Source organism: Nicotiana tomentosiformis, chromosome 1 (assembly GCF_000390325.3).
Source record: "Nicotiana tomentosiformis chromosome 1, ASM39032v3, whole genome shotgun sequence".
In the NCBI taxonomy this organism is placed as follows: Eukaryota; Viridiplantae; Streptophyta; class Magnoliopsida; order Solanales; family Solanaceae; genus Nicotiana; species Nicotiana tomentosiformis.
Window position 1 is genome coordinate 37,768,284 of NC_090812.1, and position 66,769 is coordinate 37,835,052.

General features: G+C 38.9%; 6 protein-coding genes and 1 long non-coding RNA gene across 10 annotated transcripts; 4 read left to right on the forward strand and 3 right to left on the reverse strand.

Moving 5' to 3' along the window:
• The first annotated feature begins 5,696 nt into the window (after positions 1 to 5,696).
• Positions 5,697 to 9,378, forward strand: LOC104103786 (annexin D3-like). Of its 2 annotated transcripts, XM_009611719.4 has the most exons (7): positions 5,718 to 5,880; positions 6,560 to 6,601; positions 6,763 to 6,908; positions 7,416 to 7,643; positions 7,832 to 8,044; positions 8,155 to 8,244; positions 9,043 to 9,378. In XM_009611719.4, the coding sequence occupies exons 1-7, from the start codon at positions 5,805 to 5,807 to the stop codon at positions 9,244 to 9,246; spliced, it is 999 nt and encodes a 332-aa protein (XP_009610014.1). In that variant the 5' UTR covers positions 5,718 to 5,804; the 3' UTR covers positions 9,247 to 9,378. The 2 variants fall into 2 exon arrangements, with proteins under 2 accessions (XP_009610015.1, XP_009610014.1); XM_009611720.4 differs by lacking the exon at positions 6,560 to 6,601 and having other exon boundaries at positions 5,697 to 5,880.
• A 7,131-nt stretch (positions 9,379 to 16,509) lies between these two features.
• Positions 16,510 to 16,989, reverse strand: LOC138905850 (uncharacterized). Its single transcript, XM_070194369.1, has one exon. It carries the CDS (start codon positions 16,987 to 16,989, stop codon positions 16,510 to 16,512), a length of 480 nt encoding a protein of 159 aa, XP_070050470.1.
• A 2,732-nt stretch (positions 16,990 to 19,721) lies between these two features.
• On the reverse strand, positions 19,722 to 20,726 carry LOC138905859 (uncharacterized). The gene has a single exon (XM_070194377.1). The coding sequence runs from the start codon at positions 20,724 to 20,726 to the stop codon at positions 19,722 to 19,724; it is 1,005 nt and encodes a 334-aa protein (XP_070050478.1).
• An 8,892-nt stretch (positions 20,727 to 29,618) lies between these two features.
• Positions 29,619 to 30,642, forward strand: LOC138905863 (WEB family protein At1g12150-like). The gene is made up of 2 exons (XM_070194381.1): positions 29,619 to 29,804; positions 30,085 to 30,642. The coding sequence occupies exons 1-2, from the start codon at positions 29,619 to 29,621 to the stop codon at positions 30,640 to 30,642; spliced, it is 744 nt and encodes a 247-aa protein (XP_070050482.1).
• An 11,606-nt stretch (positions 30,643 to 42,248) lies between these two features.
• LOC104103791 (serine/threonine-protein kinase Nek2) lies at positions 42,249 to 54,063 on the forward strand. Of its 3 annotated transcripts, none has more exons than XM_009611726.4 (15): positions 42,249 to 42,579; positions 43,636 to 43,781; positions 43,983 to 44,049; positions 44,449 to 44,514; positions 45,810 to 45,856; positions 45,983 to 46,028; positions 46,161 to 46,241; positions 46,339 to 46,381; positions 46,464 to 46,513; positions 46,590 to 46,671; positions 46,809 to 46,858; positions 47,954 to 48,027; positions 49,359 to 49,410; positions 50,060 to 50,479; positions 53,136 to 54,063. In XM_009611726.4, the coding sequence occupies exons 2-15, from the start codon at positions 43,696 to 43,698 to the stop codon at positions 53,796 to 53,798; spliced, it is 1,827 nt and encodes a 608-aa protein (XP_009610021.1). In that variant the 5' UTR covers positions 42,249 to 42,579; positions 43,636 to 43,695; the 3' UTR covers positions 53,799 to 54,063. The 3 variants fall into 3 exon arrangements, with proteins under 3 accessions (XP_009610021.1, XP_009610020.1, XP_009610022.1); XM_009611725.4 differs by having other exon boundaries at positions 42,249 to 42,448; XM_009611727.4 differs by having other exon boundaries at positions 42,249 to 42,414.
• On the forward strand, positions 44,521 to 45,328 carry LOC117278605 (uncharacterized). Its single transcript, XR_004508964.1, has 2 exons — positions 44,521 to 44,679; positions 44,791 to 45,328. It is a non-coding gene; the product is annotated as an uncharacterized lncRNA (long non-coding RNA).
• Positions 54,064 to 54,113: 50 nt separating the features above from the next.
• On the reverse strand, positions 54,114 to 56,192 carry LOC104103790 (protein IQ-DOMAIN 19-like). Its single transcript, XM_009611723.4, has 3 exons — positions 55,594 to 56,192; positions 55,105 to 55,341; positions 54,114 to 55,027 (listed from the first exon to the last, which is right to left on the reverse strand). Exons 1-3 carry the CDS (start codon positions 55,942 to 55,944, stop codon positions 54,416 to 54,418), a joined length of 1,200 nt encoding a protein of 399 aa, XP_009610018.1. The 5' UTR covers positions 55,945 to 56,192; the 3' UTR covers positions 54,114 to 54,415.
• Positions 56,193 to 66,769: the final 10,577 nt, after the last annotated feature.

Below are 66,769 nucleotides of genomic sequence, written 5' to 3' on the forward strand. Positions count from 1 at the left end.
TAATAGTAGAATAGTACAGTATCTTGAGTTTTTTTAATTTTTCTTTATGCATGTGTATTATGTAATCATTTTGATTTTTTCTTTATGCGATTGTTTTATATAATAGTATTATAGTACAATATCTTGAAATACATTCTTATATTAATATGTGGTACACTATTTTTTAATTTTTCTCTTTATGCATGTGTATTATGTAATAGTAGTATAGTCATATATAGTTGTACCCTATTGGTATAATTATATGTCATATTGGTATCATATAGTAGTTGGAATATTTTTTGGTTGTTTTAGCTGCATTTTAAGTGAATTCTATTCTGAAATGATTTATATGATCATATTTTGCTGTGTTGGATTTTCTTATACCTATGGACATAGATTTTGTGTATTATGTAATAGTTTTTATAGTTATATGCAGTTGTTGGAATGACCCCGTACAACTATATACACTATTAGTATAGTTATATACTATATTGGTATCATATGTTAGTTGAATCATTTTTTGGTTGTATTAGCTACATTTAATTGGTACACTATTTGGTTTTCTTTTAATAATAGTAATATAGTACAATAACTTGAAATACTTTATTATATTAATATGTGGTACACTATTTTTTTATTTTTCTCTTTATGCATGTGTGTTATGTAATAGTAGTATAGTCATACAGTTGCCGAAAATTAACCAGTAAAGTTGTATACCGTGTTGGTATAGTTATATGCCATATTGGTATCATATGGTAGTTTGAATATTGTTTTGGTCGTTTTAGCTGCATTTTTAATTGATTACTATTCTGAAATCATTTATATGAACATGATTTGCAGTGCTGTAATTTTTTGTGCCGGTGGACATAGATTATGTGTATTATGTAATAGTTTTTATAATTATAGACAATTGTTAGAACGACCACATACAACTATATACTATGTTAGTATACGGAATGAGCCAGTTGCTTCACGAATATTTAGCTTGCAAGGCGAACATGTAATTTTCTCATACTTTTATTGCATCATTTAATAGTTTGGTACAATAGTATAATCGCAGATAGTTGTAGCAATATTCTAGAGCAATCGTATACTCTGTTGGTATACATGTATACCATATTGGTATCATATGGTACTAGAAGTCTCTTTTGCTACTTATATTTTTATTGTATTTTCCAATATTTTATTATCATTTCTATTCTAACTAGTATATATGGAGATTTGGTGGGCGTAGATTATTGTGATGACCCAAAAGGTCATCTTATGTTTTAAAACTCGAATCTGCGCTCTTAAGCCTTTAAAATCTCTTCTTCTTCTTTTTTACCCTTTTCGATTTGCGTGCGCAGTCCGGGCAGGTTTCCAGAAAGCTTTTATGTTGAAAACTAATGAAAATAAAAATTTTTGCCTTAAAAATTAATTTTAGTTGACTTCGATCAATATTTTTGGTAAACGAGCCCGGATTTGTATTTTGACGGTCTCAGTGGGTCCGTATCGAATTATGGGACCTGGGCGTATGCCCGGAATCGAATTCGGAGGTCCCTAACTCAAGTTATGAATTTTTGATGAAAATTAAAGTTTAGAATTATTATTTATTTTTAAGAATTGATTGATATTCGGCATTGTTAGCATCAGGTCCGTATTTTGGTTCTGGAACCCGGTACAGGTTCATTATGATATTTAAGACCTGTCTGTGAAATTCGGTGAGAAACAGAATTGATTCGACGTGATTTGGACGTCCAGTTGAGAAAATAGAAATGTTAAAGTGTTCTTGAGAATTTCATTTGATTTGGTACTAAATTCGTAGTTTTAGGTGTTATTTTGGAGATTTGATCGCGCGAGCAGGTCTATATAATATTATTAGACTTGTGTGCATGTTTGGTTTGGAGACCCGAGGACTTGGGTGAGTTTCGGATAGGCCACGGGATGTTTTGGACTTTGGAAATCTGATTTTTCTGTAGATTCTGTGTTCTCGCATGTCCTTCTTCGCATTCGTGAAGGTACTCTCGCGAACGCGACGAGTAAACTGGGCAGCTGAAGTTTTCTTCTTCGCGAACGCGAAGGCATGGTCGCGAACGCGAAGTGACGGGGGACTTACCCTTCGCGAATGCGAAGCATGTGGGGACCCGGGGGGTTGGTCGTTGCTTCATCGCGAACGCGAATGCTTGGCAGCCATTACCCATCGCCAACACGATAGTGCTCTCGCGAAGGCGATGAACACTGTCGCTCAGCACTTAAAAGAATCCAAAAACGGGATTTTAGCCAAAAACTTATTTTTCTCAAAAACCAAACAGTGAGAGGCGATTTTTCAAGAGTCATTCCTTCCCCAAATTGTTGGTAAGTAATTCTAAACCATTTTCTATCAATTACCCATTACATTTCTTGAATTTTCAACCTAAAATCTAGAGTTTTCATGGTAGAATTAGGGGTTAGGGTAGAAACTAGGGATTTCGAGAATTTGGGGATTTAGACCCCAATTTGAGGTTGGATTCCAAAACTAATTACATATTCGGGCTCGGGGGGTGAATGGGTGAAAGAATTTTGGTCCAAACCTCGGGTTTTGACCAAGCGGGCTCGGGGTCGATTTTTTGACTTTTTGGAGGAAAATTTAGGGAATTTAATTTATGCAATATAATTGATTCCTTTAGCAATATTTGATATTATTGAGTCATTTTTGAATAGATACGAGTGGTTTGGAGGTAAATTCTAAAGGAAAAGCTGTGATTGAGAATTAAGTGGCTTTCGGAGCGAGGTAAGTGTTGTGTCTAACCCTGACTTGAGGTAATTAGGAACCTTAGATTACTTGCTAAGTGAAATTCATGTGAGCTGCGTATATGTGAGGTGACGAGTACTTATGCGCCGCCAATTTACATATTTTCTATGTTTCTATGTTCTTCTTATATTGTCTCATTCCTATGCCAAATTGCTACGTGTTATACTAGTGTTGTTCAATTTATTGTTCTTATCATGTTTACGGATTTTCTGATGGTAATTGAGTTTTTATTTCAAAGTTGAGATTGATGTTTTGGAACCAAATATTGAGGTAATATTTTGTACTTGTTATTCTATCTCCCTGTTGATATTTATGCACTGCATTATGATAAGGGAGAGTGATAATGCACGAAGGGTGATGTCGTGCCATATTATGAGTGTTAATGCACGAAGGGTGATGTCGTGCCATATTGTGAGTGTTAATGCACGAAGGGTATTGTCGTGCCATATTGTGAGTGATAATGCATGAAGGGTGATGTCGTGCCATGATATGAGAGTTAATGCACGAAGGGTGATGCCGTACCGTTTCTATTTATTTTATGGTGAGATTGAGAGTAAAAGTACGAAGGGTGATGCCGTGCATTTTTCCTTACTGTATTCACTATTTCTGTTGATTCATGGTATATTGACTGCTCCGGTGATCACTCTGTTGTAGTTCTTTATCTTGTATTCCCCTTAGTATGCTCCCTTCCCGACATTTCCTATTTAGTTCTTCATTTATGTTATTTGCATATACACTGTTAAATTGTACATGTTGATTTGTAGGTGCCTTGCCTTAGCCTCGTCACTACTTCGTCGAGGTTAGGCTCGACACTTACTAGTTCATGGGGTCGGTTGTACTGATACCGCACTCTGTACTTTCTGTGCAGATTTTGATACCGACTCGGGTTGATCGAGATTTGTTACTGGTCCGCTGTCCGGAGACTCAAGGTAGATCTGTCGGCGTTCACAGACCTTGAAGTCCCCGTCTATCTTTTTTGTCCTATTATTTTCTTTCATTCAGACAGTTGTATTTCTTTCAGACTATTACTTGTAGTAAATTCTAGAATGCTCGTGAATTGTGACTCGAGATCCAGGTGATAGTAGTTAATACAATTTTATGATATTTCGCACTTATTATATTTTATCTTAGTTAATTATTGTGAATTACTGAATGAAAATAAGGAATTGGTTAATGATTCTCTAACGTTGGCTTGCCTAGCAAGTGAAATGTTAGGCGCCATCACGTCCCGTCGGTAAAAAATTTCGGGTCGTGACAGTTATATTTTCTTGCTCCATAACTTGTTGTGTTACTGCTAATGGTATAGTGTGTACTGATATTTATAGGGAATGAGATCAAGGTTTGCATGGCAATCACGTGTTGATTCTTAGAATCTTATTATGTAATTTATGATGCTCAGCATCAGTCAATGTGATATTCAGTGAATTAGATTAAGTGACAACTGATATTATTTCAGTTTAATAATTGAATTTAAAAAATGAGGGGAAAAAAATAAAAGGTATATTATACTAGTTATATTTAAAAAAGGTGAACAAATATTTACTATATCAGTTATTTTTTCTTATTGTATAAAAAAAGAATAATAAAAAATAGTAAAAATAATAAATAAAATTAGATTATGAAGAGAAAAAGAATATAAAAAAAATAAGTTAAATGAAATTAGAAAAGGGAAAAAAAGAAGAAGAAGAAAACGAGAAAAAAGAAAAATAGAAAAGAAAGAAAAAAAGGAAAAAAGAAAAGAAAAGAAGCATAGAAATAAAAAGGCATTGAAGAAAAAAGAGAAAATTCTCAACAAAAACTACAATGGGTAGGAAATGTAATTAGTTTGATGAGTAAAAAAATAAATGAATAATATGAGTATATAATTTTATTTTTGTAGGTAACTGTATTATTCTCGATTTATTTTATGCCTTAAACAACTGACATTAATTGTGTGAGGCTTTATTTTGTCTCGTAATAAAATGGACCCAAGATTTTGTGGACCTAAATATGTACAAATAAATAGGCCTACTTTGTTGCGAGACAAAACAAAGTGCGACACAACTAGTGCTTGAAGGTACATACTAAAGTTTTTTTGTGAATGCGATGTTTATAAAGCTCTCTGAAATAACAACGTGGGTGACTTAAAGTTGTCACGTTCCAGATATTTCACCGAGGGGAAATTCTTTTATGATAATTGTTAAAAATTAGTTCAACTTCATTTCAGAAATTGATATGACCAATTTTAGCATGTAGATAGTCGTAGTATTATACTCCATAAGTAAAGAAAAATTCAAAGTAATTAGTGCCTGGACGGTGAAAGTAAGTTGCGCGACATTTGAAAATACGTTTTTTTTTAAATCCTCATTTAGTTATCCTTTTACCCTTATCTCAATTGTCATCCAAATTTGTTGAAATTTCTTTTGTCACTTTGTTTATCTTTTTTTTTTCTTCCGTTCTACTATGCCAAAACTTAAAATTAAAAATACAGAAAAAATATTTAAAACGTTTATGTCAAAGGAACTCAAAACTTTTGGCTGAAAGGAAGAGACGATGCCCAGCCGAATAGCCGATAACATCTAGGAAAATTGGAAATAATACAAGAAGATAGCGAAAATAAGATGGAAGTGACAGGCATTTAATTCGAAAATAATATCCTGTAATGTTTTGGATAATAAAGCCAAGACATCTGATAAATGAAGATTGAAATGAAGGAAAAGCCAAAAGTTGTTGAGATGACAAGGTAGGAAAAGAAAAAGAAAAAAAGGAAAGAAAAGAAATAAATGCTGGACGGAAAGAACGGGCAAATAATTTGATAATTGTTTAATTGCATGCTTACAAAATTTAAAAAAGGAACAAAAGGAGTGAAAATTCAACGTAGGGGTATTACAGTCCAAACAATGATAAGGGCATTATGGGTAGTGAGATTTTATAAAAAATTAAGGGTAGTCTCTTAGCTACAAAGCCTTTTCTTTATTTTCTTTTTTGCCCTTCTCTTTCATGAAAGGAGAGCGAAGAATAACTGAAAGCGTTAGAAACAGAAAGCAAAACTTGCAATTTCTGAGGAAGAGAAGAAATGGGTACATTGAGAATACCAGATGTAATTCCTTCTCCTACTGAAGACTGTGAATCACTCATGAAAGCCTTCAAAGGTCTCTTCATTTCCTTCCTTTCCCTTTCTCTGTTTTACTTTCAGGAGACTTTCTCCCAAGTTTTTCAAGTTTAGAAGTAATTTCAATTTTCAACCAAGTTTTGTGATTCTTAACTAAGATACCATTAGCAAGTTGATGGAAGGAATGTGAGTCTTGGCGTAACTGGTAAAGTTATGAGTTCACGGCTCATGGGTTCGAGCCGTGGAACCTCTGCGTATAATAAAATCTTGTGGTATGGCCCTTTAAAAGTTTTTGGGTAGGGAGTGGGGGTAAGGATAATTCTTTGATGTTCACCTTGGGGGGCGTTCGGATCAGTGTAGCTAGAGACTAATCACCAGGTACCTATGTGCTACCTCTCACTGACACAAGTATTGGTCTAACTCTGTCCATCAAAGCTTAGCTTAGGTATAAGAGGAGACTTCGCCTAATATCGCCTGTGGTGAAATTAGAACCTTGGTTTCGGAGGAAACACCCTTGAGGGCTTGTTTTGTTGAATTTTCTTTCTCTTGTAGTTCTTGTCTTTTTAATTTCCATGTTGCATGCTTGATTACATGATTAATTGCTGAAATATGGTCATGTGGCAATATGTGAATTTTGTTTATTTATTTTGCCTTGATTAATAATAATTTGGCCAATGCGAATACTGCCTGCTAATTGAAATTTGATTCTGTACTGATAGGCAAAAAGAGATTAGCTACTGGTTGTTCCATGTACATAAAAGGTACTAGTAACAATTTGATTCGGAAAAAAATGAACCTTCCTTACCTGGCCAGGCCCGACCCTGCGCCCATTGCCATCCCTATCTGAATGTGTGTCTTTAATACGTTTTATCTTTTTGTTCATTGATATAAAGACAGGAATTTGTAATGTGGTTTTGTGTAGGGCTGGGAACAAATGAGAAGTCAGTAATATCGGTGTTGGGGCACAGAGATGTAAGTCAGAGGAAGAAGATCAGAGAAACCTACGAGCAACTTTACAACAGGTCCCTTGTTGATGACATTTTTGATGAATTATCTGGTGATTTCAGGGTACAATCTCTTCTCTTGCATTTTATGGACTTAATTATTTGCTCGCTAACCTGTTGCAAAGTGTTAGGGAAAAATTATAATTAACACGAAGATTCATTTGGTTCAACAATATTACTCCAATAAATATTGATCTTAGGCCTTAAATTGCTAGACATCTAGCCACTTATATAACATTGGATTGGTTTTTTAAACAGCATTAAGTAGTCCTTGTTTTATGTATCTCATGTTGCGAATGGGCATATGTCGCATATCTCATAAGATTTTCCACTTCTCAAAATCCAACTCATAATTCTAGCTGTCACTGCAAACAGTTTTCTGTTTTCTCTATATGCTAGCAAAAACCTTAGGTTGCAAATTCGTGAGTCGTATGGCTTGCCTTTCTGTATGTTTCTAAAATACCCCTATCAAATTACTATTTCTGCAACCAAATGTAACTTTATTCTCTATTTGAGCGCGGTAATATACCCAAGTTTTCAAGTGCTAATTTTAGCTTTTGATGTGTGACAGAAAGCTGTAATCATGTGGACATATGAGCCTTCTGAAAGAGATGCGAGACTAGCAAATGAAGCCTTGAAGTCGAGAAAGAAAACCATCACTCAGTTGCAAGTGATAGTAGAGATAGCCTGTGCGTCATCTCCTGATCATCTCGTCGCTGTAAGACAAGCATATTGTGGCCTCTTCAACTGTTCACTTGAAGAAGATATCACAGCAAATGTCCCTATGCCTGTTCAAAAAGTACATATGGTCACTTCTCATCACATCTATTAGCTGATGGATACACTCGTTTGAATTAACTAAAGACACTATTTTCAGTGACTTAAAAAATACATATTGTGGAGTGCATGCTCTGCGATGATTGCACTGTGATGTGAGTTGCATTATACTGACTTCTATTAAATGGTGTGTTGTGTGGGTGTTTCCAGATTCTTATTGGTCTAGTCAGGTCCTATAGATATGTTAAAGAATTGGTGGATCCTAGTACTGCAAATGCAGAAGCTGCTGTCCTTCGTGAAGTGCTACGGACAAAACAGTTGGATCATGACAATTTTCTGATGATACTCAGCACAAGGAATGTTCATCAGCTTAGAGCAACTTTTGAGTGCTACAAGCAAAATTATGGATTCTCCATTGACCAGGTTATATTTCTTGCAAGCTGCCTGTGTAACCTTCTTTTTACAGTGCTGCTTGCTCATCCTGTCTCTTTTATGTGCATTTTATTACATCTACTTTACTTGCTTGTTTCCAGGACATTAAGAGCTGTGGAAAAGGTCTGTTGGAATCTATTCTGAAGGTGGTTATCTGGTGCATTGATTCACCAGAGAAACATTTTGCTGAGGTAATTAAACACAGAACAGCTTCTTCTTTTTTATTTTTTGGTTGAAGTATTTTCCTGTTTCCGACACCTTTTTCTGTCACTTCGGTCAAGATTTCAGCACAAGCCTTACCTTATTTTAATGAAGTTAATGCAAGCAAATGGTCCTGTTGAATTCTACTTCTAAAGATCTCAATTTTTTAGTGCTATCAGATTGCATATTGATGTTCTGGTTAGATTAGAATTAAATAATCAACAGCATCATAAGATGCAAAATCCACTTCTTATTTTTATTCTTCTATGGCTTTATTAGCAGTGCTAAACTGCTAAATATGGTCTCAGAGGAATCAAAACCAATGGAAACTGTAAAGGCCTCTTTCCAGTCTGAAGAAATTCCTTTAACTTTAATACCTTTTCATGCTTGTTCAAGTCCTTGTGGCTTTTATCTAAGTACTAGCTAGTGTGCTTAACTATTTCTGAGAAAATGTGGCAGCTCATTGGTTAGTCCTCTCTGTACATCATGATAATATGTTTCCTGTTTCAAGAGATTGTAAACTAGCTCAGCATAGCAAAGAGTCCTTCAGAATTGGTTCATCGTGTTGACCTTCATTTCATCGTTGATGTCGGGTAAATTGTTACTGAACAGATGCAAATGGTGCATTTTATTGTCTATACATAATACACTTGGATAAAGCTGAAAACAACCTTATTATAAGTTGGCTACATTTTAGCATGCAGAGCATTTGTTATATAGCATCCTGTAATTCGTTTTTACAGATCAATGTCAGTAAAGTACCTTCTTTTTTATGCTGGAATTGTCAGGTTGTCAGAGCCTCGATTGTCGGGATAGGAACTGATGAGGATTCTCTAACAAGAGCCATTGTAGCTCGAGCTGAAGTTGATATGATGAAAGTAAGGGGAGAGTATTTCATCGCGAACAAGACCAGTCTTGATAATGCAGTTATTGGTGATACATCAGGTGATTACAGGAAGTTCCTGATGACACTGCTTGGTGCCAAAGTGTAGATCTTTGGACCTGATCATTGTGATTTAGTGTTTTACTACTATAATTCTACTTTGTATGATCTGAAAATGCTATATGAACATTATTGGGTGGATTTGGAGTCCGAGTTTGTATATAAGTTTTGTGGTTCGTCACTTGCTTGTCAGTAAATACTACAGCATCCTAATAAATGGAACACTGCTGAGGAATTTAAAAACCAAAGGGGAAAAAGAAAACAAGAAATGACAAACTTTATAAATAGGATCCAGCAAACACCATTTATGATACAATTTGTGTAATATTTGGATCATTAACATTTTCAAGATTGGTGTGTTCTAAATTTGTTCATGATTCTGTATAGGTTTTGGAAAAAGAACGTCAAATAGTGTAAAAACTTGCCTAAAATCTGAGAAAAATGCTACATGAGATATAGGTATGGCCGTTTCCCGTCATATTAGGACATGGTAAATTTATTGTTCGGCCTATTTGGTTTGACTACCTAAACTGATTCTGATTATACAGTTGAGTAGAAATGGCGTGGGGTAGCCACTTTTTAATGTGATATTTAGTTTTTATTCAGTATTTTTAATGCTGAGCAAAAATAATCGCTACTCTATTAAAATTAATACGAAAAGACGGCTTTACCCTTTCTTCATGAGTACTGTGTAAATATTAAGGACATGGTGTCCTTAACTTAATGAGTGCTGTGTAAATATTAAGGACATTTTGTCCTTAATACTTATCCAGCACTCATGAAGTTAAGGACATGATGTCCTTGAGTTTAACAACAGAAGGTTCAAATACAAGACATTTTGTCCTTAATATTTACACAACACTCATGAAGTTAAGGACATTATGTCCTTAATATTTACACAACACTCATGAAGTTAACGACACTATGTCCTTAACATTTACACTGCACACATGAAGTTAAGGACACCATGTCCTTAACATTTACATTGCACATATGAAGTTAAGGACATGATGTCCTAAAGTTTAACAACAAAAGATGCAAATACAGAATACTTTGTCCTTAATATTTACACAACACTCATGAAGTTAAGGACATCATGTCCTTAATATTTACTCACCACTCGTGAAGTTAAGGACACCATGTCCTTAAACACTGCACATACGAAGTTAAGGACGGGATGTCCTAAAGTTTAAAACAGAATGTGCCAATTCATGACACTTTGTCCTTAATATTTACACATCACTCATAAAGTTAAGGACATCATCTATAGCACAGAGGTATTTTTGTTCGGACGGATAAAAGTTTATTAAAGCACGGACTAAAGAGTAAATACATTTTAAATAGTGGCTTAAGAATAAACACAGCTCTAATTAATGGCTAACTGTGCACTTCCCCACAGTTGAGTGTACAAAGACAATTGATTAAAAAAGCATTTAAATTTTAACCAATGCGTGTTCATTGGTTTGCAAAGGTGAGTTTCGCACATATTAACTGAACACTAATTTCGGTTGACAAAATTAATCTAATAAGTAAATCAAATTACAATATATCATCTAAAGTTTCCTAAAAGAACACAATTTTGGTTGAAGCTGATGTTCTCAAGTTAAGAAATCATAAAAATTCAAATTCTACGTTTATGGATCGGGGAGCTCGGATCCCCACTACCGAAAGAAAACCCACGGAGATACTATAAAAGAAAATAAAATGACAAAGATCACTTTTAGCCCGCAATCAAAATTATTTACATTCGATAGCCATACAAATTTATAAAAATTTTATATTTTTTTATATAACATATAAAAATGTCCATATATTAAAAAAAAATATACAAAAATATTATTTTTTCAGCTATTATTTTGAAACGACTATACAGGGTTATTTTTCCAAAATAAAAAAGAAGAATTAACCCAAATAGCCGCTCACCCAACTGCTTAAACTAAAAATAACCGATTGATGTATAATATATGCATAATTTATGTATTATATGTGTGTAATTGTGTATAATCAATGCATAAACAATGTATATGACTAAAAAAAGTAAATAATCAATATCGACGGCTATTTGTATAAAGATTCCAAATAAAAAGGGCCTCACATAACTTCGTGTTAGTGATGTGCACATTTCACGTGTTAGATGCTAGCCAGGCCCAACACGGCCCAGCAAGAATGAAATTTGGAGAAGTACACAAATAGCCATTTTTAGGATTGCTCTTTAGAGATTAGCCAGTATTTATTTTATCCTGAAAATTTAAACTAAAAATCTTAATTTCAGGATTTTGTGTCTTAAAAAATTAAACTGAAAAACTGAAATTCAGGAAATATTGACTAATTTCTAACTAGTAGCCTTTAGAATAGCTACCTGCTACCATTTCTACATGAAAGTTGGATTCAACTATAAAACAATGGAAGCTCCTCAGATTTAATCTATAGAGGGAAAAGAATGAAAGCTGGATTGAACAAAAATCTTGTTCACTTCTTGTTTGACCAAAAAATGATTGTTTTGGCTAAACTAGTTGAATGTCTTTGATTTGGGGTTAATCCTAGCTAATATTAATAACTTCATATATGAACTCAATATGTGAATACCGATAAGGATAGAAGAAGATCTAGCATTCAAGTACTTCGAATGGCACTAAGGTAAATAAAGGGAATGATTCACCCAAAATCGAATATGATAAAAGCGGCTCTTCTTCTAGCCACGATGATTGATAAATAGATACAAGAATTTTTGAAACCTTTCTTAGATCTGCTATAAAAGACGTAGAAAGTCTTTTTGTCAAATAAGTTTGTGTCAGAGAGAGCTCCCCCTCATCTGATCTCCCTCTTTCTATATATAGGGGCAGGCCCTCAATTAACCCTAAAAATACAAGTATAAAGAATAAATAACGGAATATTCTCTTAAAGGTTCTATTGCTGAACAGGCCGTTAACTGCTCTCTGATACTTAACCTCGGCCATAACTGGTTGCTCGGCCATGAATCCCGTTAATGATTAGTCGACCTCGGCCAAATGAGCTCGGCAGATTTTGACCCATACAGTTAGTCCCTCCGATTATCGAGGGCGTCTTTCGCACATCCTCGATGAGAGGACTTCGCTAGTTGTAATTGGAGAGATTTTAGGCAAGCAGGTCGAGTAGTAACGTTCTAGGCGAGATGATAAAGCGGCGCTTCGTGAATCATTAACTTTATCGTTACCTCAATTTGGAATGACATCACGATGTCGCACGTCATTATGACGTGTTTTCTCGACGTATTGCATCGTTTCTCGAGCCTCTGTCATTTTGATATCTGTGCGGGATATCGACAGTTTGTGTTCTTGAATGTGGTGCCTAGGTTCTTATAAATAGGGATATAAGACCTTTTGCCTGATTTCTCTTGTTTTTCGAACATTGGATATTCTCTCTTCTCTCCTTCTTTCATTGTTGTTGCCTTTTTTACCTATATCTCTTCTGCTCTTGCATTTTTTTGATACAAGAATAAGCAAAAATGGTTAATACAACCAATTCAGGGGGGGTGCCTGATCCCGCCCCTTGGCGGTTTGCATGTCTCCTCACGACGATGAAGTGGCCATGGTTGTTGAAGATGACAGCTTTTCTACGATAGAGGAAATAGTTCCCTGTAAGGAAAAAGATAGGTCTAATTTTCGAAGATGCCCGAAGATGACCCTGAGATTTTGGAGTCGTTGATGACAGAGGCGGACATTGTCAAATTTAGAGCTAAATTTAAAATTCATGCCCACATAGACATCATCCCAGCGGGGCGTGACGTGGTACAAATACATCATCCTGGGTACCGCACCTTCTATGCATACCCCTTCTTCGTAGGTTATTCTTTTCCTATTATAACCCCGGCCGAAGAGTTTTGGCGCTACTACCGGGTATGTCCGGCCTAACTCTCCCCCTATATTTACAAGCTTATCCGTATGATTTCGAAGTTCGCAGAGTTGGTCGGGGTCGAGGTGACCATCTGTCACTTGATGCATCTCTTTGCTCCCTGTTTTTTCAGGGGGGGCGATGTTACATCTTCGCCACCGGGGCGGCAAAATTGTGGTAAAAATGGATGATAAGGCCAACCGCCAGTTTTGGCTCAATTACTTCTACGTCCGAACTGAGGACGTAGTGGTAAATACGAACGATTTCCCTGAGCTTTGGAACTATGCCCGTAAGTACCTTTCTCTTTCCCTTTGTTGCACCTTATACTGGTCGACCTTGATTATGCTCAATTTCTCCTTTTATGCAGTGGAGGCTGAGCCTCCTCCCTTGGTCGAGGATATTCACGAGAGGGTTAGACATGTCCTTCCTCATACAGTGGGGATTCGCGAATGGTCCACCTTCAGCGCTAAGTTTGGGCCCACGTTTCTTGGTAAGTTGGCTTATTTTTGTCTTCGAATTTTTCTGGTAGGTCGCCTTTTATCTTTGTGGGGGTTGATCTTGATTGATTTTTTTTTAGCACGGAAAGGTCCGAGGAGGTCAAGAGCTCCTACTTTTGCATTCCGCCAGGTGATCACCACAACATAATCTGCTTTGGTTGCAATTACGTCTAAGCCTGCCAGGTTGTCTGCCTCTCTTCGATCTCCGGTTTTGTCAAGGTCAGCTCAAAAATCGGCAGCCTCGGCATCTGTGACTTCGGCTTATCCATTGCATTATTTAGTGGATGAGTCGTCGTCGAGCGGAGAGGATTTGAATCCACGAAAAAAGAGATCGGTGGATGTCGGTGATGGTACAGTTCGAGCTGTAGACTCTACAAGGTGTGACCATGAGACGACCGTTGTTGTGCCCGAGAGTGGCGGAAGTCCGTTGTCTGGAGTTCCATTATCAATGGGAGCAGTAGAAGGTACGCCCTTTCCTGAGGTTGGGGTTGCTGGACAGTCTGCGGAGTTCAGCGATAGCTTACCTAGAAGTGAGTTGTCATCCTCGGTACCGGTTGATGTTTCCTTGGCCGAGGTGAGAGGTAAAGTTATTGCCGAAGACAGCTACGAAACGAGCTCAGACATTGACCCTGATAAGGTACGGTGTTGAGCGAGGGTTTCACTCGGGTGGAAGTGAGGTTGGAAGGGTTCACTCGTACCATCATGGTCCCTATGGATCGCGAACTACTTGGTGAACACTGAAAATGTGGTCCCTTCCTTAGGTCCCCTTTGCTCCGAGGCAGAGGGCAAGACCCTCGAGAAGCTGAATGATACCATCCTATCGTCGAGCATAGCCGGCCTCGCCCTTAAGGTAAATTTTCCGAACTCTGGTGGTTTTTATATTTTGCGCATTATTTTTATACTGATTTTCTTCCCTTTTCTCAGACAATTATTTTGGAGATTGAGAGCGCTCGCTGAGAAGAGAGGCGGAAAATCATTTTTAAGATGATGGCAAGCAAGTACCGTGAATATCGCAACAAGCATCGCGAGATTTGCAAGTGATTTGGTGAGAGCGGCGACTTCCGAGCCTTTAGGGACGAGTTGAAACAGAAAGACGATGAGTTAATGAAAGTCATCAGTAAGTGCAGCGTCCTTGAAGGGGCACTTAGGGACAAAGAAGAAGATCTCGAGGTGAGCAAAGGTATTGAGGCAAAATGCGCGGACCTTCAAGCCCAAGTGGTATCTCAGCGGGCTGAGCTCGAGCAATGTTCGATCAGGACCGATGTGTTGAGAAGTGAGGTCGCCGAGAAGACGACGGATTTAGAGAAGGTCGAGTTGGCTCATTTAGCGGCTTTGACAAAGGCAGAGGCTTTAAGGGATGCAATTCGCATCCTTTGATTTGAGCGGGCGAACGATTTGGAGACGTCCAGGCTCAGGGAGAGCGTCTTGATGAGCAAATCAGAGGGTTAGAGATAGAGGTTTCAAACCTTGGCGATCAAATCATTGCTCTTCAAGTCGAGAAGACGCAGCTGCAGGCTCGGTCGTCCTGCCACACTTCTATCTATCCCGATGTTACGCGAGATTTATATGAAAATTGGATCCATGCTGAGGCCCAGCTAGACATATTTAAAGATATGATGACGGCAGGGAGAGTTACTAAGGCTGGTCTCAAGAATTCTCGTGCCAAGGCGCGTGCAACTCGGATCGCCTGTGGCTACGACCCAGCTACACCGGGGACTGGCGATGGCGATGAGGATCTAGACGGGATTGAGCGGGATGCCTGGTATGAGGATGAATATCCTGATGACGGTAGTGAAGACGGCGATGCTGGGTTGGGTAACTAGTAGTTACCCCTGTGGGGTGTATTTTTGTGGGCTTCTGTTTTAGCCCTTGTAAAGAATGGTTTTAAATTCGAAGTGTTATTTTCGTTTTGTTTCTGGATTTCTTCTGTTTGGTTTTGTATGCTCATTTCCTTAATCCTGTCGTTTGGATGTTTTAGGCTGTAGCAACTCATTTTGTATGTCGAACGAGATCAAAACACCGCACTTAGTGGTCGTGATCTAAACTCAAACATGGCCGATGGCCGTATAAGTTTAATTTAAGTGAAGATAGGCCATAGTTGATATCTGAAAAACACCGAATGTGAGTGAGCAATGTCGAATGGTTACATTCGAACGAGGTCGAATGTTTTAATTCGAACGAGGTCAAATGTTTTAATTCGGTCGAGATCGAATGTTTTAATTCGGACGAGGTCTAATATTTTAATTCGGACAAGATCGAACGTTTTAATTCGGACGAGGTCGAACGTTTTAATTCGGACGAGGTCGAATGTTTTAATTCGGACGAGGTCGAATGTTTTAATTTCGGACGAGGTCGAATGTTTTAATTCGGACGAGGTCGAATGTGTTCATTCGAACGAGGTCGAATGTTTTCATTCGAACGAGGTCGAATGTTTTAATTCGAACGCGGTAGAATGTTTTAATTCGATCGAGGTCGAATGCTTTAATTCGAACGAGGTCTAATGCTTTAATTCGAACGAGGTAGAATGTTTTAATTCGAACGAGGTCGAATGTTTTAATTCGATCGAGGTCGAATGTTTTTTAATGTGGCTCAATACTTGGAGAAGTTTATATATTTTTCAGGCTGGCATTCCAGTCCCACAGTCCCAGTCAATCTGCTCAATATTTGTGGAAATTTACATATCTTTTGGACTGGCATTCCAGTCCCGGTCTACCTAGTCCCTTCATTGGGCGACCTGGAGATATGTCGAGAGGTTGAGCAATGAACTTCCTTTTTCTTATCCGCATTTCGACTTGAAGTGTCCTTCTCATCGACTCGTTAAAAACCCCCTTGAGAAAACCCAGTTGGGATAAAACTCAAGTGAGGGAAAAAGAGTACGAATTGGAAGACGATTGTTCCTAAAAGTTGAAGTACTTAAGGTGGGTGACATTCTAGTTGGTTGGTAGTCATTTTCTTTCCATTATTTCTAGTTGAAATGACCATTTGCCTATTGTGGCTGTGATTTTGTATGGGTCATCCCAATTTGTTCCCAGTTTACCCTCTTGTGGATCTCTGCTTGCTTGTGTTTTGGCTTTGAGTACGTAATCCCCGACTTTGAGTGCTCTGATCTTGGCTTTTTTATTGTAGTAGCGCTCTGCCTGTTGTTTTTGGGCTACCATTCTTATGTAGGCCATGTGTCTCCATTCTTCGGCTTCATCGAGGTCATGCATTCTACTTTCGTCGTTCCTCGGCCCGCTTTCATTGGAGTATATCAAACTGGGCTTTCCGACATCAATTGGTATTACTGTGTCAGTCCCATAGACTAATGAGTAGGGCGTTTTACCTGTGTTCGTCTTTGGTGCTGTACGGTATGCCCATAGCACTTCTGGCAGTAGTTCAGGCGAAAGTCCCTTGGCGTTCTCAATCTTTTTCTTCATGAAGTTCATTATTGATTTATTGGAGGATTACGCTTGACCGTTGCCCGCAGGGTGGTATGGGGTGGAGAGTATTTTTTTGATATGCCACTTCTCAAAAAATTCGACGACCTTTTTTCCAGTGAATTGGGGTCTGTTGTTGCAGATGATCTCTTTGGGGAGGCCGAAACGGCACACGATGTTTTTCCATATGAAGGTGATCACTTCCTGCTCGCGTATCTGAGCGAATGCTCCTTTTCTACCCATTTAGAAAGCGTACGTTACCTTGTCATGTAGGGAGGGGGCCGACGATGTCCATACCCACACTTGATAAAGGGCCAAAGGGAAGTGACCGAATGGAGTTGCTCGCCTGCTTGGCGGATCATTGGGGCGTATTTTGGCATTGTTCGCATCTTTTTACGAAGTGTGCGGCCTCTTTTTTCATAGTGGGCCAGTAGTATCCTGCTCGTATAAGGCATCTGACTAGAGCTCTATTACCTGAATGAGCACCGCAGTGGCCTTCATGGACTTTTTCTAGTATATTGCGAGTTTGATTCGGGCCTAAGCATTTTGCTAGGGGGGCGATGTACGTCCTCTTGTATAGGGCATTCTAGATGATGTTGTACCTGGCTGATTGAATCCGCAGTTTCTTGGCTTCTTTCTTATCATCTGGGAGTACGTCATCCTGCAAGTATGAAATAATACGGTTGCGCCAGTCCCAAGTTATATTTATAGTCCTTACCTTAATTTGGTCTATTGACGAGTAGAGGGCGACCATGTTTCCTTTGCCGGTTACCCTTTTGGTGGCAGCCGCTAATTTGGCGAGTCTGTCGGCTTCATTGTTTTGTGCTCAAGGGATTTGGTCGAACCGACATTCATCAAACTCGAGCAGTAATTTGCAAATTTTGGCTTAGTACTTTTGCAGCCTTTGCTCTTTGATTTGGAAAGTCCCTTTGACTTGGTTGACGACGAGTTGTGAGTCACAACGTAGGATGACCCGCCTTGCTCCATACTTAAGTGCTAGCCTTAATCCTGTAATCACGGCCTCATACTCAGCCTCACTGTTAGTCATGTCCGGACAACTTATGAACTGGCGAATTACTTTGCCTATTGGGACCTTGAGTACGAGTCCCAGTCCGGACCCTGACGCATTGAAAGCGCCATCGGTGTACAAAATCCATTGATCTTGTGTTTGCGGGGAAGCTTCGGCGGCTTCTTTTTCTACTTCAGGCATTATTTTTGCGTTGAAGTCGGCGAGGACTTGTGATTTTATCACAGTCTGTGGTTGATATGTGATATCATGCTCGCTCAATTCTATAGCCCACTTAGCAATTCTTCCTGATAACTCGGGATTATGTAAAATGCTTCTCAAGGGGGAAAGTTGTGACTAGTGAGATGGGATGGCACTGGAAGTAGGGCCTAAGCTTTCGTGAAGTTACAACCAAAGCCAGTGCTAGTTTTTCGAGGTGGGGGTACTGCGTCTTGGCGTTGATTAGGGTTTTGCTAATGTAGTAGATGGGGGATTGCGTACCTTTGTCTTCTCGAACTAGGACTGTGCTTACTACTACTTCGGATATGGCGAGGTAGATGAGGAGACGTTCTCTAGGTTCTGCTTTGGCTAACAACGGTGGTGATGATAAATAAGCCTTTAACTCCTTTAGGGCTTATACACACTCGAACATCCATAGAAGATCATTATCTTTTTTGAGTACGCTGAAAAATTTGTGACATCTGTCAGAAGATCGTGAGATGAATTTTGACAAGGCGTTGATGTGGTCGGTTAGCCTCTGAACCTGTTTTTTGCTGGTTAAGTGCTCTGTTATTCCTTTTATGGCCTTGATTTGATCGGGATTGACCTCGATGCCTCTTTTTGATACCAGGAAACCCAAAATGTTTCCTGAGGTGACGCCGAATGCACACTTCTCGGGATTTAGTTTCATACCGTATCGTCTGAGTATGTCGAAGGCCTCTTTCAGATGGTCGATGTGGTCTTCTTTCTGTCTGGATTTGACCAACACATTGTCTATATAGACCTACATGGTTTTGCCGAGTTGGGTTTTAAACATTCTTGTCACCAACCTCTGATAGGTTGCCCTCGCATTTTTCAGTCCGAAGGGCATTACCCTGTAGCAATATGTTCCTTGGTGGGTGATGAAGGCGGTTTTCTCCTGATCTTCCTCCTCCATGAGGATCTGGTTGTAGCCCGAGTATGCATCTAAGAAGCTCAGCAGTTCGTGCTCTGCTGTTGCGTCAATGAGTTGGTCGATATGGGGTAGCGGGAACGTATCTTTGGGGCATGCTTTATTTAAATTTGTAAAGTCTACGCACATCCGCCACTTTCCATTCTTATTTTTTACCATGACCACATTGGCGATCCACTGGGGATATTTTGATTCCCTGATGGAGCCATTTTCTAACAATTTTTTGACCTCCTCAAGGACTGCATCGTTTACTGCAGAATTGAATTTTTGCCTCACCGGGGGGTGGAATGGGTCGATGTTCAACCTATGTGTGGCGACCTCTTTCGGGATCCCCGGCATGTCTGCATGGAAAAAAGCAAACAAGTCCGCATTAGCAGTTAAGAATTGACGGGATTTACTTGGTTCTTGAAGTTTGCGGCCGATGTAGGCTATCTTGCTGTGGTAATTATCGTCAAGTTGGACGGGGTCGAGGTCTTCTAAGGTGGATCCCATGGCATCTATTGTTTCGAGATCTTTGATATCGTCAGCTTTCTCATCATAGCTCGACCTCGACATTGTTAATTACTATGCATCCTCTGGTTTGCCCTTCATTTGTTGGGTATATGTACAATCCTGGGAGATGCGATAGCATTCTCGAGATGTACGTTGTTCTCCTCGTATGCTGAATACTCCCCATGGGGTTGGAAATTTAAAGACTTGGTACAAGCAGGAGGGGATAGCTCTCATGGCGTATATCCAATGTCGACTTATTGTGGTATTGTACGTCGTATCCTGGTCAATGATATGGAATGTGGTTTCCTGAGTGACGCCGCCGGCCAGGACGGGGAATGTGATTTCCCCGAATGTTCGTTCAACTGCATTGTTAAAACTTGTTAGTGTGATACAGTTCGGTACTATCCTATCCTCGAGTTTCATTTGCGTAAGTACTCGAGGATGGACAATGCACGCGCCGATCCCATCGTCCATCATAATGTGTCTTACATCTGTATCTAATATCCGTAAAGTGATAACAAGGGCATAATAGTGAGGGAAAACCAAACTGTAGGTATCTGACTTATCGAAGATGATACTTTCTTCGAGTTCGTCGTACTGTTCATGAGTGATTGACCGTTTGAGCTTGTGGGTTGTGAATTTTACATTGTTGATTGAAACGTCACTGCCGCCCCCGATGATCATTTGAATGGTGCGAGTCGGTGAGGGTGGTTTCGGCGGTCCCTGGTGTTCGCGTCCTCGGGCAAAGTTGGTCCTTCCTCGGTTGCTTAACAATTCTTTGAGGTGTCCTTGATGAAGCATGTTCACGACTTCCTGTCTTAGAGCAATGCATTCCTCAGTTTTGTGACCTCGCTCTCGGTGGAACTCGCAGAGGGCATTTGACTTTCTAGTGTTTGGATCTGACCTCATTTTTTGTGGCCACTTTACTTTTGGTCCGAGCTTCTCTAATGCATAGACTATTTCTGAAGGTGACACACAAAAATTGTGAGCAGATAGTAATGGGGACATACCTTGCTCGTTCCGATGAGTCCCTGACTTTGGCCTAGATGGGCCTTCTTCATGGCGTGGATAGGTCATGATGGCGTTTCTGACATATGGCTGATGCCTTTCTCGTTGGATCGTGGGGCTACGAGATCTCTCCTGGCGTCATTTCTTCGATCCTTCCTGGTTTCAGCTTGTACCGAGGACAATCGATGGGTCGGCCCATTCAGGTCGTCTTCGTAGGCACGTACCTCTGGCACAATAGGCATTGTGTATTTCATCCCAGGTGGTTGGAAGATATTTCATAAGCCGGCTTAGTAGTTTTCTGGTTGCCTTGAGCCATTCATGTTCAGCCCGTTCTAAAAAGTTGTTACTGTCATTCCTTCCGATACATATGGTAAGGTCATCCTTACTCTGTTGAATCAAGCAAGGAAGTCCGCCAATCCATCTCCGAATGATTGTTTGATGGAAAATATTTCGTTCACTCTTGCCTCCACCTTTTTAGCTCTAACATGGGCCGTTACGAACTTGTCGGCCATCTCCTCGAATGTTTCAATGGAGCGCGTGGGTAGCTGTGAATACCAAGTTAGTGCGTTCCCGGTGAGGGTTTCACCAAAAATTTTCAACAGGATGGAGGACACTTGCTCTTTGGTGAGGTTGTTGCCTTTTATTGCGGTGACATAGTGAGTCACGTGAACTTCGGGGTCGGTCGTACTGTCATAAATTTTTAGATAAGGTGGCATCTTGAACGCCTTGGGTATGGCATGTAGGGCGGCTTCATCACTGTAGGGTTGCTCGATGAACCGACCAGCGTCTCTTTTGGCAAGAGTTTTGGAGCACCTAGTATTTTGTCGACTATTTCTTAGTGCTCTCTCATTTGATCCCGAAGCATTTTGTTTTCATTTTCCATTTCTTCCATTTTCCTCAGAATGGCTGTGAGGGTGTCGCTACCTGCATTATTAGTGTTGTGAGTGATATCTGTTACTAAAGGGAGAGGGTCGTACTGCTTGGCCGTTGCTGGTGCAATGCAAGCCTTTGCATTTTCTCTAACTGCCTCCTGAGTGGACTTGTTGAGGATGTCGGTCAGTGTATTTGTCGGCCAAGCCTCGAGTAGCTTCTTTACCGCTGGTGGCGCCTCTTCCGCTGTGGACATAGAAGCTCCTTTACCACGGGATGTTGTGATACTGCCATGAGGGAGGGGCAATTCACTTCGTCGGGGAGAGGTGTTAGGCGTTATGTCTTCGCCTTCTGTTTTGGAGACCTCGTTAATGGTGTTTAAGAGGTTTGTAGTGAGATCAGCCACTGCCTTCGTCCTTTCTTCTCCTTTATCTACCATGTCAGATCTGGGTGTACAAGGAAGTACAGATTTCTCTCTTATTTGTTTTTTGTGAACCGTGCTACTTATAGATCTAGAAGAAACTAAAGATTTAACTAGACAACCTCCACAGACAACGCCAAATTGTTTGACCAAAAAATGATTATTTTTGTCTAAACTAGTTGAATGTATTTGATTCGGGGTTAAGACTAGCTAATATTAATAACTTCAGCTATGAACTCAATATGCGAATACCAATAAGGTTAGAAGAAGATCTAGCATTCAAGTACTTCGAATGGCACTAAGGTAAATAAAGGGAACGATTCACTCAAAATCGAATAGGATAAGAACGACTCTTCTTCTGGCCACGATGATTGATAGATAGATACAAAAAAATTTGAACTCTTTCTTGGATCTGTTGTAAAAGATGTAGAAAGTCTTTTTATCAAATAAGTTCTTGTAAGAGAGATCTCCCCCTCATCTGATCTCCCTCTTTCTATATATAGAGGCAGGCCCTCAATTAACCCTAAAAATACAAGTATAAAGAATAAATAACGGAATATTCTCTTAAAGGTTCTATTGCTGAACTGGCCGTTAACTTCTCTCTGATACTTAACCTCGACCATAACTGGTTGCTCGGCCATGAATCCCGTTAATGATTAGTTGACCTCGGCCAAATGACCTCGGCAGACTTTGACCCATACACTTTTGCCTTCAAACATTTCAAGTAAATAATAACATATTCACATATGCATCATAAATGTCTTTTTAAGGGAACACAAAAATCATAAACAACAACAACCACAACCCAGTGATATCCCACAAGTGGGGTCTGGGATGGTAGTGAGTACGCAGACCTTACTCCTACCCCGAAAGAGTAAAGAGGATATTTTCGAAAGACCCTCAGCTCAAGAAGATGAAAAGAGACAAATACATTAGTATCATCATCAGAAAACATAGAAATAATAAAAATGAGATGAAAAGCAATAGCAATAACAAGTAAATAAGGCCATATACTATGAAAAACGGAAGAATAGTGTGAACACAACATTAAACACTAATAAACAATCTGAAACGGAACCCTATCAGGCAAGCCCCACACCCGGTACGAAGTAGAAATTGCTCAACTACCTCCTAGCCTACAAATCTAATGCTCGACCTCTACACCTTCCTATCAAGGGCCATGTCCTCGAAAATCTGGAGCCACGCCATGTCCTCCCTAATCACCTCTCCCCGATACTTCTTAGGCCGCCATCTACCTCTTCTCGTACCCGCCAAAGCAACCGCTCACACCTTCTTACCGGGGCATCTAGGCTTCTCCCCCCAGACGTGCCCGAACTATTTGAATCTCGCTTCCCGCATCTTGTCATCCATAGGAGCCATGCCCACCTTCTCCCGAATAGCTTCATTCCTAATTTTATCCATCCTAATGTGCCCGCACATCCACCTCAACATGCTCATTTCTACTACTTTCATCTTCTGGATATATGAGTTCTTAACACAAAAATCAAAATCGATAAAACTTATTTGGTTTGATTTGGTACATATCAATCAAACCGGCTTTTAACTTTTGGTCATTGTGTAGATAAAAAGAAAGTCAAATTGAACCGCGTTGAAAAAAATTAAACTACAAGAAATCGTATATTCTACGTGTTTAAGTTTTACTAGTTTTAGGATATGCGCTTTGCGCGTATACCCATATTAGTGAGTACACAACTTTTAAAAATACGCAAATTTTATTAGACATTGTGTTTGAGTTATTTTAAATTATACAAAAAATTAAAGAAATTCATGAAAATAATAAATGTTGTTCATATTTAGTAAGTTCAATAAATGAAGAAATCATATCCCTCACAAGTTTTCAAATGACTTATTGTAATTTATGAGGACTTATTTGAGATTTTTTAATGAAAATTATTTATGTGACCTAATATTGAAAATAAAAGCAATACTTAAAATAAAATACAAAATACTTTTATCATGATTCGTCAAAGATTTATCAAATAATACAAATTAAAAATTAAATCCTTTGAATGTTTTAGAGATTTGGGTATGAAGATATGGGCCCTGTACCTTCTAAAAATTTAATAAGTACAATATAAAGTTTAAAAATGACTAATATTGAGTGAATATTTTACAAACAAATAACTTAATATAGAAAAGAATGTAGTAGGATGTTGTCATTTTGTTGGACTGATGCAAAAAAAAAAAAAAAAAAAATACTGACAATTCATTTATGATGCATTTTAGCTTCTACTATTTCATCCTTATCACTTTAAAATTGTAGTTTTATCAATTTGACTTTTAATACTATACTATTACTCAGGACCAATTTGCTTTATTCTCTGATTTCTTTAACCGTCATAACTTTTCTTGTATTTGCAAAATGATTAGTGTTTTGAAATATTGCTAGAGTAGGAAAGTAATTCAAATAATATGAAATATTAATTGATCTTAGAGACTTCCTACCTACTCAAATATGCAAGGATTTAATTTTTAAAAATTAGTTTATCTTTAAATTCTAAAATATTAGAAAAATTAACAGGGAACGCATTATGGTCGGCATATTGATCAAATTTTACCTTTAAAAATGAATTTTACATTGAATAAAATTAAGTTTTATTATTTTTCTAACATTTACGATTTTAAAATTAATTAATATTCTGGTTACTAAATCCTTTTAATTTAAAATTGATTACGATTTTATCTTATTTAAACTATGTTATAAGTATGTAACATAACTATAATCAGTACTTTACTTAACAGTATGATACTAATCTTTTTACAAAGTCAAAAATAAATTAGACTATTGTCATTTTCTTTTGTTATTGCTCGTACAGATTCATTCATCACATTTGAAAACTATCTAAAGACCTTTTATCTGCATCTTCCCTCGTAGAGTAGCGTCTTTTATAAGAAAAGACTTTTTCAGTGAAACTAAAAAACAAGAATGTTAATTGCTAATTTATAAGTAAAAAACCAAGTGAAGTACATTATGTTATCTTTTTCAGCATATATATATATATAGAGAGAGATAAAAATATTCTTAAAATATTAAGAAACTTTTAATTTTTTGATTGGACGTCATAGTACTCTATATTTATGTATCAAAATATGATACAAAAAGTATGGGCTTATGCTTTTTTTTTTTTTTTTGGTGCCAAAGATAATATTCATTAATGGAGCGTATGTGCATAGAGAGAGTGGTGCGTAGCTTGCACCAGATTACAAAGTACTAAACTATTACACACTACTAAACTATTACTATTAGTATCTAAGTTGTTTTGTGGTATTCCTAATGGAACTATCATCATAACAACATTGCAAAGTTGCTGGTGGTTGATGTAGATTACAGTTGCGCTGTGAAAAGCATTCCCATGAATTGAGCGTGCAGTTGTTATCCCTTGCTTGTCATCGTCAAAAAATTTTTCAACAAAAATTGGTGTTGTTTCAAAAATGCTTGGCACATAGTTGTTACCAAAATTGCGGCATGTCTTTGCTAGTTGATCCGCTACCCTATTCTGTTCTCTATAGAGATGTTGTACTACTGGATTACGTAGCTTCAGTAGGAGGTGCCTGCAATCAATTATCATGTTAGCATATGAAATATTATCGGAGTGTAGTATTGTGATAATCTCTTTTGTATCCACCTCCACTTCGAGTGGTGTTAGATTATGCTCAAATGCTAATTTAAGTCCCTGTATCAATGCATATAATTTTGCAGAAAGTGAGGTGTTCCGTAGAACGGTTCTTGAGAAACCTATTATCCATTCACCTTTTAAATTCCTAATCAGTCCTCCAATGCCATCGGTTATGGATGAGTGTGCCCCATCTGTGTTTAACTTATAAGTATTGTGATTTGGAGGTATCCACTTTAGATGGGTCATGACTTTCGTCTTCTTTTTGTGAAAGGAAGATGCCAAATATGAGAATTCAGCTGCTTGTTGTGTGGTGTATCTCACACTAACACTTGCACAAGTTGTATTATAAATATTTCGATTTCGGGTTATCCAAATATTCCAAAGACTTAATGGTAGATAGGTGTGTGAATTCATGTTGTATGGTAACTTTAAGCCCTTGTAATTCATTAATTCATGAATCCAGTGTTGTGAATTATTGAAGTGCATTAGTGCATTAATATGTCGTTGGAGTCCAAATTCTACCCAATGTCGTTTTGCATTGGGACAATTAAGAAAGAGATGATTAAGAGTTTCATCTTCCTGTTGGCGGTATGGACAAATGGGGTCTGATATTATATTGAGCCTTGAAAGAAAATGTCGTGTTGGCAGTCTATTATGGTAGAGCAACCATGATTTTTGGTTGTATAGGTAACTTTCATATCCAATTAAATTTTGTAGAATTATTCGTGGTTTCTTCTAATCTTTTTTTCAAAGTATTGTACATTGATTTTACGGTAAAATTACCCCTTGGTGTTAAATCCCAAAAGATATGGTCTGTATTGTTATTATCCATGGATATATAAGTAGTGAAGATAAACTATTTTATATTAGCTGGGAATTCGAAAGGTATCCCGGACCAATCCCATCTAGTAGAACTAAACAGAGAAGATATTTTAATATTATGATGTGTTGACGGTAAGGGTCTATAAATTAAAGACCTAAGTGTTGTGCCTGCCTTCACCCATGAGTCATTCTAAAATTTTGTGTGTGTGCCCTTCCCCATCCTTCATTTTAGGCCAACTTGGCAGTGTTGCCATCCTCTTAAGATATTAGTCCAAATTTTTGAATGAGCTGTTATTGTGGCTCTGTATAGGTATTAATATGGCATTGAGTCTTCTTTATCTTATACAAACTTTAATAATTCACTCGTTAGTTGATTTCAAAATCGAAAACTAACATGGAAAGCATTATAATTTTATTACATAATTCAAATAAGAAAACGATTCATGATTATAAAATTCTTAATATTAGGATTTTCTACCTTAAGGAAAGATTTAATAACCAAAATTTTAATTATTTTTAAAGTTCTAAATGTTAGGAGAATAACTTAATTTACTATTTTGTCCAACGTAAAATCTATTTTTAAAGTGTAAAAATGGCGAACGACATTTCGCTAAGGGGTTTCGTGCTTTTAATATAGTATCTAGATATAGATTATTTTCTTACTTCATAGTATATATTGTGGTTTTTTTGTTGTTGTTATTTTCTAACTCTTTCAATAGACAATAATATCAATTTGACCAAATATAAATTCATCACATTAAGATATAAAACGTCAATATTTTGAAAAGAATTTTACTTTAACTTTATAGTATATTTCTAGTGTTTTCAAAACCCGGCTTTATATTTTGAACTATAAAGCGGTTTGGATCGAAATTTAAACAAGTTGTCCATTGAAAATATAATTGTTTACCCGAAAAACGGATAGAGTTGAATTTGTACGTAGTTCTAAGAATATGTGGCATAACTCAACACAAATCGTATGGATAAATAGAAATATCAAATATTTGACTGTGAGGATGAAAGATATGAAGCTAGAAAGGATAGTTCTTCAAATATGAAATGTGTGATATCTCAATTACCAAGTATGCAAAAACTTGTCCTTTACAGAAATAATAACCCTACCCTTTATAGTGGAGGGATTCTACTTTAGATATAATTAAATATATATAGTGGGAGACCCATAATAAATCAGTTTTTCCATAATTCCTGCCAGGATTCTCTCCTTTAGTGAAATTGCAATGACTCTTGTCTTTAAGCTCGATCTTGACTCGAGCTCTCGATCTTGACCTGAGCTCTAGATCTTGACTCGAGCTCTCGATCTTGACTTGATCTTGATTCTAGCCCGGATCCTTGTATTGATTCGGGGTCAGTGTTGGTCGGTCTCTACCTCGTAAGCTCGATAACTTCACTTTGCATCATAGTTCGATTTGGACTCGAGCTCGATAATGATATCGAGCTTGACATTGATTCGTCCTTAGGGCTCGAAGCTTGGTGACCTGACTCCGGATCTCACCTTATTATGAGGATTCTTCTCCGATCCAATGCATTACTATCTCGACCAGTTCGTACGAAAGACTAACCGATTTTTACCGTATACAGATAGTCCCATCGTTTCTCGAAAATGATGTAGCGAGAAACGACATGATTTACCGATGGCTCGATCAAATATATACTGACGTATGCATCGAATCCGATCGTGACGTATACGATAGTTGTCCCATCGGTTCAGTTTTCCGAGGTATTTAATGCGTGTCAGACGGTGGTCGACTATTACCGATATTGGACCGCCACTACTTAGCCTATAAATATCCCCTTATTTCACCATTAATCATTTTTACATCTTCTAATCTCAAAATTCCCTAAGCATTTCTCATATCTTCTGAATTAAGTGTGAATTTTACCTTATGTGGTTTTTACTGCAAAATCTTTCTCTTAAACACCACATCTTCTTTATTTATTTCTTCTAAATTCAAAATATGGTGAAAACACCAAAAGTCATCCCTAAAAAAGAAGAGGCTTCTTCTTCACATCCTGCCGCCGATAAAACACCGGTGGAGCCACGACCTGAGGAGTTTGTTCCCGGAGCATGCCTTCTCACCTCCGATTTTAAGGTCGATAAGGGCTCGTTGGTTCCCGGTCGGTATGAGACGATATTGAGGTATTTGTGTTCGATAACCAAAAAGCAACTTGCTCAGTTAAAGACAGATTGTAACTATGATAGCAAAGAAGTGGTGATTCCGGCTTCCGATGAAGATATTACCACCCACGTGGAAGGGTTCCTTCGTGTGTATACTTACCCTTTTACGTTAGGACCTCTCGACCATGTTATCATCAATTTTTGATGTCAATACCGAATAACTCTAGGTCAGATTCATCTTTCCTTTTGGCGGATCGTTATCCTCATCCGTTTCTTTGCAAATACGATTGAGGGGATGTCTTTCACCCTCGATCACCTTATTAGATTGTATAGTCCCCGCCTCTTTCGGGGTGGATTAATAAAACTTCAACGTCGGGCTACCAAGGCACTTTTCTCGAGCATAGACGAGGATAAGGATCAAGGTTGGATGGGCAGGTTCGTTCAAGTAAGGACTTCAGACCTGATCCCAGCCGAAAAAATACCATTCCCCGAAGAATGGAATATGAAGCGTAAGTGTGATTCTGCTGCTTATTCCCTATCGCTTTGTCTCTTTGTTTCTTTCTTGCTGATATCTCTTTTGTGATGCACAGTTTCTTTGGATGCCCGGTGTCGTTCCTGATCTTAAAAGCTGGGTACGGGCCCTGGCTTCGACCTCTACATACGCCGAACGTTTGTGGCGTGATTTGGCAAAGGGCCGATGGGAGGCCAAAAATCATAGTAAGCTTATTTCTCATGTTTTGAGAGTTCGAACGAAATATTTTCCACATATTCAACCGATCTTCTTGTATGTAGGACTAGGCAGAGATGTGGTTTTGAGGCCCCTGCCCGGCGAGAAAGAAGTCTCGGACCCAGTTTCTATACCGACTAAGGGAAATAAGAGAAAAATGGCCTCAACTCCCGAAAATCCAAAACCGAAGGCAAGGCTGACTCATAAGTTGAGAAAGAATACCATCCCTTTAACCTTAGAATCAGTTCGGCGTCTAAGGGATGAAAATGAGGAAGAGGAAGACGACAGGTTCATACTGGTGGCCCGATAGAAGAAGACCACTGACGCTCCATAGACAGATGGATCGATGGTGGTTTATGAGGCTCCGCCTCAAACTGAGGATATATCAGAGAAATATTCGGGCAGAGTCCCCGAGTTGTTGGAGATCGAGGATGCTTCCCATCGAAGCCAACAAATGGGGGATATGTCTGAAGGGGCTCTCCCCGAATCTCTTCGAACCGAAGAGAATGCCCCAAGTGACTCACTTGGGGAAGTAGCTATCGAAGACTCGCCCACCTTCCCTGCTTTTTTTGAAGAGGCGATTCAGGAAGACCAAGCTTTGGGGGCCCTCGAACTAGACGGGCCTCATGATTGAGAGGATCCTTTTTGTGATCTGTTTACCGGTGTCAAGGATGCTGCCGGTACTAGTGATGCATCAGATCTTTTACACGGAGTGTAGCAGGCTTTGAATCAGGTAAGCCTTAAATTATTTTGTTGGTATTATCTCTTATGTCTGTTTTTCTTTTCTTACTTTGTTTCTTCTTTCTTCGTAGGCCGTGGTAGCTCATCGAGAAGTATGTTCTCGATCCCGAGCTGAGCTGCGTCAATACGAGGCTGATATCCAACGGGCCACGAAGGAGAGGAAGGCCCTTAAACTCCTCTTAGGGCAAAGGGGAAAAGAAATCAAGGACCTCCGAGCTGAGTTGGCCAAAGCTCACCAAGATCAAACCGATATGTCCGAGCAGGTAATGACACTATTAAAAGCCTATGGATTCGATACTGGAATGATGTCTAATCTTTTGGTCTCACAGCTGCAGCAGAAAATTGAGATGATCGGGAAACTCCGTGAGGAGGTTGATGTGATAAAAGCGGAGTCCTTGATGTGGAAAGAAGGTATGGACCTCTTTGCTACAGAGAAAGGGGTTGCTCGAGCCCAATTGTCTTTGGCCAAAAACCAACTTCAAAGTATAAAGGAGAAAAGCTCGGTTCAAGCAAGGAAAACAGAGGAGCTCGAGGCTCGGTTGGCTTCTGAACTTGCCAATGTTGAAAAGACAAAGGCCGATGCAGATGCATTTGTGGCTATTTATCGGGACAATGCTGAGGCCGCTTAGTCGCATGCGAGGGAAGTAGCTGAGAATGCTCGAACTTGAGCACATTGGATAGTCGAATTTGCCAAATGTCAATCTCGGAGGGAAACCCTTGAGGAGATCCATGCTCGAGGCTTTGATCTTACTGAAGAAATAATAAAGGCAAAAGAGCTTGAAGTCGATGCTGGGGCCTTGGCCTCTAATGATGATGATGATGGTGATGGGAATAAGAGCGGGTCTTAGAGTGGGGAGGAGCCCGATGGAGAAGAGACCGCCCCCGGAGATAACCAAGAAACTTAGCCCTTAGTTTCCATTTTGGATGTTATAAACAATCTTGTAAACAATCTTGTATGTATATATAAATAACTTTTCTTTTCCCGACTTGCCTTTATTTTCTACCTTATGAAGATTTTGTTTCATTTATGTCGGTTTTCATAAGGCTTTAGGCAATTTAGTCGAGTGAGTGATTCGAACTCGAAGAAACGTAGCCTGTAGGCTTAATGGTCAAATGAGCACTTTGCTTCGAACCCGAAATAAAAGTAGCCTGTAGTCTCAGTAGTCAGGTGAGTGATTCGAACTCGAGGTAATATAGCCTGTAGGTATCGAGTGAGTGATTCGAACTCGAAGTACAGCCCGTAGGCTTAATAGTCGAGTGAGTGATTCGAACTCGAAGTAATGTAGCCTGTAGGCTTAATAGTCGGGTGAGTGATTCGAAATCGATGTAATGTAGCCCGTAGGATTAATAGTCGAGTGAGTGATTCGAACTCGAAGTAATGTAGCCAGTAGGCTTAATAGTCGAGTGAGTGATTCGAACTCGAAGTAATGTAGCACGTAGGCTTAATAGTTGAGTGGGTGATTCGAACTCGAAGTAATGTAGCCTGTAGGCTTAGTAGTCGAGTGAGTGATTTCGAACTCGAAGTAATATAACCCGTAGTCTTAGTAGTCAAGTGAGTGATTTAGAACTCGAAGTAATGTAGCCTGTAGGCTTAATTTTCGGGTGAGTGGTTTTGAACTCGAAGTAATGTAGCTCGTAGGCTTAGTAGTCGAGTGAGTGATTCGAACTCGAAGTAATGTAGCCCATAGGCTTAATTGTAGAGTGAGTGATTTCGAACTCGAAGTAATGTAGTCTGTAGGCTTAATAGTCGAGTGAGTGATTTCGAACTCGAAGTAATATAGCCCGTAGGCTTAATTGTAGAGTGAGTGATTTCAAACTTGAAGTAATGTAGCCCGTAGGCTTAATAGTCAAGTGAGTGATTTTGAACTCGAAGTAATATAGCTCGTAGGCTTAATTGTTGAGTGAGTGATTTCGAACTCGAAGTAATGTAGCCCGTAGGCTTAATAGTTGAGTGAGTGTTGCTCGAACTCGTTGATTTACCTTAAGCCCGGTTGCATAATAAATCTCGAAATAGGGGGATCTTTCTTGGATATAAGATATCGGTAAAGAAGATATTTTTCTTTATAAGTCATTATACATGTGTCCATGTTTCGCGTCAAGGCTCGGGCCAACTACATGAGCATGGTTCGTTTTGACCATTTGGCTCTTACAATTTTTCCTATCGGAACCCTCTTGTTATGAAGTAACTTTCTTGCATCGAACTTGATATATTTGAGGGCTAATGCCCCCCAGTATTCGAGGTCGATTGTAAAGAGGTCGCGGATACTGTCGAATTGTTTCTAAGTTAGCACGATCAATGGTTGCCTCATTAAAAACCTTGCCGAAAAACCCATTTGGGATAAAACCAGTCTAAGGGAAAAAGAGTGCAACGCGTGCTTTCAGACCTAGGGCTTCGTATTGAAGGATCCATCCTAGCTCCTGATCGGACTCCTGCAGGGGTTAGTTTCGAAATATAAATGAATATGGAAGGGTCGTACCTTAGCAGTAGTATCATTTTAGGTGCGATATATTCCAATTGCTTGATAGTTGTTTGTCGTTTATAATACCGAGCTTGTAGGATCCTTTTCCGACATTTTCGAGAACCTGATACGGTCCTTCCCAGTTTGGACCTAGTTTTCCTTCGTTTGGATTTCGAGTACTGAGGGTGACTTTTCTTAGCACTAAGTCACCCAGTTTAAAATGGCTAAGCTTGGTTCTTCGATTATAGTATCTTTCGATTCGCTGCTTTTGGGCAGCCAATTAGACGAGAACAGCTTCTCGTTTTTCATCCGATAATTCGAGGCTAGTGTTCATAGCCTCGTTATTTGACTCTTCTGTTGTATATCGAAACCTGGCACTAGGTTCCCCGACTTCGACTGGAATCAAGGCTTTGTAGCCATATACTAAGGAGAATGGGTTTGCCCCCGTACTAGATTTTGATGTTGTTCGATATGCCCAAAGAACTTCGGGTAGGAATTCTCTCCATTTTCCCTTTGCATCGTTCAAACTTTTCTTTAGGTTTTGAATGATAGTTTTGTTCGTTGATTCGGAATGTCTGTTCCCACTAGGGTGATACGATGTTGATAATATCCTTTTTATTTTGTGGTCTTCGAGAAATTTTGTCACTTTACTGTCGACAAACTGTTTTCCATTGTCACACACTATTTCGAGGGGGGGTATCCCGAATCGACATACGATATGATCCCAGATAAAGTCTATAACCTCTTTCTATCTTACTTTCATGAACGCCGACGCTTCAACCCATTTAGAGAAATAGTCAGTCATAAATAAAATGATCTTAGCTTTACCTAGGGCTGATGGCAGAGGGCCGACGATATCTATTCCTCATTTCATGAATGGCCATGGGGATAGGACTGAGTGAGGTTGCTTTCGGGCTGATGGATCATTGGTACAAACCTTTGGCATTTGTCATATTTTCGAACAAAGTCCTTTGCATCTTTGTCCATATCGATCCAATAATACCCTGTCCTGATTATTTTTTGGACTAAAGAATCGACACCAGAGTGATTTCCACAAGTGCCCTCGTGCACCTCACGTAGGACGTAGTTAGTGTCTCCTGGACCTAAGCATTCTGCCAATGGTCCATCGAATGTTCTTCGGTATAACGTTCCATCTACAGTCAATGTGAATCGAGCAGCTTTGGTTCGTAGGGCCCTCGTATTTTTTGGGTCCGGTGGGAGCTTTTAATTCTTTAAGTATTCAATATACTTATTCCTCCAATCTCAGGTTAAGCTTGTAGAATTTATCTCGGCATGACTTTCTTCGATTACGGATCTCGAAAGTTGAACGACAGTCCCCGAGCTTATCTCGCCTTTCTCGACCGATGATCCCAAATTAGCAAGTGCATCGGCCTCACTGTTTTGTTCTCGTGGAACATGCTGTAAAGTTCATTCTTTGAAATGGTGCAAAGTGACCTACAATTTGTCCAAATACCTTTGCATTCTATCCTCTTGAATTTCGAAGGTTTTGTTTACTTGATTTACCACCAGTAAAGAGTCACATTTGGATTTAATGACTTCTTCTCCCAAGCTTTTAGCATGCTCGAGACCTGCAATCATGGCCTTATACTCGGCCTCGTTGTTAGTCAACCTAGTAATTTTGATAGATTGCCTAATGGTGTTACCCGTGGGCGGCTTTAAAACGATGCCTAGCCCGGACCCCTTTACGTTCGAAGCCCTGTTCGTAAAAAGGGTCCATACCCCCGATGATGTACCCGATTTCAATAAGAGTTCTTTTTCTACTTCGGGTATGAGGGTTGGCATGAAATCGGCCATGAAGCCCGCTAAAATTTGAGACTTGATGGCCGTACGAGGTTGATATTCGATGTCGTACCCACTGAGGTCGACAACCCATTTAGCCAATCAGCCTGATAGTTCAAGCTTATGCAAAACATTACAGAGTGGGTAAGTGGTCAACACGCATATGGGGTGACACTGAAAGTACGGTCTTAACTTTCTAGAGGCACTTATTAGTGCAAGTGCTAATTTTTCTAAGTGTGGATATCTAGTTTTTGTTTCTCCTAAGGATAGACTTACATAATAAACAGGAAATTGCGTACCTTTCTCTTCTCGAACGAGGACACCACTTACTGCGATTTCCGATACTGCCAAGTACATGCAAAGTTTTTCGTCTGTTTTTGGAGTATGAAGCAGTGGTAGGCTCGATAGGTATTGTTTTAATCTATCTAATGCATGTTGGCATTTCGGGGTCCAAGCGAAATCGTTTTTCTTTTTGAGTAGAGAGAAATATTTGTGGCTCCGATCTGACGACCTTGAAATGAATCGGCCTAAGGCAGCAATCCGCCCCGTTAGCCTTTGCACGGCTTTTACACTGTCCACGATGGCGATGTCTTCGATGGTCTTGATTTTATTGGGGTTAATCTCGATCCCCTGATTTGATACCATAAAGCCTAAGAACTTGCCCGAACCGACCCCGAAAGCACATTTCTCGGGTTGAGCTTCATGTTGTATTTCCTTAAAATCTCGAATGTTTCCTGCAAATGAGTCAAATGGTCCTTTGCGCGCAGGGACTTAACTAGCATGCCATCAATATAAACTTCCATTGATTTACCTATTTGTTCCTCGAACATTTTAATTACTAGGCGTTGGCAAGTAGCTCATGCATTTTTTAGCCCGAAGGGCATCACATTATAACAATATATTCCATACTTGGTGACAAATGAAGTCTTTTCCTGGTCTTCCGGGTTCATTTGGATTTGATTATACCCGAAATAGGCATCGAGAAAAGTAAGGTCCTCATGGTCGGCCGTGGCATCGATCATGCGATCGATGTTATGAAGTGGAAAAGAATCTTTGGGGCATGCCTTGTTTAAATCCTTATAATCTACACACATTCTAAGTTTGTTCCCTATTGTAGGGACTATAAATACATTGGCTAGCCATTCGGGATATTTTACCTCCCGAATGGACCCTATTTTGAGAAGTTTAATTACCTCGCCCTTTATGAATGCGTGTTTTACCTCGGACTGGGATCTTCTTTTTTGCTTCACCGGTTTGAACTTAGGGTCCAGGCTTAGCCGATGTGTCGTTATATCCGGTGGGATCCATGTTATATCTAAATGAGACCAAGCAAAACAGTCTATGTTATCGATAAGAAATTGAATAAACCGTTTTCCTGAGTTCGGGTATTAATCCCGTTCCAAGGTATATCTTTCGTTCGGGAAAATATTCGATTAGTACGACTTGCTCCAATTCTTCAATCATTGATTGGGTAGAGTCGGAATCATCGGGAACCACGAAGGATCGAGGGATCCTTTGATCATCATCTACCTCGATCTTTTGATTTTCTGGTTAGGTTAAAGCTAACGTCTGTAATTGCTTGGAATCTTTTTCCCCTTTTGAGTTCGACCCCTTTGTTGATGAGGGTGAGGGTATCAAAATTGCTTCTTCGACGGCAAACATTTCCCTCGCGGCCGGTTATTCTCCGTACACTGTTTTGACTCCCCCTGATGTTGGGAATTTAAGAACATGGTGTAGGGTCGAAGGTATAGTTCTCATGTTGTGGATCCATGGCCTCCCAAAAAGGGCGTTGTACCTCATGTCGCCTTCAATTACGTGGAATTTTGTTTCCTGGATAGTTCCGGCCACGTTTATTGGCAGAATTATCTCGCCTTTGGTGGTTTCACATGCCATATTGAATCCGTTTAGAACCATGGTTGCGGGTACGACCTGGTCCTGTATACCGAGCTTTTTTACAACCTTCGATCTAATGATGTTGGCCGAGCTTCCTGGATCAATTAACACACAATTAACTTTAGTTTTATTCATAAGTACAGATATTACTAGTGCATCGTTATGAGGTTGTATGACTCCTTCTGCATCATCATCATTGAAGGACAAAGTTCATATGTGTGCGTAATCCTGAGTTCGAGATCGTTTTTCTCTCATAATCTATGTCTTAGTGCATTTAAGCACCGACCCTTGAGGGGTATCGCTGCCGCCGATGATCATGTGGATGATGTGCTATGGTTCTTCTTGTTCGTTTTGCTTGCCAAAATCCCTGTTTTTGAAATAGTTCTTCGCCCTGTCGCTTAAAAATTCTCGAAGGTGCCTTTTATTGAATAACCGGGCTACCTCATCTCTTCGTTGCCTGCAATATTCCGTTATGTGGCCATGGGTGCCATGATACTCACACATTTGATTGGGATTCCTTTGGGCAGGATCAGTCTATATGGGTCGAGGCCATTTAGTGTCTTTGATGCGTCCGATAGCCGACACGATGGCGGACGCATCAACGCTGAAGTTATACTCCGATAGCCGAGATGCTTCCTTAGATCTGGTAGGCCTGTCAAACCCACTTCTGTTTATAAGCCCCCGAGACCCTTGACCTCGATGACTTCTTTTGTTGCTTTGTCTGTGGTTACGTCTCGACTCATTGATTCTTTGATTTTCGTTATACGATCGGTATCGATCCCTGATCGGACCTTGTTCTCAATTGATATCCCTTCGAGCAGCGGGCTCAGACCCTAACTGATCATCTTCGACTTAAATTTTTGATTGGTACCGATTGTGTACTTCGGCCCAAGTGATAGCTGGGTACTCGATCAGGTTATGCTTCAACTGCCGTGAAACCGTCGAACTTCATTCATTCAAACCTTGAGTGAGAACTTGAACAACCCAATCATCTGTGACTGGGGGTAGATCCATTCGTTCCATTTGAAAACGAGACACGAGTTCCCTTAGCATCTCATTATCCCTTTGTCTTACTTTAAACAGGTTCGACTTCCTGGTCTCGACTTTTATGGCCCCAGCGTGTGCTTTTACGAAGGAATGCACAAGCATAGCAAAAGAATCGATATAATTATATGGCAAATTATGATACAATATCATAGCTCCCTTTGATAGGGTTTCACCGAATTTCTTCAGTAATACGGATTCGATCGCATCATCCTCTAGATCATTCCCTTTGATGGCACATGTGTATGGGGTGACATGTTCGTTGGGGTCGGTAGTTCCGTTATATTTAGGAATCTCGGGTATGCGGAACTTCTTTGGGATCGGTTTAGGAGTCGCGCTTGGGGAGAAATGTTTTTGTATGAATTTTTTGGAATCTAAGCCCTTCAATATTGGTGGTGCCCCCGGGATCTGATCAACCCTGGAGTTGTATGTTTCTAATTTTTTGTCGTTTGCTTCGATCCTCCTTTCTCCCGATTCTATTCGCTTGGTCAGTTCTTCGAACATCTTAGCAATTTCAGGGTTAGTCCTCGACTCCTGCTCGTTTGATTTTATTATAGCTGGTTCCGTTGTAGGGGTGATTTCTCGGGGTTGACTAGGCTCTGGTCTACTCGGTATCTGGGTTTGACTCTGCAACTGAGCTATTGCTGCCTGTTGAGCTTGCAACATTTTGAAAATCATACGCAAGTTGCCGTTGTTTTCCTCGACGTTATGGGTATCTCGAGCTGCAGACCGAGTGCCACCATGAATGCTATTTCCAGGTTCAGAATGTAGGTTCGCCTCAATGGCCACATGCAAATTGATGTCTATCGGCACTTCGATTCGAGCTCCGACGGCGTTGACAAGTGATCTTTCGGTACTGGGTGTCAAGTTGTTGTTCTCATCCTGAAGACCAACTTCCTTGTCGATAGGTAAGACCATTTGATTGATAGTTGGTCGTTGCTAATCCGAAATCCAAGATACTTTCGGAAACAAGCGCAAAACGGTATGTTTTTGCAGATTCGTATCAAATAACCACTGTTATCCTTAGCCCCACGGTTGGCGCCAAACTGTTTACCCGAAAAACGAATAGAGTTGAATTTGTACGTAGTTCTAAGGATATGTGGTATAACTCAACACAAATCGTATGGATAAATAGAAATATCAAATATTTGATTGTGAGGATGAAAGATATAAAGCTAGAAAGGATAGTTCTTCAATATGAAATGTGTGATATCTTAGTTACCAAGTATGTAAAAACTTGTCCTTTATAGAAATAATAACCATACCCTTTATAGTGGAGGGACTCTACTTAAGATGTAATTAAATATACATAGTGGGAGACTCCATGATAAATTAGTTTTTCCATAATTCCTGCTAGAATTCTCTCCTCTAGTGGAATTGCAACGGGTCTTGTCTATAAGCTCGATCTTGACCTGAGCTCTAGATATTGACTCGATTTCGATTTTGGCCCGGAACCTTGTATTGATTCGGGGTCAGTGTTAGTCGGTCTCTGCCTCGTAAGCTGGATAACTTCACTTTGCATCATAGTTCGATTGAAACTGATAATGATATCGATCTCGACATTTGACTGATCCTTAGAGCTCGAATCTTGGTAACCTGACTCCGGATCTCAACCTGATTATGATGATGCTTCTCTGATCTAATGCATTACTATCTCAACCAGTTCGTACGAAAGAATAACCGGTTTTTACCGTTTACAACAATACAATTAGATTATTAATAGTGAAGTAGGGGAGGAAAACTTTACATTTGATGATGTTCACAATCACAAAAGCTCCCGCTTAATTCATTAAGAGTAAAATCGTTAATTTGGAATTATATTAAAATTAGACCAACCATTGGAATCAAATGGCAGAAGAAAACTTTTAGTCAAATCGGAAACCTGTGACTGAAAGGCGAACTAGCTAGGATTCACGGATAAAGCCTTATGATTGAGCAAAGGAAAGTGGGGGTCTGGCCCACATTTATGTGTTCTGTTCTATACCCGACAAACGCTCCAAATAAATATGGCCCACCAAATACTCACACCCAGTTCACACGAGTGGTCCCCTCTTAATTAGTTGACCGTCTTTCAAACAACGTACAATTACATAAAGCAGATTCGATTGAAAACTTGTTACCTAAATATCGCTTAAACTTAGAGTTTTTATTAATACATAATGTTACTTGATGCAGCACGCTGTAAAAACAAATGAATGTGGCAACACACGGTGGTGGCGGTCGGCTTGATGGTTTTGAGCAGGGGCGGATCTGCGTGGCAAGTTAGGAGTATTACGGTACCCGCTCACTTCGCTAAAATTTCTACCATGTATATAATATTTATGTGAAAAAACGTATAAATGGATAAAATGACACTCAAAAGTCACAAAGTGAAAGTGTGTGCCATTGATTTAGCCTTCCCTTTGAAGGCTTTTCTTGGCCTCAAGAATGCAAGTTCGATTCCCTATTGGAGCCAGGGGCGAAGATACGTGCAACCAAGGGTGGCTGGAAAATTATACTCCATATAAGGTAAAATATTACTTGTTATTGATTAAAAATAGACTTTGAACACCCTTACATAGCCACTGGCAAATGTTTGAACACCCTTGCTGAATTTTCTGGCTTTGCCACTGATTGGAGCAGCTCCTTTGATTTTTCCTTTTTTCTACTTATTAAGATTTCTTTTATTTTTAGTTGAACCCTAGGGCCTCATATCTTTTTCTTCTTTTTCGTTTCTTTCCCTCCTTTTATTACTTGTTAAGTCTCTCTTCTTCATTTTTTTAACTTTCAGTCCTCATTTTGTTTCTATCAATATACCTTACTTTATAAACAATTATTTTCTATAGTAATTTTAATTAATTTTAATTAATTTTAATTAGAATATAATTTTTTTATTTTTAATGAAACGATATTAATTTATATATTGGAATATAATTTGAGCAATATCTTCTATTGGTTTTGAAAAAAAATTAAATGGCTTGATTGATAGTCGCTTTGAGTTGAATATCATAGGTTAAATATTGAATGTTGAAGGTTTTTCTTTGAAAATAATTATCATATAACTCAACAATTAATATGAAAAAATAAACAAAGAACAATACAAGTAAATTAATCTAGTCAAACAAAGAATATAGTGTAGTTAAGATACCCTTAAAGCAAATATTTATATTGGAGGCGCTCTTTCATGAAATGTTATTTTTCTTTTGCATTTTTATTTAGAATGTGTTTAAATTAAGCGTTAAAATTTGAACTAAAATCGAATCTATTTGCTTTGTGAATGAAAGGCCTATTCAAATTAATCGAAAACTAACCGAACCGATCCATTATTCATAATCTGTCTTTGTAGCTACTGACATGTATACTGTATGCATAATATGGTGGCACCCGCAACCTTCGAATCCTGAATCCACTTCTGATTTTGAGGTGGATCGATGGTAATTGTGGTTGTGGTTGGTGGACATGATGTTGTGTAGATCCGAAATTTTAATAAGCGAATTATAAAATTCAAATGTGCAGCCTAAAACAAACCTTTTGCTACTACATTTAGACTTCTCTTATATTAAGGAGATTCAAAAGTTTGTGAATATGAAAACAAATGTTTCAATCTTATTTTGCATCGTAGGATTCAAATGAATTCTTTTCCCTGCAACTCTACCGCTGGTGATTAGCTGTAACTTCACCGCTGGTGATCGATAATTATGATTGTGCAGTAACAAATGCAAGTGATACTTATGCAACTATAAGTGTTAGAGGCGACTTGTGATTATGGGTATTTATCGGGCGGATAACTATGCTTAACGGTTCGGCTTAACGGTTATCGGATTATAAATGTAATAATTCGCTAGCCATCCAATAAGACAATGGACGGGTTGATATCGGATTAACGATTATCGGGCGGTTTTATCGGCTAAACCAAATAGAATTTTTTTGAACAATCAATACTAAATGGCCATAGTAAAATGACATGTCAATACTTTCAGACTAATGTCGGATTCAAATTCAATAGACTGTCTCGTTAATCTAACAATATTTTTGAAAAGTCGTCTTCCAATCTAGTACATATAAGAACTATCAATAAGGAAGATATAACATATACCACCTAATCTATGCAATGAACATAGTTTCAGTTCATTGTACCGTACAAAATCTAGATGAGCATTCTAAACATGAAAAAAACTAGCTGCATCCATCTTACTACAACTCTGCCTAACTTTAGTGTGCTATAATATGAGCTAAATGTCTTGCTTTTATCATTTCAAGTTGAACAACACATAAAGCTCAAACCAGCTAAAACAACACAAAAAGCAGCTGCAGAGTCGTCTTACATAGTGGTAAAAGTATAAATATAAAATTTCTTAACGAGTTAACGGTTTACCCGATACGAAAATTGAGTAATCTGCCCCCAAATTGTTAAGCCGTTAATTATAAAATCTCAATCCGTTCACCATTCATTACCTCGATAATCCGATAACACTAGCCAATAAAGCCATTGGTTCGGTTCGATTTTGAAAAGCCCTACTTAGTGATAGTGATAATAATGATAGAATTTGTTAGTAGCAGCGGTGGTGACAGTGGATTGCCACATTAATATATCATACGTAATTAATATTTAAGAAACATATGCTACTACATTATAGTATCTTTACTTATTACCATGCAAGTTTCTAAAACTAATTTGATTGCTAAATTTGTCAAAACAAGATTACGCAAAATAATGACGAGCATTCAGCTTTTACCAAATGTACATTAAATACAAGCTTTTGGGGGGTCGGTGGGGTTGTCTCCAAAGAGGGTGTCTACTCTCATTTTCATTAAGATCCCCCAAACTAATAAACTAATCCATCTTTAAACGTTAATCTCCTTTCTCTCTCTCTATGTTTGTCTTCTTCTTCACTCCCCTTTGTCTCTATACCTCTCTCCACTTTTATAATATATCTCCATCATAACTTACTACTCCTATACAATTCAATGAATAAATAATTGGGAGGGGTTTTAAAATAAAAAAAATAATAAAAAATGAATAAATAATAAATAATAAATAAATAAATAAGGAATTTCATTTCCCCATTATTCTCTTAAAAGAAAAAAAACAAAAAACAGTATGGAAGAAGAGCAAGAACACTACTACCACGACTCACTTCTTCCTCATCTACTTCTTGTACTCTACTCTTCTGAAGCTGTAAACGACGTCGTTTTCACATTTCATTGCCCTTTGCATTCTTCAATGTAGCTCGTGATCCACAAAGCTTCACGTTTTCTGGTTTATCTTTTTCAGCTTTTTCTTTTTCTTTTTTTCACTTTTTCCCTTTTTCCAACTTAAATTGAAGTGAATCTATTCAATAGTTTGACTATGACCCATTTCTTACTTGACTGACTTCAATGCCTGAAAATGTGAGTTCTGGGTACTTCAATTTGTATATTTGTAGCTCTAATTTATGCTAATTTTTAGGTCCTTTTTTTGAGCTACCCATTTTAAATCTGCTTTTGATTTTTGTTCTTTTTGAGTGTTTAGTTGTGTTTATTACATTTGTGTACTGTTAATAAGAGTAATGTGTGAGTTGTTTTGTGTTTCCTGTTTCTCTCAGTCTCTGATCTTGTTTGCTGTATTTCATATTTATGTAATTTATTTCTACATTTGTGTGATGTGTCACTGCAAGGGTTTTGGTACTTATTTGGTTTCCTTGAATGTATAACTGCTAATTTTTTTTTAATATATTGTACTAAATAGCAAGTGTGGTTTGGGCATTTTATTTGTTTCTTGAGATGATGATTGTCTTGATTGGTTATGAAATGTTTGGTTATGTGTTCTGTTTTTTGTACCCCTTATATTTCAAGAAAAAATGCAGCTCATTTCATCAGTTTGGAGCGTATGATGTATGACTGTTAGTATTTTCACAATGTTGTCAAAACACTATCTGGGGTTTGGGTATTTTCTGGTTGCTTGAGATGTTTGTTCAAATGCCTGAGAGGGCAATCGTGATTTTTTCTCCCCTTCAAATTTTAAGAAAATGCAACTTGTTGCATTAGTTTTTATAAATTGTCGCAATGTCATGGAAACAATGAGTTGTTTTTTCTTATTTCACAAAAAGGGCACTTTATTGCGTTTATTTTCCTTAAATTGGTGCAATGTCATGGAAAATTGCAGTTGTATTCTGGTATTAGAACCTTATTCTGAAGATTTTCAGCAATTTGACATGATCTCTAAGTTCTGGCAATTACAGGACTAGATCAGTGCCATTTTGGGGCGTAACACCTCTAAATAAATCTCTTTTCTGGATGTTTTGCATATGTAATAACGTGTAGCTATGTCTGTCCTAGTAGCCTTCTGGCCATTGTAGAACAAAGATTATTTTGTTGATTCTTTCTATTTTTTATTTTGATTTATTTTTGCCTAAACTTGTAGCCTTTTAGTAGTTTGTTAATGTATGTATGCTGTTTTTTATTAAGCAACGAGATTGGTGCAATTTGAAGTTTGACCTGTGAAGGGGAAGATCAGTTACGGGTCCAATGGAGCAGTATGAATTATTGGAGCAAATTGGCAAAGGGGCTTTTGGCTCTGCAGTTCTTGTGAGGCATAAGCTTGAAAAGAAGAAGTAAGAGCTAGAAAACATAGTTATTTATATAAGCCACATACATATAGTCACTTATTGCACTTATACTATGTGAAGTGTATATGAACTCTTCAATTCTGTGAGCAATTGCTACTTATCAAAAACACATGTCTGTGAACAATTGCTTTTTGGTGTTTGTTAGACAAGTATTAATTTATTCTTCATGTTCCTTCTTATTTCAAGGTATGTATTGAAAAAAATTCGTCTCGCTCGACAAACAGACAGGACTCGCCGAAATGCACACCAGGAGGTTTGTGTCTTCTGCTTAAAGCAGAGCATCTTCTCACATCGGGCCTTCCGTATCCTAGGAAACATTCAGGAAACTTTGAGTTTCTACCATATTCTAGAATTTCTACACATCTGCCTTGAAAGAGGTTCAGAAATGATATTTTGTGTTCTATTTTGGTATTCCAAGCTTTCAGTATCTAGTAAAAGGTACATATTGGAGTTTGAAGGGACAATAAGATCTTCAATAAAAAGGAAACTGCATCGCTTTTGAACCTTTCAAAGTAAAGAACTTAAATCATTTTCGCCAAATACTTCTACTGCTACTTGATGTACTTTTTCATATGTAATTTAAACCATATTATGCTTTGTAGTTGAGCTTTCTTAAAATGCCCTATTGTTTAATTTATCCTTTATTTTGTAGATGGCCCTTATTTCGAGTATGCAAAACCCATTCATTGTGGAGTACAAAGACTCATGGGTGGAGAAGGTTGCATGCTGTACTTATCTTTCAAGTCATGTTCTTTTCATTCCTTATTTGATACTTTCGGCATTTTGATAAAACATTTGATGTATGTGTTTTCTTCTTTTGGGAGAGTATGAGATTAAGCACTTCCATGTCCCTTATCCTAAATAAAGCATGCAGAAGTATAGGGTAGGTAAATCTGAAAGTGAAATTTGTTTGAAAGTTCTATAAGTAAAGAAGCCAATTATTTCTTGATAGGCAAACCCCTATACCAATAATAACTTTAGGAAATTTTTGCAGGAACTCAATTTGTTATGTGGCAAATTTTTTTGATGTCTTTGAAATGTCAGAGCAACCTTAATGGATTGTGTTTGGGCACAAGTTGTTTGTCTATAATTTGGAATACTATTAGTACACTATGATTTTGGAAAGAATAAGGGAGATAATGATGCATGTCAATTTGCGATAACAGATTCAAAACTGTCAAAGTGCTCAAGCGCATATTTAATTGCCAGTTCTTGGTCATCTTAGGGAAGGAATCAGCTACTATATGTGCATACTTTTCTATGCAGCTTTTATCCCCTACTTATCCACCTGGACTACTCCCTCGGGGTAGGGGTAAGGTCTGCGTACCCTTCCCAGACCCCACTTGTTGGATTTTACTGGGTTGTTGTTGTTATCCACCTGGATGAGCACAGAGTTTCTTAAGTGCACTCAACAAACACTCTATCGTTTTTTTGGTTTTGTTTTGATAAGTCACTCTGTATTTTCTTTTTTTACTTATTATCTTTTCTATGAATCACTTAAATTTTTTGGTACAATGTAATTGGAAGGGAAATAGAGTTTATTCTCCAGTAGGCTGTTGTTAACTTGTTATACAATTAGTGGTTAGATTTAAACCCACATTACATGAGCAGAGTGGGAATACGACTAGATAAAAGCTGTGTAGACAACTTTGAAGTAGAATCATAAGTTCTTTATGTTTGCAACTAGGCAATGTTGGGCCTCTTACAGGCTATTTGTTTGTTAGACAAGTACACCGAAGTTGCTCCTAGATGAGGTTATACCCTTTATATCTTAAGAATTAAGAAGCATACAAGTGGCTGACATTATTCTAGGAGTACTTCTACTATGATCTCTGGCAAGCTCTTGTTTTCGAACACTTTTACTCTCTTTTTCTTTACATTCCTTTGCTAGTTGGGACATTCTTGATTTTTCTTTACATGTGTTGTAGCACTACTTGACTGCTGAGGGTGTTTATTGAATGGATAAATTCAAAGCTTAAATGAGGATTTTACTTTTTGTGCCTTCTCTTGCAGGGTTGCTATGTATGCATAGTCATAGGTTACTGCGAAGGTGGTGACATGTGAGTGACTTTTCATACTTAAACTATGTAGTTTGATTCCATTTGTCTCTAATGACCTTGGAAGTAGCCCTAATAACTGCATGCCTGCTTCATTGCAGTGACCTCTATTTTCCTTCAACTTTGCAGGTCAGAGGTCATAAAAAAAACAAAGGGCATCCATTTTCCTGAAGAGGTTAACCTTCTGCTCTTTGAATCTTTTGCTCCAATGTTCAACTATAGTTAAAGAGTTATTTTCAAAAGTTGAGAAAAAAAGCTGTCATTTGTGTGTCATTCGCATCTAACCCGAGTCATGAACTGTTAATAGAAACTGTGCAAGTGGCTTGTTCAACTCTTAATGGCTCTTGACTACTTGCACATGAATCACATCCTTCATCGTGATGTTAAGGTTCGCCGCAATTGTTTTTCACTGGGCGGATTCATATTCTTATTACTTCTTAACTTTGCTGCTCTTCTAAACTTTGTGTTTGTAACATCTTTTGCAGTGTTCAAATATATTTCTAACAAGAGAGCAAGATATTCGTCTAGGTTAGTTTACTCATTTTGCATTTCAAGCTTCTTGAAAGTTCTATAATTCTAATATTTTACTGAGGGACAAGTACTACTGCAGGCGATTTTGGACTTGCCAAGATGTTGACTTCGGATGATCTTGCTTCCTCTGTAAGTAATGTTATATCCAAAAGATTTCATGTTTTTGAGTATTGTTTAAGTAAGTTATACTTGCTTAATTTCTCAGATTGTTGGAACCCCCAGTTACATGTGCCCTGAGCTTCTTGCAGACATACCTTATGGATCCAAGTCAGACATATGGTCCCTAGGTAATACAAATATACATCAAGTGGCACACATTTTAAATGCCAGCATACATTGGTGCCTGATGCGATGTTTGGTTCACATGCTTAGTTGGCACTTAATGTGAAGGTGTACTGACATTTCTTTGATTTTTTCCATCCAGGATGCTGCATATATGAAATGGCTGCGCTTAAGCCTGCATTCAAGGCATTTGTAGGTTATTGTGAACCTTGTTACTGTCTAACCTTATTACTCAAGTTATTAGCTTGTCAGCATTTTGAAATGCAGCCCATGTTTTTTAGAAGTATTTTTTTTCCATAACCCTGATGTCCGGGCCAAATTGCACACACCTTGACTAGTTCCATGGGGTACCTGCTAGCTCCCACCAGCATAGGTACCGGACAATTCTGTCCTCCAAGGCTTGGACAAATTGGAAGAAATCACCTAGTGATTTTGCTTCTGCTGGGATTTGTGAGACCTCATGGTTCTCAACCCACATCATGTGAAGATTTTAGTTATTGCAGGTTGTAGATTTTTCTTTTGCGAAAGAAACGAGAACTGTAGCTGTCACAGCTAGTCAGATGTCCATGTTGAACCACTAACAATAGTTGTGGAGAATTCTCAAGTACTTTAGATGACTGTGCATGTTCTAGGTTGGTATCATGACTCTGGAGAGATGTTAAAAAAGACTCAAATGTGTAGCAATTGATGGAAACTAAGAACATGAAGTTTAGTGGGGTCTGCTGAGCTTGATTCTTGAAAAAGGATTGAACCCTAAGATATGTAATGGGAGAAAGACACTTGTATGAAAAATTGAATAGTATTTACTAGTGCTAGTTATATATGATATTAGCTAAAGATATATTTTGTTTATGGACATTGCCTAGATTTAGCTAATGAGCCCATGGAGATTTTCCATTTTCCCACTGGAGCTCTACTGAAACTGGAAATAATCAAGTGTTCTTTATGAACAATGGCATCTGATTTTTATTCATTGTGCTGCCAATGATTTCCTCTGTTTATGAGTTTATAGGTTATTATTATCTATCTTGTTTTAAATGAGTACATAGGGTGATCATGGCCCTTGTCTTCCTTATAATACTTCAATCAATGGATGGTTGTTTTATGATTCTACTTATGATGTAGTTATTTGGTAATGTTACTTCTAGTGCTTTGAGAAACTAATCACTGTTGCTTATGTGTATCCATATATGTTCTAAGGCTTTTGCATTTTACTATTCACTTTCCTATTTCTGTCGGATATTTCTGGATGTTGAAACTTATGTCATCATGTGCATGTTGGCATAGGATATGCAAGCACTCATCAACAAAATAAACAAGTCTATTGTGGCACCTCTTCCCACAAAATACTCTGGTCCATTGTAAGTCATTCATTTGATTGAGATTTCTGTTGTCATGGAACCATGTATATATTTGTATGTATAACAGTATAAGTGCTGCCCTTTTATTTAGGACTGTGATTTCTAAAGGTGGACTTTCTAGTCCTATTGAAGGAAACCCTCTCTTTTTATTTTTTCCAAATGATTTTTTTTTTTTGGAGAACTATCTTAAGATATACATATCTATTTTAAACTTATAAACAGTCAATCAACAGATGGGAACAAAATTATTGCAAGTTAACTGGATGTGTTCAACTTCGGTTTTACTTTAGATAAGTCCAGTAGATAAGCGTTCCTTATTTAAAAGAAAGGCCAACATAAGGATCTTACAGTTAAATTACGCTAACCCACGCTTAAGGGCTTTTTAATTCCCTCTATGTCCATTGTAGCTTCCAGTCTAATACACAAAATGACATGCCTCCTTGTGTTAACTTGCATGAATGGAATTAATTTTGTCTTTATCATCAGATTCTGCGTAGGTTCTATCACCAGAACCAAAATAGATTTCTGTAAAATAAATTGAGGTGTAAAAGGCAAAAAATTTAGCAACATGAAAAAAGAAGCCAGTGAAAAAGCAGCAATCATTTTTACTGCATCTACCCTCCCCGACCTTTCTTATCCCTTGGTGGAGGACATATTTCTAAAATGATATTTCTACTTGATGCCATCTAAAGGGAAAATGTGGTGAAAGGAGATAGTGCATAAGTTGGAGGTCAGGTAGTAGGTCTTTATTATTATGATGAACTACTCAAGGTTGTTTTAGGAATCATTATGACGACATGAAGAATCTATTCTTCACTTCTTAAAGCCTCTATTTGCAATGCACTACTCTAGTTAGTAAGGAAACTGAAATCCGGAAATTGTGTCAGACACGAATTTCAAATATGTCATGTAGTTGTTTGAAAGAATACTTTCTAGGGTATTTGGCAACCAAGTTAAGTCAAAGTCAGTATGGGTTAAATGACTGATACACCTTTTGCCAAAGATCTCTCAGCTCTTATCTGACAAGGCGATTGAGTTAAGAAAAAAGTGAGTTGTAAAGTTCGTCATATTTGAGCATGATACACTCAGTAAGCTACCCAATGCCAGAGTTTACATAATCATGTTTCAGCGCAAATCTCATGCAAAAGTGTGCCATAGAATGGGAACCAAATTAAGATATTGTTGCAATATAATTTGGAGGGGATGTTTACGTGCCTCAGTAACTATGTATTGAACTCTTTTTTGGCTTTATCTATGAGAAACTCTACCCATGCATGATAATCCTTTATTTTTACCACTCTGCTTATTCACTTTTCTTATTTGCCTTCCAGCCGAGGTCTTGTCAAAAGCATGCTGCGGAAAAACCCAGAACTAAGGCCAAGCGTATGAATTTCTCTTTATCTGTATTTATATAGGTTCATTTACGTCTTAACACATTAAGCTATTGCCTTAAGATCTCCTATGAGGTTCATTAACAAATCTGAACTAGTGGCTTACATACATATGACGCGATCTGCATGAATGAATTTTTTTGGGATAGTAATCTGTATATGATGGAGTTATTTTATATAAATAAACAGAAGCTTATAAATGCTGTAGTGCTGTCTCAACATCTTTACCTAAAAGCAAATATGAGATTACTGGCATCCAGAAGATGCAAAATTACAAAAGCATATCAAGAACTAGAAATTGACTGTCAGCTCCGACACAAAAGAGACTATACTAAGGATAGTGAAATGACAAAGTCCAGGAAGTTGTCGTGGGAGTTTACAGGGGATAGGTTGTCCGAAAATATGATGTTATTGTTTGTTACATTTCTTTCTTGTGTCTCCTGCCTTCCATGCCTGTGCTTTACAGCATAATGTAAGATGCTTCCTTTTGACTTATGGTTCATCCGATAGTAGAAACATTCAATTCTTTATCTTTTGTTTTTGCTCTTTTTTATTTTTATTTTTGGTTTGTAATACTTATGGACATACTTTTATTATATATTCAAACTGACAATTTTTTTATATATTTTATAATGTGACAGGCAGCTGAACTTCTTAGAAATCCACTCCTTCAACCATATGTGATTAATACTCATCTCAAACTTAACGGCCCTAGGCGTAACAGTTTACCTGCTTCTTTGCCTGATAATGATGTAAAAAAACCCAGATTTGCAGTGTCTGAAAGCACACCTTTCCCAAAGAATAGAGAGAAGCGGGTGTCATGTGGAAATGATAGGACTCTGAACCCTAGTGTTTCTGATCATGACTATACCTTTTCAAGTCGGAGACATCCAAAAACTCCAAGCAGAGTATCTGAATTGTCTGTTGGAAGCCCTGAAAGAGGATCAACTGTCACAAAAAAAGTCACTTCAAAAGCTATGCTTGTGACCAAGAATCCAAAAGTGATCGTGCCGAAATCAGCTACCCCAAAAAGACAAGTGGAGCTAAGGAACAATGAAATGGTAAGGCTACAAGTAAAAGGTTATTCATTTTACTTGTTTTTATTCTATAAAAGATAAATGGATTTATTCTAGACAACGTCCAAGCGGTTCAGCTCATGTACATCAAAGTGTGCAAATAACAATATATTAAAACTAATAGATTCACTAGATTGTTTTCCATAGCAACAAATTCTGAAAATAGTTTCTCACTAATCTTCAACAGTGTCAACTTATATGTGAAAAAAGAAGATGGTATCCTAAAATCTGACTTAATAGTGCTATTTTCAATTTGGATCTTTAACCTACCTTATAAAAGAAGCTATTTTCATTTGAATCTTGATTAACCCGTTGGAATACCCAAACCAGGAATATATTTCGCCAAATTAAATTAGATATTTTGTGTTAGCCTATGTTTTATTAGGACTCGGCCAAAAACTAACAAAACCATAGATATGACAAAAGAAAATATGAGGGTAACTAAAATGGTACTCCCTCCGTTCACTTTTACTTGGTACGTTTTGACTTTTCACGCCCCTTAAGAAACAATGATTGACATTATAATTTTACCACAATAACCCTATTAATTGATACTCAATAATTGAACCCAAATTCCCAAATAACTTCTGAAGAAAAAAAATACTCCAAAGAACAAGAGAATAAAAGACGACTTTAGTGGACTTTTGTGTTTAACGAAGGGGGATAATGAAGAGTTCTCTGTGAGTTCCAATATTGAGCATTGGAAAGCTACAATTGACCATTATTTATTCAAGAAATGTTGGTTAATGAATTAAGGGTAAAACAGGAAAAAAATTTGTCTCTCTTGATATGCATAAAGTGACAAGTAAAAATGAAAATCTATTTTTAGTATACCTGCCAAGTAAAAGTGAACGGAGGGAGTATTTGCTTATTTGGCAAGGGAGTAAAATATGAGGGCAACTAAAATCAAGACGTGAAAATCCTTCATTTCAGCATGTTTTCGATTCCTCCACTCATGTATGAAAATGAGATGGTATTGGGACTGTGACTTTATTTATGTACATGTGGTATTTGTTTCATTAGACTTTAGCTAGTTAATTGGTGATCACTTCTCTTTACTGGTTGACTTAACAAAAAGGAATTACAGAATATCAAACAACATAGGTTAAAGAGTGTACATTTTCCATGAAGAATATGTGTCACTCCCATCTTTTCTTTCCCCTTCCCTTACTTGAATCAAAGATAATTGAAGATTCTCTAATTTGTGTCTGCAGTGAAACTGCTTCTGTTTATGATTTTAGATTTAAGCTGTGGATTATGGACAACTGGACTTGATATCTGCATTTTAAACGTTGAACTTTTCAGGGTATAATTATTTACATTCTGCCTGCTCATTTCTGGTGTGAATGGCAAGATTAGCTTGTTTCAAAATGCGTCCTTCAACTCCTTTAATATCATATAGTTTTCTTAAAAAATAAAAAAATTATCTTAGTAGTATAATATCTTTCAAGATTTTAGTTACTTTGGTCTTGACTCAATATTTATTTTATCCACCTTGACAGTTAGCTAAATCTGAACTTTTTTGTCTTTTCTGGTGTGTAAGTAGATATGCATTTATATGGGCATAAAGGGGATACTGACCTTGTAAAAATATGTTTTGTCAAAATAAATCGAGTAGAAAACAGAATAGTAGCAACTCCATAGTTTTATCATACGATTGGTTAGAACTATACCCATCTCATTCTTGAAAATTTTGCCCGTGCTACAACAATTAGTACGTGCTGTTTATAATTGTGAAGGATTCTCCAAATCTTCTGTATTACTCTTGCTGTCCTAATTTGTATGACACTTTCTATTGTAGGATATCCAAATGGTTTGACGTGAATTCATAATAATATTCAAATGTCAAGAATTTAAATCATTTTATTATTCAAATTTAAACTTAGATGAGATGCTTTCTCAGTGAAATTATTATTCCAACTACAAATTTAATATTCTTTTCCACCATTATTATTGTGATAAAATAGTGGGTTTAAAATCTTAAATTGTGTATCAAATCAAACTGTGTCACACGAGGTGGAGGCAATATGAGTTTAGGTTTTTTCTCTAGGTAAATATGTCGTTTTGTTAAGCAACCAATATAACGTTTCAGATAAGCGTAGTGCCACCAAAACCAATAAATTTCTGGTTGTTGACCTTGTAGGATTTCTCTTTGCTTTGTTGTTAAACTTTCATTTTTCCTCTTGGTAATTATAAAATGTGTTTGCAAAAAATATTTAAAATAATCAGAAGTTTTTGATTTGCCTTGCTAGCATTGCAAAAGATCATATGATTTTGTGTTTTCTTATCACTAAATTTGTGATGGATTACTCGTCTTGCATAATATTTTAGTCCTGTATCTATTTGGATTCTTAGACTATGTAAAGCGTTGAAGCGGTAGATAAACATGCTTGTCTCCATCTGCATTCAGGCCCAGCTGGGCGAAAGTAGAAGAGAAGAGAGAGAGGGAGAGCGCACGAAAAGAAAAGAAGAAGAAGATAACATGTAGTTGCTCTTGTGTGTGTGTTCTGAAAATCATGGATATAAGCTTGTGCGCTTTAAGTTGTAATATGACTTAATATGCAATTTTAGCCTGCTTAACCACATTTCCCTTGGTGATCTGTTCCCTGTACCTGTTGTTTGACTACTCTATGCTTGACAGGCTTCACGAACCTTGGTGAAGAGATCTGTTTCTACAATTCGTAGGGCATCCTTGCCGTTGACAAACAAGGCAGCAGTTCAAGAAATACCTCGAAGGCCGAGTCTCAGTTTCCTTGACTGTATCAAGTCTCCTGATGTTTCTGTCAATGCCCCTCGAATTGACAAGATGCTTGAGTTTCCATTAGCCTCATATGAAGATCCTTTCCATCCTACACGCCGAACATCATCAAACTCTGCGCAAGGTTCCTCTGGCTCACCACAAGCTGAGTATTCAGTTATGAAAGACAAATGTACCATACAGATTCCTGACAGTAAATTTGATAGACTGAGTTCAAATGATGCTTGGCGGGGGTTTGAAGGCCCCATGGTGCATGCGGATAGAGAGGATATAACTGATTCTTCTGATCAAAATGCCACTGCTGGTGCATCTAGCCGAACCTCATCTGACACAAGACGCCGCCGTTTTAACATGTCATCTTATAAACAACGGGCCGAAGCCCTGGAGGGACTACTTGAGTTCAGTGCTAGACTCTTGCAAGAAGATAGATTTGATGAACTTGGTGTCTTATTGAAGCCATTTGGACCTGAAAAAGTTTCTCCTAGGGAAACAGCTATTTGGTTGGCCAAGAGCATCAAAGAAAATGCTTCTAAACAAGAAGATTAGTTCTAATGAACATTCAATGTGTATAAAGTAGTCTTTGCTGTAATATTTTCTGTAGGTGCCCAAATTTTGCTGCATAGAGGCATAGTCATAAACTGATACGGTAATTCATAGCTAGGATCTCCTATTACCCTTACCCCTTGCACATTTAGCAAATTCATGCAGGACTGAGAGGATAGTATGGATGAGAGAACAGGTCTTTGAATCCACTAGAAATATTACTGCTTCTGGATGGGAAGTCCCATTGTTAGCATCTATTTTCGCCCAACTAGAGAGTGCTTGCTTTGTTTCTTGTCTCTTTTATTTTTGACTGCATTTACTCAACTTGAGAAACCAATCTCAACTTCAGTTTTCATCAGAAGTTGGGCGTCTATCCCAATTTTGGGGTGACATTTGCAGTATTCCTTATGCGCTTGGATGCTCTAATAACAGAGATATTTTAAGAAAAATGGAGTTTAAATAGACAGGATGGAACCAGTATATGCTCAAAGGAGGCTGATGTAAATGGAAGTGATGAGACTTGGATATTTAGAGTGAGCGACAAGTAGCTACAGATCTCTTGCACTAGCCATTCTTACCTCGTACACAGGAGAGATCTTCCACAGGTGAAATGAAAGACATTACGCTGGGGAATCAACCTTGACATGCTTGGAGGACTTTGCTGGTTTGTAGAGCTTGAGTAACCAGGTTTCATGGCTTTCTGGGCCATTGTGTCTCCTGCTGTGGGTAGGTGTTTCTTCCCTGCTAGAATCAGGCATTCCTGTTATCCCATCCATTGATGGTATGCGCTTGCTTTTTCTTTTAATGCTCCAATTGGGTCGTTGCCTCGGTTCACTCTGTGATCTAGCTTTTGCTCTTGAGGATTCTGTATTGGACATGTATGTTGGTGCAAAAGGAGCACTAGAAAATATGGAGTTTGGATTTTCTGATTGTGCGACGGAAAATGGGGTATTGGATGATATGGTTGTTGAAACATTAGAGCTATGTTCAGAACCTTTTTCTGCCATCTTGAAGGAGAAATCCTCTATATGACTGTCATAACTTACTGTGCTCATATCACTCAGTGTAGTGGGGCTTCGACATATCTGAAGTACATGATAGTCCCTCCTTGATACTGAAAGGCGATGAGATTCAGAGGTGTTCACTCTGTTTTCCATTCTCGCAGATTCATTCTTTATGCTATTTTTCTTCTGGACTCTCCCTTTCTCTTGAATGCTAACATCCATCTTTTCCTGCCATTTAAAGTATTTATCATTTCCATTTTATTGTACACTCAAAATTATGCAGAGGAAAAAAAAAGGAGACCTACAATACTGCAGGATCTGGTAAGCTGACTGTTTTCATATGATACTTTCTGGCTCTTTCTTGATTTGGGGGTATGTGCTTCTTCAGCCATCTGAACTCTTTGAACACGAGCCCTTAGTTGAATGACCATCAGAGAGTGCATACGTTTGACCATTGCTGCTGTCTCTTTCCTTACTAGGTGACCCCTTACCAGTGCCTGTAATCTAACTAGGCTTCTTAGCGCTCGCAATGCTTTCCTTGCCTACATAAACATCATTTATGCTTTCAAGCCATCTTTCACCTTTTAGCATTTAACATTGTTTATTTCATTAATGAGCACAATCTCATTCCACATAGTTTAGCTGTGCATGTTCGTTGGCCTTAAGGTGGGAACAAAGTCCTTCCCATGATGAGTAACTTGGGAAGTACAAAATTTGAGGATCGACTGAAACCAAGCATGGGTGAACCTAGATTGGAAAATAAACAAGAATAGACTCAGAGTTTGAATGGTTACCAAATATGAGCGGAAAACTGCTTGGATTTTGGTGGCAGCTGTATTCTTAACACGTCTGATAATATAGGTTTTTGGTTCTATAGCTCCTTTTGCTGTTAGGCTTGCTTTGTCTCCTTGTGTATTTAGTTTGTGAATGAAAGTCAAGTCAAAAGACCTATTACTCTTATGGTTATTTCTCTCCATGCTTGATGATTTCTTGAAACTCCATCTCCTTTTCACTTTTGGAGTTGATGGGCAACTTGCAGTTGGGGTTCCCATACTTTCTATTGATTTCTCTTCTTTCTTTTCCCTTTCCTCCTTTTTCCCCAATGTCATCAGAAAGTTTCTGATCCATTTGCTTGCCTTCCCCATTTCTGGTATACCTTTTAATCTCTTTCACTCAATAGTGTATAAGTATTTTCACAAGAACTTTTCTTGAATTATTTGGGTGAATGTTCCACAATATTTGTTTCATTTCTATGTGGTGGAGTATTGATATACTGAGGTCAAGGCCTGCACTCTCCACAATATTCAAATGGTTTTGGTGGTGCAACTCTTTATTAGTCATTTTCACAGTATTTGGTTTGCCAAAGGCCTGCAACGAGTCCTCTTTGTCTTGCCATTTGCAACTGAGTTGAGAGAGACTTGAACAACAGAGTTGCTTTTTAATAGTATTGGAGATTTCTCAATTAACCACTTCTATTGTTTTTAGTTCCTCGAAGACACCCGAGTATAGTCTTTTGTTATTAAGGAACCTCTCTCATATCAAAAGCATCACATTTGGCCCAACGTCTTGCTTCTTCACTAGTCATGATTTCAAAAGTTAATTTGACTTGGATTTGCATATAAAATAAATATGCCCTAGGCTTTGATTCAGCGGTAAAGGTAGTACGACAGGGGATGTCACAATTTGATATTTATGTAGAGGAATGTGCTCATTATATGCCGTATTTCAAAGCTGTGACCAGTTTCGGGTGATTTTTACAAATGTACAACATTTCGGTGCCACTTTTATTTTTTTGACCCCGTTTACCTGATGGGTAGAACTTCAAGTTTACCCCTCGCTTATTCCATGGGTAACACTTTTGACCTTAGAGGTTTGCTCATGAGATAAGCGGGGGTCAATAAATCAAGACCATCCATTTTCAAGGTCATGGGTGTAATATCCTGGTTAATTTCTCGGTTATAAAAAATATAAAATATCTAAACTTTTCTTTGAGATAATGTTCGTAGTGGTTGAAAAGCAGGTGTTTCACCATGGAACATTGTATACGGTCAAATCCGAATTTGTCCTCTGTGTAAATTGGTCGAGATTGGAACATGATAAACCGAGGGTCGTCATTGTAACATCGGGATAAGAAGCAAAGTCAGGTTATTGAGCTCAAGGTTCAGGGACCCATCAAGATCGAGCTCGAATCAATATCGAGCTGTGATATGAAGTAGTATTATCGAGCTCAAAAGCCAGGGCTCAAGAGCCAGAGACAGATCGGTACCGAGCCCAGTCAGTATCGAGCTCGAATCAATGTCGAGCTCGAGATCCAGAGATTGACCGATACCAGGATCGACCAAGATCGAGCTTAGGGACAAAGAGCCGTTGCAACCGCACTTAGGGAGAGAATCTCGGCGGAAATTAAGAAAAAACTAATTAATTAATCTATCATGGGATCTCCACTATGTATTTTTAATAATATCCAAAGTAGGTTCTTCCACTATATAAAGAAGTGGCTATTATTTCTGTGAAAGGAGGGATTAACATCTAGAGAAGAAACATTGATACATTCACAAGATTATTACATTGATATAGTTGAGATCCTTTTTTGAGCTAGGACATTGATTCATCTTTGCTTGTTTATAAATCATTCTCTATTCAATTTGGTTTGTATTTCATTCCTTTATACAGTCAATATTCGATATATTTCTACTTACTTTTTTGTTTTGTACCAAGCTATACCATGTATCCTTAGAACTATGTATAAATTCAACTCTATTCATTTTTTCGGGTAAACAGTTTGGCGCCCACCGTGGGGTTAAGGATAATAGTGATTATTTGGTACGAATCTCTGTGAAACACACTATTTTATACTTGCTCTTGGAAGTATCTTTGATTTCAGGCTGAAAACGACGAATTCACAATTAATGGCCCTACCTATCGACAACGAAGCTGACCTTCAAGATGAGAACAACAAGTTAACACCCGGGGGTGAAAGGCCACTTGTCGATCCCGTTGGAGCTCAGATCGAAGAGCCAATAGATGTTAATTCACATGTGGCCATCGAGGCAAACCAATGTTCCGACCCTGAAAATAGCATTCATAGTGGAACTCGATCCGCAGCTCGAAATACCCAAAACACTGAGGAAAACGAAATCAGCTTGCGTATGATTTTTGAAATGTTGTAAGCTCAACAAGTCGCAATAGCCCAGTTGCAGAGCCAAACCCAGGCACCGACTAGGCTCGAGCCCAGTCCACCCCAAGAAGTCACCCACAAAACGGGGCTAGCTGTAGTGAGGTCAAATGAACAAGAATCGGGGACTAATCCCGAAATTATTAAGATGCTCGAGGAACTGACAAAACGAATAGAGTCAGGAGAAAGGAGGATTGAAGCAAATGACAAAAAAATGAAAATGTATAACTCCAGGGTTGATCAGATCCCGGGGGCACCACCGATATTGAAAGGCTTGGATTCCAAAAAATTCATACAAAAACCTTTCCCCCCGAGGCAGCTCCGAAACCGATCCCCAAGAAGTTCCGCATGCCCGAAATTACTAAATATAATGGAACGACCGACCCCAACGAACACGTCACCTCTTACACATGTGCCATTAAAGGGAACCACCTAGAGGATGACGAGATCAAATCTGTATTATTGAAAAACTTCAGTGAAACCCTATCAAAGGGAACAATGATATGGTATCATAATTTACCGTCTAACTCTATCGATTCTTTTGCTATGCTTGCAGATTCTTTCGTAAAAGTACATGCTGGAGCCATAAAGGTTGAAGCCAGGAAGTCGGATCTTTTCAAGGTAAGACAAAAGGATAACGAGATGCTAAGAGAATTCGTATCTCGTTTCCAAATGGAACGAATGGACCTACCACCAGTCACAGACAACTGGGTTGTTCAAGCTTTCACTCAAGGTCTAAACGAATGAAGCTCGATAGCTTCACGACGGTTGAAACTAAACCTGATCGAGTACCCAGATGTTACCTGGACCGATGTTCATAATCGGTATCAATCGAAGTTTAGAGTCAAAGATGAACAGTTGGGTTCTGAGTCCGTTATTAAAAGGGACATCAATAGATAGCAAAGGCCGATCAGGGACCGATACAGGCCGTATAGTGGAGATTATAGGGGTAACGAACCAAGACGTTACCTCGTACAAAGTAATAAAAGAAATGATCGAGGCCAACGGTCTCGGGGGCTGATGAACAAGAATGGGTTCGACAAACATACTAGACCTAAGGAAGCACCGCGGTTATCGGAATATAACTTCAATATTGATGCATCCGCCATCGCGTCGGCTATCGGACGCATCAAAGATACTAAATGGCCCCGACCTCTGCATACCGATCCAACCTAGAGGAATCCCAATCAAATGTGCGAATATCATGGCTCTCATGTCCACAAAATGGAAGATTGCAGGCAATTGAGAGAGGAGGTAGCCCGGTTATTCAATAAAGGGCACTTTCAAGAATTTTTAAGTGACCGAGCCAAAAACCATTTCAAAATAAGGATTTCAAAAGACAAAACGAACAAGAAGAGCCACAACACATCATCCACGTGATCATCGGTGGGATTGATATCCCCCAGGGATCGGTGCTTAAACGCACTAAGATGTCGATTGAAAGAGAGAAGCGATTTCGGTCTCAGGATTACACACCTAAAGAAACCTTGTCCTTTAGTGATGAAGACGCAGAAGGAATCATGCAACCCCATAACGATGCACTGGTAATATTTGTACTTATGAATAAAACTCAAGTTAAGCGTGTGTTAATTGATCCAGGTAGTTCGGCCGCAAAAGAAATATTTGCCATCGATGAGGTAATTCCGATATCTATATCATCGACAAAGGGATCAGATTCGAATGAGGAACATGATACCAAATAGCAATCACAAACGTCAGCCTCGACCCAACTAAAGAATCAAAAAACTGACGGAGACGATGACTATGGGATCCCTTGATCCTTTATGGTCCCTGATGATACCGACGCTACCCAGTTAACGGTCGAAGAACTGGAGCAAATCATGTGAGTCGAACATCTTTCCGAGCGAAAGGTATACCTGGGCACGGGGTTAGATCCCGAGCTCAGGAAAAAGTTTATTCAATTTCTTATAGCTAACATGAACTGTTTCGCTTGATCCCATCTCGACATAACAGGGATCCTACCAGAGATAGCCACTCATAGAATGAGCTTGGATCCAAAATTCCGTCCGATAAAGCAAAAAAGAAGGCCCCAGTCCGAGGTCAAACATGCCTTCATCAAGGACGAGGTAACCAAACTTCTTAAAATAGGATCCATTCGAGAAGTTAAATACCCCGAATGGCTAGCAAATGTGGTGGTGGTCCCTAAGAAAGGAAACAAACTTAGAATGTGTATAAATTATAAAGACTTGAACAAAGCATGCCCTAAGGATTCTTTTCCTTTGCCTAGCATCGACCGTATGATCGATGCCACGGCCGACCACAAGACTTTCAGTTTTCTCGATGCCTACTCTGGGTACAACCAGATACAAATAAACCCGGAGGATCAAGAAAAGACCTCGTTTGTCACTAAGTACGGTACCTATTGTTATAACGTAATGCCATTCGGTCTAAAAAATGCTGGTGCAACTTATCAACGCCTAGTAAATCGAATGTTCGAAAAACAAATAGGAAAATCAATGGAAGTTTATATTGATGACATGTTAGATAAGTCCCTGCGAGCAGAGGACCATTTAAAGCATTTGCAGGAAAATTTCGACATACTAAAGAAGTACAATATGAAGCTCAACCCCGAAAAATGTGCATTCGGGGTTGGCTCGGGCAAGTTTCTTGGTTTCATGGTGTCCAACCGAGGAATCGAAATCAACCCCGATAAAATTAAAGCTATCGAGGACATCAAGGTAGTAGATAATGTAAAGGCCGTGCAAAGGTTAACGGGGAGAATAGCTGCCTTGGGACGATTCATTTCGAGATCCTCAGATAGGAGCCACCGATTTTTCGCACTGCTTAAGAAGAAAAGGAACTTTGCATGGACTCCGGAATGCAAGCACGCTTTGGAAGAACTGAAGCGGTATTTATCGAGCCCGCCTCTGCTTCACACCCCGAAAGTGGACTAACAACTTTACTTGTACTTAGCTGTCTCGGAGATAGCGGTAAGTGGAGTCCTGGTTCGAGAAGAACGAGGTAGGCAATTCCCTATTTATTATGTTAGTCGGACCCTAGGCGAGGCCGAAACTAGATATCCACACTTAGAAAAATTAGCGCTTGCTTTAATAAGGGCCTCTAGGAAATTAAAACCGTATTTCCAATCTCATCCGATACATGTTGTAACAACTTATCCTCTTCGAAACATTTTGAGCAAACCCGAGCTTTTGGGTCGATTGGCCAAATAGGCCATAGAAATCTGTGGGTACGATATTGAGTATCGGCCCCGAACCGCTATCAAGTCTCAAATCTTGGCAGACTTCGTGGCTGACTTTTCGCCAAGCCTCGTGCCCGAGATTGAAAGAGAGCTACTCATAAAATCAGGTACCTCTTCGGGAGTCTGGACCCTCTTTACGGATGGTGCCTCAAACGCGAAGGGGTCCGGACTGGGCATCGTACTAAAATTACCCACAGGTAATATAGTTAGACAGTCTATCAGAACTATAAAATTGACTAACAATGAATCCGAGTATACGGCCGTGATTGCAGGTTTCGAACTAGCTAGAAGCTTGGGAGCTGAGGTCATAAAGGCCAAGTGTGATTCCCTTCTAGTGGTAAACCAAGCTAATGGAACTTTTGAAGTCCGAGAAGATTGAATGCAGAGGTACTTGGATAAATTACAAGTGACTCTACACAATTTAAAGAATGGACTTTGCAACATGTACCCCGAGAACAGAACAACGAGGCCGACGCTCTTGCGAACTTAGGTTCATCGGTCGAAGATGACGAACTCAATTCGGGGACTGTCGTACAACTCATAAAATCGGTGATCGAAGAAGGTCACGCCTAGATAAATTCCACAAGTCTAACCTGGGATTGGAGAAACAAATATATAAAATACTTTAAGAACGGGAAGCTTCCATTAGATCCGAAGGAATCGAGAGCTTTGCGCGTAAAGGCAACACGGTTCACCCTGTCCTAGGACGGAACGCTGTATAGAAGGACGTTCGATGGACCATTGACAATATGTTTGGGATCTGGAGATATCGATTACATCCTACAGGAAATTCACGAAGGCACGTGCGGAAACCATTCCGGTGCCGATTCGCTGGTCCACAAAGCAATCAGAGCGGAGTATTATTGGATCGATATGGGCAAAGATGCGAGGGAGTTAGTCCAAAAATGCGACAAATGCCAAAGACATGCGCCCATGATTCATCAATCTGGGGAGCTGCTCCACTCGGTCCTATCTCTATGGCCTTTCATGAAATGGGGAATGGACATCGTCGGCCCCCTCTCATCAGCCCCAGGTAAAGCTCAATTGATTTTGTTTATGACTGATTATTTCTCTAAATGGGTTGAAACACAGGCTTTCGAGAAAGTCAGAGAAAAAGAAGTGATAGACTTTATTTGGGACCACATCATATGTCGATTTGGGGTGCCAGCCGAGATTGTATGTGATAATGGAAAATAATTCATCGACACCAAAGTAACTAAGTTTCTTGAGGATCACAAGATCAAAAGGATCTTATCGACACCGTACCATCCCAGCAGAAACGGACAAGCCGAATCGACTAACAAAACCATCATAAAAAATCTTAAGAAGAGATTGACCAACGCCAAATAAAAATGGATAGAAATACTGCCCGAGATCCTATGGGGATATCGCACAACATCGAAATCCAGTACTGGAGCAATGCCATTCTCGTTGGTCTATGGCGCCGAAGCTTTGATCCCGATTGAGGTCGGAGAACCTAGCATCAGGTTTCGATATGCAACATAGGAGTCGAATAACGAGACCATGAACACGACCATGAAGACGAGGGACCGTTCTCGTCCGATTGGCCGCCTAAAAATAGCGGATCGAAAGATACTACAATCGAAGAACCAAACTTTGACATTTCAAAATAGGGGACTTGGTACTAAGGAAAATCACCTTCAACACCCGAAATCCGAATGAAGGGAAACTGGGTCCGAACTGGGAAGGACCATATCAGGTCCTCAAAATCGTCGGAAAGGGGTCCTACAAGCTCGGCGTGATAAACGGCAAACAACTACCGATCAATTGGAATGTTTCGCACATAAAATGATACTACTGCTAAGGTACAACCCTCATATGTTCATTTATATTTCGAAATTAACCCTTGCAGGTATTCGACCAGAAACGGGGGTGGATTATTCAACTCGAAGCCTTTAGGCCTGAAAGCACGCGTTGCACTCTTTTTCCCTTAGACTGGTTTTGTCGCAAATGGATTTTTCGGCAAGGTTTTTAATGAGGCAACCAGTGATCGTGCTAACTTAGAACAATTCAACAGTATCCGAGGCCTCTTTACAATCAACCTCGAATACTGGGGGACATTACCCTCGAATATATCAAGTTCGATTATCAAGTTCGGTGCAAGAAAGTTACTTCATGACAACATGGTTTCGATAGGAAAAATTATAAGGGCCAAATGGTCAAAACGAACCATGCTCGAGTAGCTTGCTCGAGCCCTGACACAAAACATGAACACATGTATAATAACTTATAAAGAGAAATTTCTTCTTTACCGATATCTCATATCTTAGAAAAATTCCTCTATTTCGTAATCTATTATGCAAACAGGCTTAAGGGCCGACTATTACCCCATAAATTGGGGACTGCAAACCGAAAAAGCAACGAGATCAAGCCCCACATAAGCCTAAGGGCTACATTACTTTGAGTTCGAGCAAATGCTCACTCGACCATAAAGCCTAAGGGCTGTTTTCATTTCGAGCAAACACTCATTCGACCGTAAAGCCTAAGGGCTATTTTTATTTCGAGTTCAAGTAAATCCTCACTCGACTATAAAGCCTATGGGCTACCCTAACTCGAGTTCGAGCAACCATTCTCACTTGAGGACTATCTATCGAGCCTAAGGGCTTCCATTAATTCAAGTTCGAGAAATCATTCTCACTCGACTGAAAATCCTAAGGGCTACCCTAATTCGAGTTCGAGCAAACACTCACTCGACCATAAAGCCTAATGGCTACATTACTTTGAGTTCGAGCAAACACTCACTCGACCGTAAAGCTGAAAGGTGGTTTTCATTTCGAGTTCGAGCAAATTCTCACTCGACTATAAAGCCTAAGGGCTACCCTAACTCGAGTTCGAGCAACCATTCTCACTCGGGGACTATCTATCGAGTCCAAGGGCTGCCATTAATTCGAGTTCGAGAAATCATTCTCACTTGACTGAAAAGCCTAAGGGCTACATTACTTCGAGTTCGAGCAAAAACTCACTCGACCGTAAAGTCTAAGGGCTGTTTTCATTTCGAGTTCGAGCAAATCCTCACTCGACTATAAAGCCTAAGGGCTACCATAACTCGAGTTCGAGCAACCATTCTCACTCGGGGAATATCTATCGAGCCCAGGGGCTGCCATTAATTCAAGTTTGAGAAATCATTTTTACTCGACTAAAAATCTTAAGGGCTACCTTAATTCGAGTTCGAGCAAATACTCACTCGACCATAAAGCCTAAGGGCTACCCTAACTCGAGTTCAAGCAACCATTCTCACTCGGGGACTATCTATCGAGCCCAAGGGCTGCCATTAATTCGAGTTCGAGAAATCATTCTCACTCGACTGAAAATCCTAAGGGCTACATTATTTCGAGTTCGAGCAAACACTCACTCGACCATAAAGCCTAAGGGCTGTTTTCATTTCGAGTTCGAGCAAATCCTCACTCGACTATAAAGCCTAAGGGCTGCCCTAACTCGAGTTCGAGCAACCATTCTCATTCGGGGACTATCTATCGAGCCCAAGGGCTACATTACTTCGAGTTCGAGCAAACACTCACTTGACCGTAAAGCCTAAAGACTGTTTTTGTTTCGAGTTCGAGTAAATCCTCACTCGACTATAAAGCCTACGGGCAGTTTTCGTTTCGAGTTCGAGCAAATCCTCACTCGACTATAAAGCCTAAGGGTTACCCTAACTCGAGTTCGAGCAACCATTATCACTCGGGGACTATCTATCGAGCCCAAGGGCTGCCATTTATTCGAGTTTGAGAAATCATTGTCACTACTGAATAGCCTAAGGGCTGCTTTAACTCGAGTTCGAGAAATCATTCTCACTCGACCATAAAGCCTAAGGGCTGCATTACTTTGAGATCGAGCAAACACTCGCTCGACCGTAAAGCCTAAGGGCTGTTTTCATTTCGAGTTCGAACAAATCCTCACTCAACTATAAAGCCTTAGGGCTACCCTAAATCGAGTTCGAGCAACCATTCTCACTCGGGGACTATCTATCGAGCCCAAGGGCTGCCATTAATTCGAGTTCGAGAAATTATTCTCACTCGACTGAAAAGTCTAAGGGCTACATTACTTCAAGTTAGAGCAAACACTCACTCGACCATAAAGTTTAAGGGCTGTTTTCATTTCGAGTTCGAGCAAATCCTCACTCGACTATAAAGCCTAAGGTCTACCCTAACTCGAGTTCGAGCAACCATTCTGACTAGGGGACTATCTATCAGGCCCAAGGGCTGCCTTTAATTCGAGTTCGAGAAATCATTCTCACTCGACTGAAAAGTCTAAGGGCTACCTTAATTCGAGTTCGAGCAAACACTCATTCGACCATAAAACCTAAGGGCTACCCTAACTCGAGTTCGAGCAACCATTCTCACTCGGGGACTATCTATCGAGCCAAGGGCTGCCATTAATTCGAGTTTGAGAAATCAATCTCATTCGACTGAAAAGCCTAAGGGATACCTTAATTCGAGTTCAAGCAAACACTCACTTGACCATTAAGCCTAAGGGCTGCATTACTTCGAGATTGAGCAAACACTCACTCGACCGTAAAGCCTAAGGGTTGTTTTCATTTCGAGTTCGAGCAAATCTTCACTCGACTATAAAGCCTATGGGCTACCCTAACTCGAGTTCGAGCAACCATTCTCACTCGGGGACTATCTATCGAGCCCAAGGGCTACATTACTTCGAGTTCGAGCAAACACTCACTTGACCGTAAAGCCTAAAGACTGTTTTCATTTCGAGTTCGAGGAAATCCTCACTCGACTATAAAGCCTATAGGCTATTTTTGTTTTGAGTTCGAGCAAATCCTCACTCGACTATAAATCCTAAGGGTTACCCTAACTCGAGTTCGAGCAACCATTCTCACTCGGGGACTATCTATCGAGACCAAGGGCTGCCATTAATTCGAGTTCGAGAAATCATTCTCACTCGACTGAAAAGCCTAAGGGCTACCTTAATTCGAGTTTGAGCAAACACTTACTCGACCATAAATCCTAAGGTCTACCCTAACTCGAGTTCGAGCAACCATTCTCACTCGGGGACTATCTATCGAGCCCAAGGGATGCCATTAATTCGAGTTTGAGAAATCATTCTCACTCGACTGAAAAGCCTAAGGGCTACCTTAACTCGAGTTCGAGAAATCATTCTCACTCGACCATAAAGCCTAAGGGCTGTATTACTTCGAGATCGAGCAAACACTCACTCGACCGTAAAGCCTAAGGGCTGTTTTCATTTCGAGTTCTAGCAAATCCTCACTCGACTATAAAGCCTAAGGGCTACCCTAATTCGAGTTCGAGCAACCATTCTCACTCGGGGACTATCTATCGAGCCCAAGGGCTACATTACTTCGAGTTCGAGCAAACACTCACTCGACCGTAAAGCCTAAGGGCTATTTTCATTTCGAGTTCAAGCAAATCCTTACTCGACTATAAAGCCTAAGGTCTACCCTAACTCGAGTTCGAGCAACCATTCTCACTCGGGGACTATCTATCGAGCCCAAGGGCTGCCATTAATTCGAGTTCGAGAAATCATTCTCACTCGACTGAAAAGCCTAAGGGCTACCTTAATTCGAATTTGAGCAAACACTCAC

Coding starts and splice junctions, on each gene's coding strand:
- LOC104103786 (XM_009611719.4), top strand. CDS start 5,805: ATGGGTACATTGAGAATACCAGATGTAATTCCTTCTCCTACTGAAGAC. Junction 7,644..7,831: donor TCCCTATGCCTGTTCAAAAA/GTACATATGGTC, acceptor GGGTGTTTCCAG/ATTCTTATTGGTCTAGTCAG. Junction 8,245..9,042: donor CAGAGAAACATTTTGCTGAG/GTAATTAAACAC, acceptor TGGAATTGTCAG/GTTGTCAGAGCCTCGATTGT.
- LOC138905850 (XM_070194369.1), bottom strand. CDS start 16,989: ATGAACTTCATGAAGAAAAAGATTGAGAACGCCAAGGGACTTTCGCCT.
- LOC138905859 (XM_070194377.1), bottom strand. CDS start 20,726: ATGACCTATCCACGCCATGAAGAAGGCCCATCTAGGCCAAAGTCAGGG.
- LOC138905863 (XM_070194381.1), top strand. CDS start 29,619: ATGGTGGTTTATGAGGCTCCGCCTCAAACTGAGGATATATCAGAGAAA. Junction 29,805..30,084: donor CAAGTGACTCACTTGGGGAA/GTAGCTATCGAA, acceptor CTTTCTTCGTAG/GCCGTGGTAGCTCATCGAGA.
- LOC104103791 (XM_009611726.4), top strand. CDS start 43,696: ATGGAGCAGTATGAATTATTGGAGCAAATTGGCAAAGGGGCTTTTGGC. Junction 44,050..44,448: donor GCCGAAATGCACACCAGGAG/GTTTGTGTCTTC, acceptor TTTATTTTGTAG/ATGGCCCTTATTTCGAGTAT. Junction 49,411..50,059: donor ACCCAGAACTAAGGCCAAGC/GTATGAATTTCT, acceptor ATAATGTGACAG/GCAGCTGAACTTCTTAGAAA.
- LOC104103790 (XM_009611723.4), bottom strand. CDS start 55,944: ATGGGGAAGGCAAGCAAATGGATCAGAAACTTTCTGATGACATTGGGG. Junction 55,342..55,593: donor CAGTTTTCCGCTCATATTTG/GTAACCATTCAA, acceptor ATGTTTATGTAG/GCAAGGAAAGCATTGCGAGC. Junction 55,028..55,104: donor TTACCAGATCCTGCAGTATT/GTAGGTCTCCTT, acceptor TTTAAATGGCAG/GAAAAGATGGATGTTAGCAT.